At 43.9% G+C, this 72,089-nt stretch overlaps 3 protein-coding genes and 1 pseudogene across 4 annotated transcripts in view; 2 read left to right on the forward strand and 2 right to left on the reverse strand.

Moving 5' to 3' along the window:
* Positions 1–23: 23 nt before the first annotated feature.
* Positions 24–35,972, forward strand: LOC130090938 (inactive phospholipase D5-like). The gene is made up of 10 exons (XM_056258580.1): positions 24–434; positions 13,583–13,719; positions 22,270–22,447; positions 22,638–22,746; positions 25,138–25,265; positions 28,038–28,235; positions 29,377–29,513; positions 33,146–33,314; positions 34,239–34,329; positions 35,581–35,972. The coding sequence occupies exons 1-10, from the start codon at positions 429–431 to the stop codon at positions 35,784–35,786; spliced, it is 1,359 nt and encodes a 452-aa protein (XP_056114555.1). The 5' UTR covers positions 24–428; the 3' UTR covers positions 35,787–35,972.
* On the reverse strand, positions 23,783–23,899 carry LOC130090953 (5S ribosomal RNA; annotated as a pseudogene).
* A 1,141-nt stretch (positions 35,973–37,113) lies between the features above and the next one.
* Positions 37,114–50,651, forward strand: cfap36 (cilia and flagella associated protein 36). 2 transcript variants are annotated; one of them, XM_056258581.1, is made up of 10 exons: positions 37,114–37,371; positions 38,110–38,174; positions 38,248–38,346; positions 40,027–40,141; positions 41,335–41,422; positions 46,716–46,872; positions 47,940–48,024; positions 48,107–48,225; positions 48,785–48,922; positions 50,237–50,651. In XM_056258581.1, exons 1-10 carry the CDS (start codon positions 37,269–37,271, stop codon positions 50,318–50,320), a joined length of 1,053 nt encoding a protein of 350 aa, XP_056114556.1. In that variant the 5' UTR covers positions 37,114–37,268; the 3' UTR covers positions 50,321–50,651. The 2 variants fall into 2 exon arrangements, with proteins under 2 accessions (XP_056114556.1, XP_056114557.1); XM_056258582.1 differs by having other exon boundaries at positions 47,940–48,018.
* A 10,192-nt stretch (positions 50,652–60,843) lies between these two features.
* Positions 60,844–72,089, reverse strand: part of LOC130090927 (uncharacterized) — a 13,405-nt gene continuing 2,159 nt past the window's right edge. Inside the window, exons 2-4 of the mRNA XM_056258574.1 lie at positions 67,629–67,802; positions 66,366–67,099; positions 60,844–61,144 (exon numbers count right to left, since the gene is read on the reverse strand). Coding sequence (XP_056114549.1) covers positions 60,844–61,144; positions 66,366–67,099; positions 67,629–67,802 — 1,209 coding nt within the window. The remainder of the gene's footprint in view (positions 61,145–66,365; positions 67,100–67,628; positions 67,803–72,089) is intronic.

The raw sequence follows: 72,089 nt of genomic DNA on the forward strand, positions 1-72,089 counted from the left end.
ACCATTATTTTAAGTGCTGTATCTTAAGGGCAATTAGAGGAAGAATATTTTGCTTATAATGTAATAGTTGGTGTTTATGTAGTAAACCCTCAAGTATTTCCCTCAAATGCTCAGATTTTAGCATTTGTTTAGTCAGCTCTTATCTGCGCGTGTGTGAGTGTGTGTGTGTGAGAGTGATCCTGTGATGTGAATGAGTGTTGTTCAGGTCTCTGCCTGGGGGGGCGGGCCAGAGCGCAGCTGCTCTCTCATTGGCTGGGCTGGCTGAGAGGTTGTGTCTTGCACAGGAGGGATGGAGTGATCAGTTTTCAGTCTGAGGAGCAACACTGGAGCTGCTGGAAACTGTGCTTCAGCAGATCAATAAAGGTCTGCAGGCACTGATCTGCGTCAGAGACCTGAGTCCGCTTCTACGCTGATACACACACTCCATCATGAAGGTGAGTCTTCACACATTAGCAGGGGTGTGTATGGCATCTCTTCAGCATCACACAGGGCTGCGAACAACTGATGGAGATTTCATGTTGAAAGAATTGCTTTTACAAGATCTATGTTTAACTGAAGTTCATCTGTCAGCGTTACTCTCGGCACTTCAGCTCCTGTATCTCCGCTAGGGTTTGACTGATTGTGCATTATAGTGCGAGCGACGGACTGGTAGTGTGAGGCGATGTGTTCAGGCTCGGTGTGTGTGTAAGTTACTGTAGTTTCCTAAAGGTGCAGACTGAAGGATTTTACACAGACTGTGCCGATACACCAAAGCTGCTGGGAATACAGGAGAGCTTGTTGTTCACATGCAGAAGCGCTTACTGTAGTTGTGGGACACGGCATCCTCACGGCACTGATGTGTGTGTCACGTCTGATCCTCTCAGTGTGTTCTCACTCCATGTCAGTCTGTGTGAACAGGATAATTTAAAGTAACATAGAGATGTGTGTGTGTGTGTGTGTATCTTCTCTCTCTGGGCACAACATATGCTTGATTTACTGACTAGATAATAAATCAAGTTCCAACAAGAAATCTGAAAAACCTCCAAAACAAAAGCAGGCGATCCGTCAGATCCGTCAAATCCAGTTTGATAATCCATCCAGTCGTTATGCCGAACTCTTCAGAAGGTGCGGAGACGCGTCGCAGTGAATCCTGTTGTCAGGAGTTGCTCAAGCATGAAGTATGTCATAAATAAAGTAGGATATCTAATTAAACAAAATACAACAATACAATAAATCAAGGAAAGGCCCGAGTTTCAGAAGTGCACAGTGATTCGATGGCTCGTGGGTTTAGCGTGGGACGGACATGACTAAAGGCTGATTTACCAAAGTTTACCAGTGCTGAAGTGTATACTGTATATATTCACCATGCTTTAAAGATATATTGGGGCTGTTCCATGAAGACATTTAAAAACTAATAAGAGGATGAATTCAATCCTGAATGATATAGACGTAACAAATCCATGAACAAGTTTCTCAGTCAGAAATGGGAGAGAATATCACTAACTTTGCAGAATAGATGGAGACGAGAATCAAGATTTGGAGAAATAGACGTGCATCATTACCGATCAGAAGTCCCTCTTTCTTCAGATGCGGAGAGTCCTGAGACTCAATCACATGCTCTCTGTGCAGTCCAGTAGGGTGGAGACTGGAGAGTGGGCATCTGTGCAAGAGCATTAAGAAGAGGACATCTGCAAGAAAGTTAATACTGTACTGATTAATTACAGTAAAGGAAGCACGCATAAGTTAAATAATAAAGGGCCCAAACCTGAGCCTTGAGGAACACCACAGAAGGACAGAACTCCTGAGGCGTAGGTACCCAGTGTAACAGTATCCGTAGCTGCATCTGAGCCCGTGTCAGGCCGGACCTGATAGACGACACAGGCCTGAAGCTCAGAGCAAACGCACAACATGACGGCGGTGGCACGTCCAGCCGTTACAGAAGCATCTGATCTTAGGGATGTGGATACGTCTACACCGGCTCCGAGACTCGGACAAGGGAAGGCACGCGTGTTTATACTGTGATGTGCTTTATACAATACAGACTGCTTTGAAGCAGCTTCAGCAGGGTACAGCGGGCACACCTAAAGAAAACGGGCTTTTCACCACTCCCAGTGTATGGGTGCAGAAGAAATATAGAGAACATTTATGGAGCAACAGATTTTGTGTGAAATTAAATCATAAAAGTGTTTTTTTTTTGTTTAAAAAATCATAGGAAGGTGGCGAGGTGAGCCTTATACCCCACAAAACCAGCACAGTATTCATACAACACTTCAGCTAACATAATGTTTTTTAATAGTGTCTAAGTTTAATACTTGTTCAAAATAATCACTTTAGCAAAGTTTGCACTGTTTTATGTTTATTCTGATAAATAAAAGAATACATTTTTGTTCAATAAATATACTGTCATTAAAATATGTTAATATAAAAATATATTCTAAAAATACATACAAGTATTTTAAAAAGTAAAGATTGTGAAAGATAATAATAAATATAATAATTTAATTTGGATTTACAGTAGTAACATTAAATCATATTTTATTATGTGATATGATTAATATCATATGTATTTTTTAATATTCTGGTTTTATTATAAATATGGTGATAATCTCTAAGGTGGACAACCAAATGAATATAATATGTCCCATCTGAATCTACCCATGCCCTGTCCCGGCTCGACTGCTCCCCTGAGCACGGCTGTACTCATCAGACGCCGTACTCACAGTGTGTGTGTGTGTGTGTGTGTGAACTATAACCTCACACTCAATACCCAGAACACCACGGCTGACGGTGGACTACCGGCCGACTAAGAAAGGCCACACACACTCATATTTATATTGATGGGACTGAAGTGGAACGTGTGACTAGCTTCATATTCCTGGGTGTCCATTTCTCTGAGGATTTCCCTGGACCATCGACTCCGCCACTCTGACCAGCGCAACAGCATCTTTACTTCCTCGTGTCTCTGGCCATTTACATATTCCTCATTCTCAATAACACACTTTCTGTTATACTTTACATTTGAACCTTGTACTGCATTTTGTAATATATTGCATTTGGTATAGTTTTTTAGACACCTGCATTGAGCTGGTCTCTGAACATGTATCCTTTATTTTTGCTCTCCAATAATATGTTATTTTATATATATATATGTTTAGATTGATTCATTTATAGATATTTACTGTTTGCACTTCTGGTCAGATGCTAACTGTGTTTCATTGGCTCTGTACTTGTACTCTTCACAATGACAATAAAGTTGAATCTGAATCTGAATTATCTCTAAGGTGGACACCCAAATTAATATAATATTTCCCATCTGAGTCTACCTCACAACACTGCATAGTCTTCACTTTATAAATTAAATATAGATGAATCCTACTAAATCTACTGAAGAGCAGTGAGTGAGTTTCTCTTGAACACAGACGACGGCGGGTAAAATAGGCTGCTGTCACTTTAAGACCTAATGCACGGATCCGCTATACTGATACACATGCAACTTATTTCCCAACTGTTTATGTTCACTTAAAACAGAACTGACTGTGTTTCAGTGAATACTCAGCAAGCTGGCCTGTTTGACATGTTTCTGGAGAGGCAGGCCTGTTTGTGTTAATCTGTTTCCCAGCTGTTAAACAACAAACACAACAAAACACACAGTAACCAACAAAAACAGTTCAAATACTGGGCTAGAAAGACACATGTGAACATAATATAGCTATGAAAACTGATGATTGCTTGACAAGATTTCTGTGCAAAACAACAAATTAAAGAAGGACGCATGCGCTGCAACAGCCACAGATGTCAGTTCTGCCGGATTAGTTGAGGACGTGATGCCTTTGAATTTTTATTAATTTTAACGTAATATATTTGTTGATTTATTTCTTTATGATGGATTATTCATGTATTTGAAATTAACTCACTTTTTGTCATGTTTGTAGTAAAATAATCCCTGTGTCTGTAAATAGGCTAGCTGATCGTGTTTATGTTCTCCTCAACATAACTAAATCTTTGACGTGTATAATGAGATAATACCATTACCGGTACATCGCTGACCGCCCTTTCTTGACAGCCGGGACATTCGGCACATGTTCCACCGTGGGATTTTGTCATGTGTTCACCAGAGTTTGTGGCCTTTTAACAAAGTTCAACTGGATCCCATATCTGGCTAATGCAGGTTTAATTGACTTATTGATCATGAGCTTCCAGCCTACGATCAATAAGCTGCTCTGAGACAGACGTCTCCTTTCACCAGGCGTACAGTGCTCTGGTTGTGTTCGGTGAGAGGTCAGGGATTTTAAACAGGGAGTGTTAAACTGAGATTTCCTCTGGTAACCGCCTCAGCTCTGCAGTTCTCAGGAAAACCTGATATGGAGTTTGAGACTGGATTAATTCAATTCTTCTGATAGGACACTAGAGAACACGACCATAATGATGGAGCATTTCTTCTCAGGATTTGTGCTGGTTTATGTATGTTTGCAGCAGATATGTCCGAAATAAAAGTATTTACAATAAGGTCTCATTAGTTATAACATTAGAACTGCATTAACAAACAATGAGCAATATATTTAGAGCCAGATTTACTCACAGCTCGTTCCAGCACAAACCTTCTTTTGGCGTCAATAAACTACTGTCAGGATTTACTAAAGACACGCAGTGATAAATGAGGTGAGGACAGGGTTATTTCTGCAGCTGATGTTATTGTAGGAGTTTCCCTTTCAGATGCAACATTTATGGGAGGAGAGTATTTAGATGAACCACACAAGGTGATTTACTAAGGTTTGCGCTCGTCAATATACTGGTATTTGCACCATTATTTACCACCTAAAAAAGCATGTTTGAAACCAGACGGTAATTTGCTCTGCTCTTGGTTGATTGTGTTGGTCATTATGGAAATGATCCGGCTGCGTCTGTGTTCTTTAATTTGCTTAGCAAATTTCTAACTCAGAGTATTAGTAGAGTATTAGTAGACTGTTAGGTTTGGGTTAGGGTTTGGGTTAGTAGAATAAGTTGACATGTACTTATAAAGTTACTTATAGTCAGTAGAATGCCTAAAGGGAACCATCGAAATAAAGTCTAACCGAAACTGACATTCACTCCTCTAGACCCTATTCCTCCTTGATTTCTGAAAGACTTGATTGTCATTATAGGTCCTAATATGTCCAAACAGCTCTTTAATTAAACAAGCAGTGGTTCATCCTCAAAAAAAACAACAACAAAAAAGTTCTTGTCAGATATATTAGAGAATGATACCCTGGTCGAATTTCAGTCAGTATTTAGAGCCGGTCCCAGCACAGAGACCACTCTTTGAAAATTTGTAAATTATTTAGTAGCTGTTTGACTCTGGGCTGTCTGTAATTTTAATCATGCTAGATCTCAGCACTGCATTCTACACCGTTGATCAATTCCCTACACATTTCATTTATTTGTATAGCACTTATTGCTAACAATGTATTAATTTAAAGTAGAAACAATGAGCTCATTGAAGTAATGATTACCAGTTGTGAACATAAAGATTACAATATATGAAAATGTAGCATTGGCGCATGTTGATTAACAGTTAGCTTCATCTGAAGTCCTCGCAGGAGTTACGTAGCACTGTCTCTTCACAGGTGTTGAGGCATGTGAAGTCTTCGTAAGAGGCTGGATCCAAACTGGAGCTGACGTACATGGGCATCCCGAGATAAAACAGAAAAACAAATGGAAAATAATTAGCATTCATCACATAAAGCAAAGATAATCATGTGCATTTGATATTATATAAATGGAGTACTAGGTTATGAGAATCTCTCCAGATCCTCCATTCCCTCCGGACAGAATCTCTCCAGATCCTCCATTCCTCCGTACAGAATCTCTCCAGATCCTCCATTCCTCCTTACAGAATCTCTCCAGATCCTCCATTCCTCCATACAGAATCTCTCCAGATCCTTCAATCCTCCGAACCGAATCTCTCCAGATCCTCCATTCCTCCATACAGAATCTCTCCAGATCCTTCAATCCTCCGAACCGAATCTCTCCAGATCCTCCATTCTTCCGGACAGAACCTCTCCAGATCCTTCAATCCTCCGAACCGAATCTCTCCAGATCCTCCATTCCTCTGTACAGAATCTCTCCAGATCCTTCAATCCTCCGAACCGAATCTCTCCAGATCCTCCATTCTTTCGGACAGAACCTCTCCTGATCCTCCATTCCTCAGGACAGAACCTCTCCAGATCCTCCATTCCTCCATACAGAATCTCTCCAGATCCTTCAATCCTCCGAACCGAATCTCTCCAGATCCTCCATTCTTCCGGACAGAACCTGTCCAGATCCTTCAATCCTCCGAACCGAATCTCTCCAGATCCTCCATTCCTCCGGACAGAACCTCTCCAGATCCTCCATTCCTCAGGACAGAACCTCTCCAGATCCTTCAATCCTCCGTACAGAATCTCTCCAGATCCTTCAATCCTCCATACAGAATCTCCCCAGATCCTCCATTCCTCCATACAGAATCTCTCCAGATCCTCCATTCCTCCGTACAGAATCTCTCCAGATCCTCCATTCCTCCGTACAGAATCTCTCCGGATCCTCCATTCCTCCGTACAGAATCTCTCCAGATCCTTCAATCCTCCGTACAGAATCTCTCCAGATCCTCCATTCCTCCATATAGAATCTCTCCAGATCCTTCATTCCTCCGTACAGAATCTCTCCAGATCCTTCAATCCTCCGTACAGAATCTCTCCAGATCCTTCATTCCTCCGTACAGAATCTCTCCAGATCCTTCAATCCTCCGTACAGAATCTCTCCAGATCCTCCATTCCTCCGTACAGAATCTCTCCAGATCCTTCATTCCTCCGTACAGAATCTCTCCAGATCCTTCATTCCTCCATACAGAATCTCTCCAGATCCTCCATTCCTCCGTACAGAATCTCTGGATCCTCCATTCCTCCGTACAGAATCTCCGGATCCTCCATTCCTCCATAAAGAATCTCTCCGGATCCTCCATTCCTCCGTACAGAATCTCTGGATCCTCCATTCCTCCGTACAGAATATCTACGGATCCTCCATTCCTCCGTACAGAATCTCTGGATCCTCCATTCCTCCATACAGAATCTCCAGATCCTCCATTCCTCCGTACAGAATCTCTGGATCCTCCATTCCTCCGTACAGAATCTCCGGATCCTCCATTCCTCCATAAAGAATCTCTCCGGATCCTCCATTCCTCCGTACAGAATCTCTGGATCCTCCATTCCTCCGTACAGAATATCTACGGATCCTCCATTCCTCCGTACAGAATGTCTGGATCCTCCATTCTTCCGTACAGAATTTCTGGATCCTCCATTCCTCCGTACAGAATCTCTCCAGATCCTCCAGATCCTCCATTCCTCCGTACAGAATCTCCGGATCCTCCATTCCTCCATAAAGAATCTCTCCGGATCCTCCATTCCTCCGTACAGAATCTCTGGATCCTCCATTCCTCCGTACAGAATATCTACGGATCCTCCATTCCTCCGTACAGAATGTCTGGATCCTCCATTCTTCCGTACAGAATCTCTGGATCCTCCATTCCTCCGTACAGAATCTCTCCAGATCCTCCATTCCTCCGTACAGAATCTCTGGATCCTCCATTCCTCCGTACAGAATCTCTCCAGATCCTCCATTCCTCCGTACAGAATATCTCCAGATCCTTCATTCCTCCGTACAGAATCTCTCCAGATCCTCCATTCCTCCATATAGAATCTCTCCGGATCCTTCACAGAATCTCTCCGGATCCTTCATTCCTCCATACAGAATCTCTCCAGATCCCAGCTCCATTTTGGTGCTTCTCCTCTTCAGTTCACGCACTAATTTTCTATAGGTTTCAGGTCAGGAACTGGTCATGGCAGAAGCTTCATTTTGTGCTAAGTGACACATTTCCTTGTTGATTTTGATGTTTGTTTTGGGATCATTGTCGTGATGGAATATTCAACAATTATTGTATTATCCGACTTGTATTAAAGTCTGTAACTGACAGTGAAATTCTGAATGTCTTTTACACACTAACCCCAACCAGGGTTTCCGTTGTCCGGTAATTACCGGACATTGGCCGGGAAAAAAATGAAATGTCCGACAAAATTAAATCTCTCCGGTCAAATTGTCCGATTAAAATTGCGTAATAATCCCGCCCCCCTCACACAATATGAATTTGAGAATAAGCCTAAAATGTATAAAGCAAAAATACACCGACCTTTGGCTTATAAAGGAACAGGCTCTACCGTTCGTTTGAAAGTTATTAAACAACATCGCATGCTGCATTTCAAATAAAGCGCACGCCTAGAACGGCTGTAATATAGACCTAAACAACCAACGATTGAGTGAGACGTTTCAAATATGGCCAGGTCCATTGATATTATTGATAAAGTTGATAAAGTTGACGATGCAGACTCGCCATCTTCGCAGTAGTGAACGCGCCTATAGAGAGAAGTGTGCACGCGCCGACGCCTCCGTGTCCTGATTAGCCTATATTGTCCACTATATTTGCTTCTTATTTAATAATCCAGGCAAATTTGTTGATGAAACATTGATTAAAATTAATATACAATTTATACAAAACGAAATTTTCAAGCAAAAATAATATTCGAAGATCGCTGGGTTGATTATTATTTGAAAATCGCAGCCCTCCACCACATGCACACACACGCATTAGACTACACACCATGTGAGCAAAGCGGAGCGGTGTGACGCTTATAAGTTAAAAAACTTAAATATACGTTTCATTTTTATAAATAATATAATGTTATTATTTTTTTATTTCATCTGTTGATTAGGGTATATGAAAAGGGAACCGCATGAGATGAGTAAGATAGGATCATAAGATGACCAATAGGCCTATATCGGAAAACATTTGGAATTGGTCAGACATGATTTTGACCACTTATTTAGTTTTGTTTTGTAGAAAGCCTTTCTTTAAAGTTTATTTCGTTTTGTATAAATTGTATCTTCATTTTAATCAATGTTTCATCAACAAATTTGCCTGGATTAAAAAATAAGAATTTATTCATATGAAGTGTGCATTTCTGGCGCGTTCACTACTGCGAAGATGGCGAGCATGCATCGTCAACTTTATCAATTTATCAACAATTTAAATGTTTCATGCATAATCATTACTTTCGCCGGTTCTTTGTGGCAAGCTTTATTTCAGGTGTTGTGTGATATCTCTGCGCCCGAGTAGCAGTGCTTCGCCTGTGTAGAGTCTCCGCAACGGCGATAGATTGAAACGCGCGTCCGAGTGAAGATTGCGCAACTCGCGCAGCGCGTCGTCCATGACACTGATAGCAGCGGACACGAGCGCTCAGCTTGATTTAAAAAACAACTGATTTTAGCGCTAGATCTCTTATTTAATAGCAAACTAAATGAATGATCTGCTAGTTAAATGGAGATGTTAACTAGTTAGCTAGTTATTTATTTGTATTAGGTACATCCATGCCTCAATGTTTCAAAAAGTGAATCCTCAACTTGACTAATTAAGAGGCGATATTTGACCGGCATATCATCAAAATGTCCGTTAAACGAAAACTCTGCCGGTCACTTTGACCGGCACCATTTTTTTCTAGCGGAAACTCTGACCCCAACACGACTGATGCTGATAGAATGGTTAATACATCCTGATGTTAGTGGCATATGCATAGGTTAGTGGCACTATAGATCCAATCCAGGGATGGGCAACTTCGGTCCTGGAGGGCCACTGTCCTACAGAGTTTAGCTCCAACCCTGAAAAAATCACCTGCCTATAACTTTCTAGTAATCCTGAAGACCTTGATTAGCTTGTTCAGGTGTGTTTGATTAGGGTTGAAGCTAAACTCTGTAGGACAGTGGCCCTCCAGGACCGAAGTTGCCCATCCCTGATCCAATCTAATGGGGGAAGCATCACGCCAAGCTGGAGCAAGCAAGGACATATTGCAACAAGCAAGTTGATGTAGCCAATTTAACAGTGTATGGGATCTATTTGGGGAAGCTTACACCCCTAGCGGCAGCAAAATCTGATACAACAAGCATGTTGTATAAATCGCGGAACTATTGCTAAAACTAGTTTAGTTTGGCAGGGGAAGCATACACCCACACTGACTAGCAGCAACAAAACTGATACAACAAGCATGTTGTATAATCACAGAACTATTGCTAAAACTAGTGTAATTTGGCAGGGGAAGCATACACCCTACAGCAACAGCTCAGACTAGTGGCAACAAAATCTGATACAACAAGCATGTTATATAACCATGGGACTAGTATTAAAACTAGTGTTCCTTGTGAGAAACGAATTCCTCGCGCTAAATTCCCGATTGCACAATTCCTTGTGAGATGATGTGGTTTGCCAGCCGAATTTCGCCATTTAATTAGCTCCTGAGAAACACGATAAGCCTAGCAAGAGCATTTTAATGAAAACGACTAGATAAGCCTATGCAACATGGATAGCATTAGCAACAAGCATGCTGCCAATACCCTGATAGCTTTTAGCAATGAGCATTAAAAATTAACTTAGCTTTGTGAAGAATTTCAGAGATGAATGGAGAGTGCATCACATCGAGTCCTGTGTCAATAATCCAGCGAGCAGCAATGCAGACTGAGGTCACTTCCAAATCAGGCAGCTTATGATCAATGCGGCGAATCTCGGAATGTTCGCCAGTTCCCGCCTCCTTTCTATAACAACAAACTGTGTTACACCCTGTTTGCACTAAACCTGGTGTGTTGGCTGCCAAAAAGCTCTATTTTTAGTTTAATCTGACCACAGAATCTGGTCCCTTTTGAAGTTCCAGTTGTGTCTGACAACTGAATATGCTGGAGTTTGATTTTGGATGAGCGAGGAAGATTTTTTTTGCAACCCTCCCAAACAACATGTGGTGATGTAGGGGCTGTTTGATTTTTTTTTTTTGATGATACCCTGGTGTGCTAAAAAAACAAACATAAATAGGAATGGGAATATACTTTTACTATTTATTTCATAATGTGAGTATCCCCCCAGTTTCCATTGTTGTATTTCAATGAAAGATTAGCATTTTGTGAATTTGTTGAATGAAAGATCAAAAGGATAAACAATGCAGATTTATTTTCACAGTCTCCTTTGCTCATATTTACCAAGGGTGCCAATATTAGTGGAGGGCACTGTATGTGAATGCTTGGCTAAAGAGATGCGTCTTTAATCTACATTTAAACTGGGAGAGCGAGTCTGAGCCCCGCACATGATCAGAAAGGCTTTTCAGAGTATAGGAGCCAAAGTGAAAACGCTCTCCCTCCTTTAGTGGACTTAGATATCCTGTACTACCAGAAGCCCAGAGGTTTGAGATCATAAAGAGCGGGATGGATTGTAGGGCAATAGAGGATCAGTTAAATAAACTTTTTTTAGTTTATTTTCAGTGACTGTCACATAATTTTGGTGCCCAAACATGAACCATCCAAGTTCATTAACTTGCATTCTGGTATTTCAAAGTCACTTAATGGGTTCTATTGTAATGCCAACCTGTCTACTGCAACTGTCTGAAGCTCAAGATGGAACATGAGCAGCATATGTTCAGAGAGTAAGTTGCTATGGCTTCTTACTTACCCTGAATGTTACCTCCAGTTTTGGAACCGAAAGTTGAGGTCATCCGTTTACTTATCCGTCAATGTACCCGGGTATGTTGTATAATGTGACTAAAACGTCATTTTTTCCTTTCGTGATAAGTCATTCCAAAAATCAGGTTTACGTATATCGCAGCCACCGCACTAGCCATTATTTTTAATTGAAGGAGACATAGGCCAGTTTTCACACATTAATGTCAAGGACAGACCCTTATACTGGGAGCGGCACATATAAGGTGTTTCTGGGTGTTTCTCCCTCCCATTTCTGTGTTGTTTAGAATCCAGTATTCCTGTGATACTTTTGTCTTTTATGAGTTTAATGAAGAACAACTCCTCGTCTTCTGTTCAAACATACCGTGCTGCCTTAAAAGAATGATCAACTTTTACGTACGTCAGGTGACCTGTAAATGCGAAAAAACTTTACATTGCAGTTTTGTGAAATATTCTTTTTTCGAATTGCCTGAAAAACCACCTTTTGCGAGCGTAAAATCTTTTTTATTTTATTTCTGGGAGTTTTCGCGAAATTTACGTGTTTCCATTGGGTATAGTTTCAATTCGCAATTTGAAGGGTAATGGAAACGCGGCTACTTACAGACTGGGAAGAGAGGAACTGCAACAATGGAGAATATGAGGAAAATAATCAACATTCAAGCAGGAAAACCTGTTCTAGTAGAGCCCAAAAACAGCATCAAGAAAAAGGGCAGAATAGGTCTTCTTTAAAATGAATGTCTAAGACTTTTCACAGTATATGAGGTAGGCAATGACCAGTTAAAGGGTTAGTTCACCCAAAAATGAAATTTCTGTCATCAATTACTTAGCCTGTTGTTCCAAACCCGTAAGACCACCGTTCATCTTCGGAACACAAATTAAGATATTTTTTATTAAATCCGAGAGGTTTCTGACCCCACATAGGCAGCAACGTCATTTCAACTTTCAAGGTCCAGAAAGGTAGTAAAGACATCATTAAACAGTCCATGTGGCTGCAGTGGATCAACCTTAATGTTATGTAGCGATGAGAAAACTTTTTGTGCGCAAAAAAACTGAAATAAGGATTTCTTCTCTTCAATATTAGTCTCCTACACTGATCACAAAGTAAACACAGTGCAGCGCTTCTGGGTTCTATGTCATTATTGGCTCATTATTGGCCGACGCTGGTCACGTGAATACCACGACGCATGCGTGTGATGCTGACGCAGGAGCAGCCAATAATGAGCACTGTATTTACAACGTAAAGAGCATAGGAGACTGATGCAGACGAGAAGAAATTGTTGAATAAAGTCGTTATTTTTGTTGTTGTTTTTTGCGCACAAAAGGTATTCTCGTTACTCCATAACATTAATGTTGAACCACTGTAGTCTCATGGACTATTCTGACTTAGATTAGATTAGATTAGATTCGATTTCTTTATTGTCATTGTACTTACATACAATTACATTTTTAGTACTTTCCAACGTACACAGTGAAGAGTAGTTAAATTCATATTGCAAGTGCCACTTAGTGTTATTTCACTTAATTGTCTATCATGTCAAGAATGTCTTGTGGTAATAATTTAAGGATGTAGTTTCAGTTCATGGTTCATTATCCTGATGGCATTGGGATAAAAACTGTTCATGAGTCTGGTTGTGCGTGGAACAATGGCTTTACTTCCTTTCTGGAGCGTTACAATGACGTTGCTGCCTATGTGGGGTCAGAAACCTCTCGGATTTCATCAAAAATATCTTAATTTGTGATGAACAAACGTCTTACAGGTTTGGAATAACATGAGGGAGAGTAACTAATGACTGATATTCCATTTTTTAATGAAATTGTGAACTAACCTTTTAACTAATGATTCCCATCTCCACTATAACTACACGACAGCAGGTCGATTTTGGACACAAACCACTCTTTTACGCTTGTAGTACAGCATGGATAAACTGAATTGTTTCCTTCTGCACATGGCCAGGGTTTGATGTTTGTCTCTACAGCAAAGCAACTGCTCATGTCTAAACTCTACCTCTGAATGAGTGTCTTTGCTTCTTCCTCTTGTTTCTTGCAGTCTCAGCACAAATGCATTGTGATCTTTGCGCTGGTGTGCTGCTGTGCTCTCCTGATAGCATTAATATTCTCTGCTGTAGATGTGTGGGGCGATGACGAGGACGGCATCACTGTAGAAACCTGTAGCAGAACCTGCCGGTAAGTAAAACTCACCCCTCGGACATTGACTATATCCAATTTTGTTGACGACTAGCTTACAACTTCTTGTGACCCACACCTGATATCTGCATTTACACTATACACTTGGTGAAACAACCCCAGGTAGACGAACTGACCCGGAAAAGCTAAGGCCAAAAAAAAGTAAAACCGGCCTGCTTAATTTGTGCCGGAACAAGCAGGACCTAGATTCAGCACCTCTGAAATCTGATCCTGTACCTCCTTTGGGGGATCCCCCATCTCATACACCACTGAAAGATATTTGTTTTATGAACTGTGTACATATGTTCTTATGCATGCAAGTCGCTATGGATATTTTCATATTTGAGTCCTCTTTAAATCTTTGCATGCAGAGCCAGCTTTTTCATGTTTTAGCTCGTTAGCATGATTGTTAGGTATTACGCATTATATCTTGAGGATTATTTCTGGGTTTGGACATCGTTTTATTAAATGCTGTGAGGACTGCTGAGTAGAACTGATGATTTCCGGGGGGGTTAAATGGCCGCTATGCTCATCTGTAAACACCTGCAAGCTCCCGCGTGCAAAATGCATACCTGTCAAGTATCCCGTTTTGGCCGGGAAAGTCCCGTATTTAACCCTTCTTTCCCGCCGTCCTCCCGTATTAGGATTTTCCCGTAAATCTCCCGTATTTTTGCATTATTGAAAAATAATAATACCGCGGGCGGAGTAAAAAAAAAAAAAAAATCCAATCTGAGCTGTCACTAGCCTCGCGATAACTAACGTTCCAGGTACTGTAGGTGGCAGTTGTCGCGATGTTAGTTTGTGAGGTCAGATGATGAGTGACAACGCGGGGCAAACAAAAAACAAACAAAAACAGAGACGGATGATGGACGCCATGACAGAGCAAGGTACTCTTGCCAAAAAAACAAAACCCTCATGTACTAAATACCGCGATCGATCAATGGGATAGCGAATTTACTTTTCTGAAGAGGAGCAGGGTAGGGGACAGTCACGCGTTTTGTAAGTTTTGTAACTGCGACTTTAGTATCTCACACGGGGAAGGAATGATGTATGTCAACACGAGAAAGGGTGATTTAGCATGGTACGAAAGATTGTTACACAGAATAGGATGACGTTAGACAACAGAACTGTTTGCTCTACTCTCATGTAAAATTAACCACTCTGGCCCAGCCCACAAATACACTCCTTCCAAAACAGGTAATTACAAAGTCTGCAACAATTTTTTTTTCAATAACTCACTAAAAGAGTAAAGAAAAGTTATGTGAAATGAAAAGAAAAACTGCAAATGAAAAGAAAAACTGTAAAAGAAAAGCAATATGAAATGAAAATGTGTGGAATGAAAATAAAATGTAAATGTAAAGACAAGCAATGTTAAATGAACAGAAAATATGCAAATAATCCTTTAAATAAATGCTCTTAATACCCTATAACGTTACCATACATAGGCCTATTAAGACAGGTGTTATAGCCTAAATGAAAAAACACACACACACATATATATATGTGTGTGTGTGTGTGTTTTCATTTAGGCTATAACACCTGTCTTAAAATGTAAGGGATACTGGAGCTTGGTTGGGGTGGTGGGACTGCTCGCGGTGGGTGCCGGAAAATTTCCCTTATTTTCAAATCTAAAACTTGACAGGTATGGCAAAATGGCTGTGACTATAAACTTCCGACAGATCTTTTGTTTCACTTAATGCATAATGGCATGGTGTTTTACATGCACAACCGGTCAAAGCACGTCATCAGGATGTGAAAAACACGTATTTGAACTAATGGAAAACTCAAGATAATCAGCGTCTAGCGCATTCAATTTCTATGTTAATTCTGAGAGTATTTTCGCATGTCTGTTTCCATCCAGGATTTCGTATGCGCATTTTCAAAATATGCGCGTAAGTTCTGTTACCTTTCCTTGCCCCACTAAATTATGTTTTATTAACAAATTTCGGGAGGAACACGTTCAAATGATCTATCCAATCAGCACGAGAGAAGGCGTATATATATACTCACCTATGTTCCTTGACAGTTTTCAGCATTTGGTCCCGCCCAGCTGTCAGAATGTCAGAGATTCGAACTCTTCCCGTCTGATGATGAGTCCATTCTTTCCCAGGATCCTTCACTGCATTCCACTGATGCCAGGAGTCCTTGCGCTCCGCCGGACACTGCAACTGAGTCTCTGGCGCTACCGCATGGACGTCGGCCCATCCGTGCCGCTTCCCGAACTCCAAGACGCCGAGGCTTACCCTCGCCTCCACCAGCAAGACACCCACCAGCATGTCCAGCGTCCTCCTATGCCTGGGCCCATCCAACAATCCCTGCAATGGACAGTGCTGAGTTTAAGACAAGTACTAATCAACGCTGATGTCCATTTCTCTAGGAGAATTAATTAAGCTCCATTATATGACCTGTCTGTTTCCCTACAATCAGCTTTCCCTTCTCCAAAATCCACTCCACCCTTCAAGGTCGCTAACAAAGCGAACAAGAATCGTAGAGCCCTGACTTCCCGTTCACAAAGAACACCGTCTCCTTCCCTCGCAAGACCGAGCCTTCATTGAGCGTCAGGCCGCGGCAGTAGGCATTCATCAAGTCTGGGCTACCCCCCAGATTCCAGCACTTCCAGGACTCACTTTACTCTTCCCGCCACCCAGCTTCACAGACGCCTCGGCAAGCAGCCTCAGCCCCGGCCTTTCTTCCTCCTAACACTCTCCCCCAAGCTAGATCTCATTTCACTCTCTCCTCCGGAAAGCCAAAGCCATCCCACCAAAGGCTACTGCCTTGGAACCGCCAGCAACATCACAGCACAGATACTCACAGGTACGGATATTGATTTATCTTCCCTATTATTTTTACTCCCTTGTTCTGTTTCAGACTGTGTGTTCAGTCGTGACTTTTCAGTTACCTTAAAGAATTCAGCCAATAATCCATTATTTTAATATACTTAATTACTTTCTTTTTCCGAATTTTACATCGCCTTTAATTGCTATAGTGAAAACATCTACGCCGCATTTCCCCATAGGAGAGGAGAGCTGATTGATTATCTCGCAAAAATTGCAGAGCTTGCTTTATCTTACGGAGGAACTTATTTTCATACTTACAACAAGCTATTCTCAGCTAAATGTGCTGTCCACGTAACATTGGAGTGGCTACCAGACAATTTTCAGGTAAAAAACACTTAATAATCGATCTCTCAGCCCCGCACAATTACCCGTTCACAAGCAGAAACAGCCTTATCTCTCTCACCTAAGGGGGGTATTCCCCCCAATTTTCGAAAATGAAATTCAGGCCCTGAATGAATGTCTGTAAAAATCCTGATTGGAGCATCCCTATAAATTATTCTACATAATAAAAAGAAGGCTTCAGATAGATCGGTATCAGTGATCATATCGGCAGATACTGCTTCCTGTGATCGACAATTGGTGATCGGCTCCAAAAATCCGGATTGGAGCACCCTTAATAACTGCCAAACACGTTCCCAGGGCCAAAAATCAAATAGCTGACTCTCTCTCATTTTGCTTTTCAGAAATTCAGGCTGCTGGCACCAGAGTCAGACCCAACTCCAGTTCCTCATTATCCAGAGCTGATATTCCCCTAAACCACGCATTGAAATCCCTTCTTGACACCTCTCTCAACTACATTCTTCAAGCCGTCTCCCCTAGAACCTTACAAACTTACTTGACTGCTTAGAGATTTCCTTTCACTTCACATAAAGCCTGTTTTTCCCCAATTTTTCTCTTCTCATTATTACCTCATTTGTACTTATCAGCTAAATTCTTCAGCTCCAGCTTGTTGTCACACACTTAAACCTACAGGCTCACCATATCTGCCTCAATTAACACCATCAATCCACTAAAATATTGAAAATATTTCTACTTCACTGCCACAGCCTCTGCTCCCGCAGGAGCTCAGTTTCTCTGGTTCATTTTTTCTCCACTGCCGCAGCAGTGATTTCCCCGTTTGATGATTCGAGAGCGCTCCCGGTCCAGCTATTAACCCCCATTCTGCTAACGGCGCACTATCAGCCATGCGCTCTGGAATATTTTTGTGGGGGTTGTCAGTAACGTTCCTGGCTTCTGTCCCATTTTGGTTTTGCCATTTTTGGGGGGAACTCTATTGATTCGGGCCAAAATACTGAGATTAGAGCCCTCTCCTCGGACACCTAATGCGCATACTTCTTTAACTCTATCTGATTATGAGTGTGAACTCGTGATGTTTTATAAATAAATTTCGGGAGGAACACGTTCAAATGATCTATCCAATCAGTACAAGAAGAGGCCTATATACAGTTTTCAGCATTTCTCCGCCACCCCGACTCCTCACTTTTGGCTGGTTCCTATCCCAGCCAGGGATATGGAGGGAATTCTCTGAGTTCGGGCCAAAATACCGAGCTCGGAGCCCTCTCGGACAGCATGCCAAAATACACATTCTTCTTTTACTGATTATTTGTAAGTGTGAATTCGTGAACTTGCCAGTGTAGTCCCAAATTCCGGTATCCACTGAATTATGTGACCCTAGTATTCGCTGTAGTAACGGTAGAGTTAAGATTAGGATTGGAATTCGGATAAGCTCAATACAGCGCCTACTAGGGTCACAGAATTCGGCACAACACCGGATCCATCCCCCTATTTCCTGAAAATCTGTGATCTGAAATTATTAATTTGTTTTTTTCACTTTCACTTATCAAGTTTATCCAAAATGTCATTGAAGTCCAGCATTCTCTTTAAATCTGATTCTGTTGTCAACTTGCACAGGGAATATGCCTCTGTGTTGTTTTTGTTTAAAGTTTGCTTTTAATATGTCTCAGTTTAGAAAATGAATGTTTCCTCTTTCAATTTAGAAAGATGCACAGTTCAACATAAACATCAGGAAAGAGAGACTGAAGAACAACATCCAAGACTGTCAAGTCAAGACAGCTTTACTCAAGAAGTTGTGCTGTTGTCAGAAAATTCACATCATTCTTCTGAAATTTCAAATTGACTACAACTGGTAAAGAAAAAAAATCTTCTTAAAATAGTATAGTACTAATCTAATCCATACTTGAAACTTGGCATTGTGAACTGCAAATCACTGGTGTTCATCACTTGTAAATCACTTTTGACAAAGATGTCTGTTAAATGACTATATGTAAATGTATTGGTGTAAAATTCGCTTCCTGGGTTAGGCGCCAGCGCTCCTCCTCGCTGCCTCTCCTCAGGTACGTCGGTTGTCCCCTTAGCGCCGCTACCATGGAGCCTGGCTAGCACTTCCCAGCCCATCCCGCTGGCATTTGGTGACAATTAGACTCGGCTATGTGATTCAGTTCACCAGGCATCTTCCCAGGTTCAGCGGCGTCCTCTTTACCTCAGTCGCAGGCAAAGACACCCCTGTCCTGCATGCGGCAATTGCGGTCCTGCTTGCGAAGGATGCAATAGAGCCTGTCCCTCCAGCCAAAATGAAGACAGGGTTTTACAGCCCTTACTTTATTAAACCCTAGAAAGGCAGTGGATTACGGCCAATCTTGGATCTGCTAGTTTTAAACTGGTCCCTTCACATGCTCCCGTTCAAGATGCTTACGCAGAAACACATCTTTACGTGCATTCGTCCTCAAGGTTGGTTCGCAGTAATCGACCTGAAGGATGTGTACTTCCACATCTCAATTCTTCCTCAACACAGAGCATTTCATCGGTTTGTCTTTGATGGTCAGGCATACCAGTACAAGATCCTTCCCTTTGGGCTGTCCCTGTCTCCCTACTGCTTTACCAAAGACACAGAGGCTGCTCTTGCATTCGCATTATAAACTATCTCGACGACTGGCTCATTCTAGCTCAATCTCAAGATCTGTTGTGCGGACACAAGGACTTGGTGCTCATGAACCTCAGCCATCTGGGGCTTTGGGTCACCTGGGAAAAGATCAAGCTCTCCCCTGTGCAGAGCATCTCTTTTCTCGGTATGGAGTAGGACTCTGTCAACATGACGACTCTACTCATAAACAAGCACGCACAGTCAGTGCTAAACTGCCTAAATACGTTCAGGGGAAAACGGCATTTCCACTGAAGCAATTTCAGAGGCTCCCTGGTCACCCGGCTCGCACTGGCTACACGTTGTTGTTACAACAGATGCCTTCCGAATGGGTTGGGGCGCTGTATGCAAAGGGCACGCAGCCTCTGGCTCCTGGATGGGACCTCGACTGCTGTGGCACATCAACTGCCTTGAGTTGTTCACAGTGCTGCTCACCCTGTGCCGGTTTCGGCCGTTGCTTCAAGGCAAGCACGTGCTGGTCTGGACAGTTGCATGTGCTGGTCTGGACAGTCCCAACACTGCGACAGTTGCGTATATATCAACTGCCAAGGCAGTGTACACTCAAGGCGCATGTCAAAACTTGCCCGCCATCTCCTCCTCTGAAGTCACCATCGGCTAAGGTCGCTCCGCGCCATTTATATTCCGGATGATCTCAATCGTGCAGCTGATGTGCTCTCACAACAGCTCATGCTCCCGGGAAAATGGATACCATTGGATCTCAAAATGGATCGAGCTGATCTGGAGTCAATTCAGTGATGCATAGGTAGACCTCCCAGGAGTCCTTCCACTGTCAGGTCTTTTACTCCCTGACCGAGGCTCCCCTTGCCCACAGTTGGCACACAGACTCTGTGCAAGGTCAGGGAGGATGAGGAGCAGGTCTTAATGGTTGCCTACTGGTACCTGGTTCTCAGACCTGATGCTCCTGGCGACAGCCCCTCCCTGACAGATTCCCCTGAGAAAAGGACCTTGTTTCTCAGGGACGGGGCACCATATGGCACCTGCGTCCGGCTTCACTTTTCAGGACGTGTGCAGCACACTTGGTCTGAAGTCATAACTTTTGTAAATATTTTAACAAAAATTAATCAAAGCAGCCTAGTTCGCCTGTATTTGCTGTTAAAATTGCTGTGTCATTGATGCACCACTTGGGTTTAGAATTAGAACTAGAATTTTCATAGTTGATGTATTTCAAAAAATGCCTGAGACTGTTAGCCGTACTCATGGCACATAATCCTTCTTAAATTGTATGGTCTTAATTATAAGGGTTTGTAAAGATATGATTTAGAGAGAGTATTGATTTGCAGCTATTTAGTGTTGGACAGAGTGTGGGTCATGTGACCTTTTAAGATATTCTATTACACAGACACAATATACAGGCCCTGTAACAGGATAGGAATGTTGATCAAATCTACAGGGTTTGGCAGCAGAAAAGACATTAGCAGAGGCTTCTTCTCATCTGAGGACACTTTCAGTATAAGACAGAAGTTAAATCCCTCTGGAGCCACTAATGATGCTTTAAGTGTTGGAGTGATGTGGTAATGCACAACTGGGACCGCAGTAAATCTCATTTCCCGAAGTGAATCTGGGACCTTGAACAGCCAACATACTTAACCACTAGACTACCACAACTCTCTTGTGAATTCTGTTTATTCTGTTTGTACTAGCATCTATTCTCTGCAATTATTTTGCAGTTTGGAAAAATAAAGTGTAAAATTAAGGATGTGACAGCCATGATCATGAGTTTAATATAATTTTGTTTTCATTATGGAGGGTAGTCTGTACTTTTGATAAACAAATTCACACTGCACCACTTTATGATTATAACATGTTTCATGTAACCATTGTGTTTTACTCAAATCAGATTTTAATTTAGAGACAATAATACCAAGGCATTAGTGTCATTTAGGAGAACATGTTGACTTTACAGGGGCTCCACCTTTCCAAGGATCTCCCACCGGATTTTGCCAAATAGGGAATGATGCTACTGATTTCTTCACTTCTCAAGCCCACGTGACCAGGACACTTGCTTAAGGCAAGGCTGGCAAGCCACCATAATACATACAGTTATGTATGTATGAGTGTATTCATTATCAGTGTTCACTCTATTACTATATTATTGCATTTATTTCCATTAGTGTACAGTATATGCCGACCTCTGTTGTGTTTGTAGGCCTACTGTGTCTTGTCATCAAGGTATTTTGTTTCTCATTGATCTGTGTATTTCATGTCTTTGTGATCTGATTCTGTCTGTTGTAGCCAGATAAAGATTTAATGTGCTGAATCACTGTCAGGATGATAAATAAACATCTGACTTTGTAGTCAATCTAGCAGGTGTTTGAATGAAATTTTGTACACATAGTGGCAGTCATTTATCCACACCTGGTTCTTAAGTCTGATGTCACATCACCGTTTCCGGGTTCAAACACCCCTTCAGATCCCAAAAGCAAATAAGCATATACACCTATATTGTTACCGAAAAAAACATGTTCCTATTAAGTTGGCCACACATTGATTCATATGGCTGTTGAAATAGTATTCTTGAAAAAAAGTGGAGGCTTAGACCCGGAACAGTATTATCACAATTTAACAAGCTGATATTATAGCTCACACCCACATAAACCTGTGCAAAATAAAATAACAAAAGCATCTGACAAATATTAGCATTTATTGTTGCAAATCTCCACACCTGGGTAAATGGTTACATCTCATAATTAGAGGGAAAATTATGCAGTACTGAAATATGCCTTCAGTTGAATGTAGATTATCTTGTGTTCACAGTGTTGTGCTTGTGGAGAACATTCCAGAAGATCTGTCCATCCCATATAAGGACACAGTTTCCCTGACCGCTGGTCTTCATGAGCTGCTGGATAAAGCGCGTCGATCTGTTGAGATTGTGTCACCATGGTGGTCACTGAACTCAACTAAGTCTGGATCAAATCTTCCTCAGGCCAAACAGGTAACAATCAATATACTGCAGTTTCAACACATTTACTGATTACGTCTAGGAACTTTCTTGGTTATGCAGATAATTGTTCAATGACTGAATGTAGAACGTTGAGTGTATTCAAGAGAGTTTCTCCTAAAGAGAGTTGGATTAGTCCCATATGACCTGATTTAAATGTAGCTGTATCTTCTGTCATCCTCAGGGCCAGATCTTACTCCATCAGTTGAAGAGTTTGCGGTCTCGGTCAGTCAGTTTGAGGGTGGCCAGTGGACTAACTAATTCCTCAGAGCTCAATGAGCTCACTCGGAGTGGTAAGTATATGATGTTATTTGACATCCACTGTCTAGCAAAACCATCTTTTAAGACTCTCTGTGTCTGGACCCAAGTGTAAAGAAGCAAAGGCGCAGGAATTCTTTAATAACTCTACATGAATAGGAAACACTCTATAATCAGTAAACCTGCAATCAAGTCCGAAGCACATAAAACACTGCAATGAAACCTAGAGAAATATAATAGAGCAACAAAAGTTAGAACCTATGTTTTTAAGAGCACTCCCGGTGTTTCCACATCTCACAGTTCCCAGTGGACCTTCCTTGAGCTTTGTCCTACTGCCCAGATTCTCCCTGGCCCTCATCTACTTAAGATAGACAAGTGCAACAACAGGCTTTGAAACCCTTGGAAGGACCACTGGATACTCTGGGAACTGGGACTACTGGAGGCGTGGGAGAAGTACTGGACTTGTTAAAGATAACTAGGGCTCAGAGGAGACAGATGGTATAAGAGGGAACACCGGAGGTATTGGGAGAAATACTGAGGGCTCTGGAGACTTCATAGAAAACCTGAGACAAATAAAAAACTTCAGAACTGGAATCTTTGGAATAAATAATAATAATAATAATTCATTACATTTATATAGCGCTTTTCTTGGCACTCAAAGCGCTTTACATAGAAGGGGGAATCTCCTCAACCACCACCAATGTGCAGCATCCACCTGGATGATGCGACGGCAGCCATATTGCGCCAGAACGCCCACCACACACCAGCTTACTGGTGGAGAGGAGACATAGTGATGAAGCCAATTGGTATATGCATATATGGGGATGGTTAGGAGGCCATGATGGACAGAGGCCACTGGGCAAATTTGGCCAGGATGCTGGGGTTACACCCCTACTCTTTCGAAAGACATCCTGGGATTTTTTGTGACCACAGAGAGTCAGGGCCTCAGTTTAACGTCTCATCCGAAGGACGGTGCTCTTTGACAGTATAGTGTCCCCATTACTATACTGGGGCATTAGGACCCACACAGACCACAGGGTGAGCGCCCCCTGCTGGCCTTACTAACACCTCTTCCAGCAGCAACCTGGTTTTCTCAGGAGGTCTCCCATCCAGGTACTAACCAGGCTCAGCCCTGCTTAGCTTCAGTGGGCAACCAGTCTTGGGCTACAGGGTGATATGGCTGCTGGTCTCTTAAACCCCAGGGACTTGACTTGAGGATGAGGGCATGGGGAGTCTGGAGGAGCAGGAGAGTCAGGAAGACCAGTCTCGGCAGCTCTCAAGAAAACAAAGAGGACTCATGGCATCAAGTTCTCTTTAGGGCTTTGTATTCTCATCAGCTGGTGAAACAGGCTCAGGCAGATATGGAAGCTTCTCAGTGGAACTGCATGATGGGTCAGATCAACTGCACAGAAACACTCCACTGAAAGCTTGCAGACCTGCTGGATGTCTATCACATGCATATGATTGGTCAGTAATACTTGTGCAGTTAGCCAGGTTCAATATAACTATGTGATCAGGGTTTGAAATTAACACCTGCCAACCCACCAAATGCAGGTAAAGATCAGCTGTGGCAGGTAACGCTGTCAAGTCACGAGCCAATTTGGTGGGTTACTTATAATGTTTACGTGTAGCCAAATCTGTGTAGATTTAACGCAAATACTCAACTCGTGAGTCATCATGATATATTAAATACAGCGTACTGCACAAAATCTGCGCATATCTGGCTTACTTGAACACACACAACTACGCAACAAATAACCGCACTCTTGTTCATTTGCATTGAAGCAATAGCGAAGATTAAAAAGCATTTGGTTAACAGAAAAGACATTTTTATTTTCCAACATCCTACTTTATGATCTTTGTACTGTATTGATCTGTCCATCTAAAACATATTTTTGTTGAAAAGGATGAGGATCCTTTAAGGATAAGGATGAGAAAAAGGAAGGGAGGAGATGCTGGATGACAGGATTTTGTTTGAATAAGTACCAGTTAATCTGGTTTATTTCCTCTTCTTTTTTTGGCCAGTAGAAACTCTGAATTGCTGGTAACTTAAAAATTTAGTAGCCAAATTAGCCAGAGAGTGAAAAAGTTAATTTCAAACCCTGTATGTGATTATTGGGTCTATTGGGCTTATCCAATAATAAATTAAAAACACTATAAACGTATTTCATATAAGTCAGTTTTGGGTATAGAATGGGGAAAAAAGTGAAAATCATAAAAGTATAACTGCGTCTTGTCATGAAATAGTCTGTATTTTGTGTCATGTAAGTAATTTGCTCAGGCTGTGAAATTAGGCAGGTCACACTTGGCGCCCCATACTTTTATCACTTGAGCACATGCACTTGATGGCACCTTGTGTGAAAAATATTGAGAACGATTGGCATTGGTTATTCAACAGAGTGACTGTTTGTTCATTGGCCAATCAGGTGCAGACGTGCATTACGTGAACATGACAGCCCTCAGTAGAGGTCAGCTGAACTCCTCCTTCTGGCTGGTGGACCGGAAGCACATGTACATCGGAAGTGCCGGCATGGACTGGAGATCCCTATCCACGGTAAAGACACCTCTATACTCAAGTGCAAAGCTTTAAATGTCCCTGTGTTTACCTGGATGGCAATAGTCTGGATATTAAAACAATATAAACTTAAATAACCTTAACCTGAATAAGGCTTTTGTTTCAATGTTGAATATGGTTGAAAATGGCATTATGCTGTAACTGGAACATAACCCTGTTTTGAAGTTTTGTGGCATTATGCACCAGTTGAACCAGTTTCCAGCTCTGGAGCTAGACTGTCACGCTGTGTCCCTCTGGGGGTGCTCTCTCAGGAAGTCCCTCTGGGGGTGCTCCCTCAGGAAGTCCCTCTGGGGGTGCTCCCTCAGGAAGTCCCTCTGGGGGTGCTCCCTCAGGAAGTCCCTCTGGGGGTGATCTCTCAGGAAGTCCCTCTGGGGGTGATCTCTCAGGAAGTCCCTCTGGGGGTGCTCCCTCAGGAAGTCCCTCTGGGGGTGCTCTCTCAGGAAGTCCCTCTGGGGGTGCTCCCTCAGGAAGTCCCTCTGGGGGTGCTCTCTCAGGAAGTCCCTCTGGGGGTGCTCTCTCAGGAAGTCCCTCGGGGGGTGCTCTCTCAGGAAGTCCCTCAGGGGGTGATCTCTCAGGAAGTCCCTCTGGGGGTGCTCTCTCAGGAAATCCCTCTGGGGGTGCTCTCTCAGGAAGTCCCTCTGGGGGTGCTCTCTCACGAAGTCCCTCTGGGGGTGCTCCCTCAGGAAGTCCCTCTGGGGGTGATCTCTCATGAAGTCCCTCTGGGGGTGATCTCTCAGGAAGTCCCTCTGGGGGTGCTCTCTCAGGAAGTCCCTCTGGGGGTGCTCTCTCACAAAGTCCCTCTGGGGGTGCTCTCTCAGGAAGTCCCTCTGGGGGTGCTCTCTCAGGAAGTCCCTCTGGGGGTGCTCTCTCAGGAAGTCCCTCTGGGGGTGATCTCTCAGGAAGTCCCTCTGGGGGTGATCTCTCAGGAAGTCCCTCTGGGGGTGCTCTCTCAGGAAGTCCCTCTGGGGGTGATCTCTCAGGAAGTCCCTCTGGGGGTGATCTCTCAGGAAGTCCCTCTGGGGGTGCTCTCGCAGGAAGTCCCTCTGGGGGTGCTCTCTCAGGAAGTCCCTCTGGGGGTGATCTCTCCGGAAGTCCCTCTGGGGGTGATCTCTCAGGAAGTCCCTCTGGGGGTGCTCTCTCACAAAGTCCCTCTGGGGGTGCTCTCTCAGGAAGTCCCTCTGGGGGTGCTCTCTCAGGAAGTCCCTCTGGGGGTGCTCTCTCAGGAAGTCCCTCTGGGGGTGATCTCTCAGGAAGTCCCTCTGGGGGTGATCTCTCAGGAAGTCCCTCTGGGGGTGCTCTCTCAGGAAGTCCCTCTGGGGGTGATCTCTCAGGAAGTCCCTCTGGGGGTGATCTCTCAGGAAGTCCCTCTGGGGGTGCTCTCTCAGGAAGTCCCTCTGGGGGTGCTCTCTCAGGAAGTCCCTCTGGGGGTGATCTCTCAGGAAGTCCCTCTGGGGGTGATCTCTCAGGAAGTCCCTCTGGGGGTGATCTCTCAGGAAGTCCCTCTGGGGGTGCTCTCTCACAAAGTCCCTCTGGGGGTGCTCTCTCACAAAGTCCCTCTGGGGGTGCTCTCTCAGGAAGTCCCTCTGGGGGTGATCTCTCAGGAAGTCCCTCTGGGGGTGCTCTCTCAGGAAGTCCCTCTGGGGGTGCTCTCTCAGGAAGTCCCTCTTGGGGTGCTCTCTCACAAAGGCGCCAAGGTGATCTGGGCGCCAAGGTGATCTCTCAGGAAGTCCCTCTGGGGGTGATCTCTCAGGAAGTCCCTCTGGGGGTGCTCTCTCACGAAGTGCCTCTGGGGGTGCTCTCTCACGAAGTCCCTCTGGGGGTGCTCTCTCACGAAGTCCCTCTGGGGGTGCTCTCTCACGAAGGCGCCAAGGTGATCTGGGCGCCAAGGTGATCTCTCAGGAAGTCCCTCTGGGGGTGATCTCTCAGGAAGTCCCTCTGGGGGTGCTCTCTCACGAAGTCCCTCTGGGGGTGCTCTCTCACGAAGTCCCTCTGGGGGTGCTCTCTCAGGAAGTCCCTCTGGGGGTGATCTCTCAGGAAGTCCCTCTGGGGGTGCTCTCTCAGGAAGTCTCAGGATGTCCCTCTGGGGGTGATCTCTCAGGAAGTCCCTCTGGGGGTGCTCCCTCAGGAAGTCCCTCTGGGGGTGCTCTCTCAGGAAGAAAGGGCAGTTCCCTGAGGTACAGAAGCGGAAAAACCTTCTTTTATTTGAAGTTGATTTCTGGCGGTGTGGCTTTAAGTCAGTTTTAGTTGTTGTGTTTCATTTTCTAAGAGTGCAAGCATGATGTTGAACCTACATCACATTGTAACATTGATTCAATGATGAAATTAAAATATATATATATTTAAACAATTGCGGGTGCAAAAGTGATGTTGATTCAATGCGGTTAACATTGACACATTAACTTTGGTTTAACATTGTCTCGATGATTACTTGCTATCTAAGGCACAAAGATGTACTTCTTCGCTTTTGTACCTTAGGGTTCTGCCCACCTTTTCTCCTGAAAGTGTGTATGAATAACAAATTGCATTTCTGTTACAATAAACATTTCAAGTATTGCAAAGTTTTTTTTATAGTTACTAGTAAGTTTTAAGTAGCCTTAAAAACTAGTACTGTACGTTTTTTAAATTCACTCCAATACTACATGTTGCTTTACTAAGTTTAGTTAGTCCATTTGGTAATTAATGTGTAGTGTGTTATGGCATGTTCTTCCTCGTGTTTGTTCTGGAGAGTGAGGTGACGTGTTATTTCTACAGATGAAGGAGTTTGGCATCATCATTCACAACTGCAGCTGTCTAGTGTTGGACCTGCACCGGATATTCAGCCTTTACTGGCAACTGCAGTATAAAGACTTTCTGCCGTCGATATGGTCAAAGAGACTGACCGCACTGTATAACAAAGACAAGCTCCTGCAACTGAGTCTGAACGGCACTGAAGCAGAGGCATACATTTCTGTAAGTCGAGTGAGAGGGGTTTTTCATTTCTAGTGCAAGCCAGAAAATCCTGGTACACGGAAATTATCCTTCATTTGATTTGCTCCGCGGTAATGATGCTTTATTTGTTTGTTAGTACAGGCGCACTACAGTATACATAGAGTGGGTTAGATATGCAAGATTAATGATGTTTTGTTTTCTGCGCCGTTTACAGAAGAGAGATTTGCTATTATAGATTTACAGATAAAGGTCTCCATTGCCTAATATCCTGTTCAATCAATGAAGTCCTCACAGAAAATGAACAAGAAGCGTGTATTTCATCAACATGATGGCCACAGTCAGTCAGGCTTCCAGCTTCACTCTTGATCAAATATCTTCCTGTGACGTGTGATATATTTCAGAGGAGAGAATGATCAATCATTGCCTCTCTCGAGGTCATGCACTGAACCCACTGTGAATAAAAGCGCCACATGAGAGTTAAAGTCCTCCTATGGTGTAAACCCAGCTTTTAATGTTGTTTATGTGTCTATGTGGTGTTTTCAATACGCTTTAAGACAAACCATGTGTCGTTCATAAGTCGACAGCATTGCTGAGTATTTCCTCCTTAAAACTGCAGTGAACCAAAGACAGTCTCAAAAACACGGTTTGAAATCGCTGGTGTTTCTGACGTCACAAACGACCTTGTAACCAATCAGATCAACGTGTGATCGTCAACCAGTGGATCTCTGAGCTGAGTGAGTGAGTGGAGGCGGGGCTCATTTGCATATTCATAGAACCACACATACTAAATGAGGCAAGGGTGTCGAGTTACATTCAAGATATTTTAAGGCATGAAGACATTTGTAGGAAAAAAACATTTAAATATGTAATTTTGGTGATCACAGATGAGTTTTAAGGGATAAACTGATTGACTACAGGGGGACTTTAAGGTCTCGTGTAATGCGTGTTTGGTGGCGATTCTCCCTTGAGCTTTAGCCCAGTGTTGGTCATAGTTTTCCTGTGCAGTTTAGAGATTTTTCTAACCTCACTGTATGTAAATAAACTGCAAATATTAGGACTGAATAAAGTTGACTACACTGGGTTACACCCCTGAAAGTGAGAGAGGAGAAGCTGCAAAACATGTTTCCATTTATGGATTTTTCCCCACCGTTTGTTGTGCTAGAGTTCTCCAGATGTTTTCTGCCCAAAAGACCGGATGAAAGATATCGAGGCCATTAAAAGGGTCATTCAGGAGGCCAAGACATTTATCTACATCTCCATACCCGACTATTTACCAATGCTCAACCGCACCAAACCCAAGTGAGTCCTGTTAAACAATGGCTGACCAATAATATCTGCTATAATATACAGTCAAACTAAATATTATTCAGACACCAGATATAATTGTTGATATTGTTTCACTAGTGTGTGCAGGACACTATAGTTCATTTATGTAAGTGAGGAGAGCAGAATAAAGTAAACTGACATATTATACACAAATATTCTTCATACAGTGACTACCAGTAACATTTATAAGAATTTGGGACCAAATATTATTCAGACACTTTGAGCTGATCATGTTTTGCTGAAGTGTGTTTTCTGTAACTGCTAATGCTCTTTTTACACACAGACTGAACAACATGAAGCATTGCTTGGTCACTGGTTGAGCTAAACTGGTATTATCTAATTGTGTAGTTAAATTTAACAGCTGACAGATATTCAACATAATTCATGTGTGAGAGTCTAACAGAAGGACGGACAAAACCAGTCAAATATCCACTGATCTGAGAACTCTGAGTTCTGCTCATATTTATAATGTGAGATAATGTGAGAAATGTTGAAGGTGTTTGAATAAATGTAGGTTTGACTGTATTTCAGTGATTTATTAACCTGACTTCGTCATACTCATATTCTAGAAAGAATGTGAGTCTGAAACTGATCCATTGGGCTGTGATTATGGGGCGTGTTTCAACCGGTTTCAACCGAACCAGAAAAGAAAATGCCTCTGCATTCAATTGGATAGACCTACAACCAATCAGAGCAACGGATTAAATGACGCATGTTCTTCATTCATCTTTCCGACCGACAAATGCCTTGATCGCGGTTCTCTGTTCCTCTTTTAAAAGCAATGCGCGGTCGATATCTTCTATAACAGACGCGATGGCGGAATATACACAGGATTATTGTTATTTCATAAACAAAGTTCGGGAGGAGCACGTTCAAATAATCAATCCAATCAACTTGTCATCAAACAATAACATGTCTAACGTTACCCTATCAGCATGAGAGGAAGCATATTCACTCCAACTCACCTAACACTCCTCGACAGTTTTTCAGCATCCCTCCACCCCCCCGAATCCTCACTCTTGGCTTGTTCTTTCACAGCCAGGAATACGGGGAGTACTCTGGGTTCGGGCCGAATACTTATCACGGAGCCCTCTCCTCGGACAGCACGTCATATACGCATTTATTCTATCTGACTTATTTGTAAGTGTGAACTCGTGAAATCTCAATTCTCCAGCGGCAGAACTTTGTTGTAAACGAATTCAACCCAAGCGCTCTTTGGTGACGTGAGGATTACGTAACTGCACCTCATCTGTCAATCATCGTATAAAGCCCGCCCTGGCAATTTGATTGGTCCGAACATTTTTTGACTGATCATAATTACTCCTCAATGGATCAAGTCCAGACCGAACTTCCCGACCAAAAATTGTTGTGGGCGGGGTTCGGGCTGGCAGCCAGGCTAGTGATTTATATGACGCTTGCAAAGAAATGGATTCTGTCAGAATACATGACTAGAACATTTCCACCAGACAGGCTTTTACAGCACAACCAACCCGTTCTGTAAAGGTTGTGAACAAACGTTCTTCCAAACATTCATTCAAAGTTATCTGGTCTTTAATAATTTTCTCAAAACATTAGCAGAAAAACATTATTTATATTTGGATGTACATTTAATGGTTTTTAAATGTTTGCTTGACATCAAAGACGGATATGTTCATTACACACATTGATTGTGAGATTGTGACGCTGGCAGAAGACATGTTCCTGGATCAACATATTTTATTGATCCTGGAACAACATTCCTGTCTGAAAATGTAGTCCTAACCTTATCCACTATCCCTATCCCTATCCCTAAGCCTAACCGTAACTTATCCCTATCCCTATCCCTAACCCTAATCTTATCCCTATCCCTAAGCCTAAACGTAACTTATCCCTATCCCTAACCCTAATCTTATCCCTATCCCTAACCCTAACCATAACTTATCCCCAAAATCAGAGGGAACTGATGGTGAATCACACTGATGTAGAAGCCCCTAACCCTGGTTTTAAGCCTAAACTTGACATAAACTGTAAACTTGCCTCTTAAATCTGATTGGTCGATTGGAATGTTGTTCCAAGATCATGTTGTACTCAGTGAATCACGTTCACCTGCAATATAATAAGTGATGGCATCTACCATGCAGCAGTTCTAATGGGATCGTCAGTGGCGGATTTAGCAAATTGGGGGCCCAAGGCGAAGGTAGTATGGGGCCCCCCATCCGATCTTTAAAAGAGAACGAAAAAAGTAAAAAAAAAAAATTGAAAAATAAACCATTAAATGGCACTTTCTGGAGAGTTTCGTGCAAAGAAATATAGAAAAAAGGTCGTCTAGCAAGTCTTATATTTCTGTAATTCACACAGATCAAACACAAATATGCTGACTGAATAGATTGCTAGTTGAGAAACACTGCTTTAATTAATGTTTTAATGATGAATTTGTGAAAGGTTAACTAAACAGCATGAGCTGTCTTCCTGCTAGCCAGTGAGTTATTTGGCAAATTTCATTCATTCAGATCTGTATTATGCTATAGTTTTTGATAGTGTTATACATTTCTTACAGATAATCACGATGATCATTGCGTTTGTCTTACCGAATGTGGTAGCTTTATGCAATTACAGTTTGTCTATAAGCTTTTTTTGTATTAATGCCGAGAGTAAAATGTTGCCAGATTGCTACGAAAAACAAGAAAAACAAAACAGAATAATAATCCGAAATAAGTTCAAAGCTTGTGTTTTGGAAATAAGATTAATATATCACTAACCCTAACATGCAACTTTCCACTTTAATAACTTCCTAAAGTGTCACATTAAATCAGAAAAACAGGTCCAGGAGACTACTGCCACCTTTCCATTAGTGGATCTGGCAACACGGCGGCTGCACCCGCGCCCTCACTCACAGCGCGCTCTCAAGCCCCGTTCACTGGGCTAGCTTCTCGCAGCAACATGAATTGCAAACACTCATATGAGGTGGTTTAAACGGCTAATTAATCATTCAGAGAGCTTGACATTTTATTTTTGAATGTAAAAAAACGACAGAGGTCCGGACCTCGGTGACCTCATAGCTGGCTACGGCCATGGACTTGTAACATATCGTTAGCATTGTTGTCATTGTCAGCGGGCATCACAAAAAAGTTTGTTACCTTCTGCAATTTTGCTAAAAACGTTTTGCTTTCCTCCCGCTTCCTGCTTTTTCGGCACCGCTTGGGTAGCTTCGCTTCATTTTTACTCTGTCTACTACTCTGTACACTCTGTCTGTCACTCTGTACACTGTCTGTCAATCACTTCTTTTTCTACGTCAGTTCTTTTGGCGCATTACAGCCTTGTCACTTTCGCACGCAGAAAGTGAGATAATGGAATAGTCCAATGTAGTGAGGTGGGGGCCCCCTCCTGTCTGCGACACTAATGATTTGATGCCTTTTTTCGCAAATGTTTTTTAGAAATATATAATTTACAAAAAAAAAATACAAAAAAAAAAACTTAAGCATAATTTAATGGGGCATTTTGGGGGCCCCTAGGTAGCTCGGGGCCCAAGGCAATTGCCGACCTTTTGCCTAATGGTTAAGTCCGCCCCTGGGGATCGGGCCTCATTTACACCTGTTCTGTTCACGCTTACGCTGTGTTCCTCACAGGTACTGGTCGCTGATTGATAACATGCTCCGAGAAGCCCTGGTCCTGAAGGCAAGGCTCGAGGTGCGAGTGTTGATCAGCTGCGGGGACGAGACCGAGCCGCTGACGCGTAACTTTCTGTGGTCGCTGAAAGCGCTGTGTGTAGAGTCGCTCAGATGCTCACTGGAGGCGGTCAGTGTGTGTGTTCACCACAGATTAACACACTCACATGGCAAAGGCTATTATTGTAGTTTATTATGAAAGAAGAAGCGAGACTCATTCTGCAGGTTATCATCATCATGCCAGTAGGTGGCGACAGGTGGCTGGCATTAAATCAAACAATTCATTCAAATTGCTGATTCATTCATGAACCAAAGAAGTTGGTTCTTCTGAGTACACACTAAACTGAAAACACACTTAAAAAGATTACGGTGAAAAATATGGCAGAAAGAAATTTACCGTAAAAAAAATGGTTGCAACATTTTAGATTTTAAATTAAGTTAAGACTTAACTTAAATTTACTGTAAAAAAAAACACATTTCATTATCTGAAATAATGTTAATTTACCAACCTACTTTGAAATACTAATATCTGTTTTGTACCATTGTAATACACTGTCAACCACCAATCACAGCGGTGATGAGAGTCACATGATCAACCAAAGCTCATCACAAGCAGCTTTTCCACAAGAAAGATAATATTGATATATAGAAGCTGCACAGTGTCATACATACACACACTGAACACCATCATGGTAACACACATGACATTTTTTAAAAATGCAATAAACATTAATTTAACAACATTAATGTAACATAAACCCTTATGTACATAACTGATTAGAAAAAACTATTAAGAAACATCAAATGTGAAGTGTCACGCAGGGAATTGTGGGAATGTCAATTTACGTTTTTTCAATGTAAATTATACAATGACTTGTTCTTTTTCACGTCCAAAAACAGTCAATTTAACAGTATTGTACCGGTTAAATTTACTGTTAGATCTATCACAGTTGTTTACCGTATATAACTTTCTGTTAACCAATTAACAGTTTTTCACCTTAGCATTTTTACAGTCTTTCATTTTCTACAGAGTACTGTACTGTTGTTCTTGTAGAAGTTCTTCATTCCTCGTGAGCAGAGCGATGGACGTCTCTCCAGGATCAACCGCAGCAGATTCATGGTGACAGACAGCTCTGTGTATCTCGGTGAGAACACCCGCTGATGTAATCGTGTAACTTAGAACATGCAGGACTTTTACCCTTGTGATACAGAAATCTTATAAAAGTACAGAAATTATTTAAATAACAGTAAAAACTATACGCAGTAGTATGCATGACCAAGAAGGCGACAACACACAATAAATGTAGCTTACATGGCTAGGTGGAACGTAACAATCTGGCGCCCCCTGGCTGGCCAGCAAATAAACAGTGAGAGGCTATAACACGAATTATCCTAATGAAGTCATATCTAACACAGCTCACAATCACACGTGAGATTTACACAGCAAGGGCAAATAGCAGGTATAACAACATACAGGTGTAAGCTCTCCAAAATAAACCCCACACATCAAGAGATATAAATCTGCAACTACATTAGTTCAATTAATAGTAGCCTTCGAACTATTTTACTCCATTGTGGAAGATGACATGAACAGTTGACAAATAAAACATAGGCAAGCAGCCACAATAACTATGCCATTAAGCCAAGGAAAATGCAAACAAGCAAAATATAACAGTTATATGCATTTAGCAGAGTTTCATGAAACACAGTCAACCATCCTTCACTCACGACCCCGCCCACTCGGCGCTCATAGTGCACACGGAAGACGCTAACGGCGAGAAAGCGGTAATCTGCAGTTGCACACACAATTCACGGCTTTGGACAATTTCCAGTACACTCCAAGTGGCCAGCGGGGAAACCGTAACCATCCGAGCTGCAAAACAGGGGAAGGGAAATCAGTTCTAAACAGATACACGTCAGTGCACACTCATTCGTAAGTGATAAGAATTCCCACTTTCCTCAAACAGGACGAATAGAGCGCGTTGGTTGATATCGTAGACCTTTAGCTGCCAGGAGTCAATCGAGATGGTTGTTACTGCGTGGAGTCATACATCCAAAGATTCATAAGCACGGAGACAGTCAGGCTTTTCGCGTTTCGGCGTCTGTCGCGGTGAAGAAGCACACTGGGGGAGGACTGCCTGCTGGCTTTTATTCAGTGGATCTGCCAATCGTGTTGTACTGCTGGTTCATCAGTACTATTAGACGCACCTGTGAACAGAGACTTGCAGATACACATGCACACCTGATAGACATTAACCCAGCCTCACAGGTTGTCAAACAGTCAGTGTTGCCCTCCCGTTACACTGATAATGCCATATTCGTTGCGATTTGAATTGAGAAAGGGTGCAAAAGGTGTTTAAGGCTTCTTCTCCTAAACCCTGTCTCTGTGTCCTCAGGGAATCTGGACTGGGTGGGGAAGGAGATGGCCTTCAGCGCTGGCGTCGGGGTGGTGATCCGGCAGCGGCTCAGCGAGAACAACACCGTGGTGGAGCGGATGAAAGCTGTGTTTGAGCGAGACTGGCATTCCCACTACACTAAAACTCTGGATCCAAACAAGATCCCAGTATGCAGCACACACACAGTCAAGGACACCAGCATCTGAAAACACACGCACAACATTAACTTTCCAACGCAGATCGGCTGTTTCTTTTGCACTTTGAGTTCAAACAGCGTTCAACAAAGCAAGGCATCTCATGCTATCTGATCATGTTTTGTATGCTAATATGTATTTTGCTATTCCGTTTGCCCATTTTTTCCACCTGTATGAAGATCTTCATGATTTTCTCCACCTGTATGAAGATCTTCATGTCAGCGATGCGCTCAGACTCGCCGCTGCATCAGTGCTGCATCCCTCGACTGGGTCTGGCGTGTTCTCCCGAGAGAGGGATGTATGAGGAAATGAAAGGAAAACCCCATTATAAGCGGCAGACGCTCGCGAGTCGGCTGGCCACACACACACTAATGATCTTAATGCCACGTGGAAACCTTTGCTTTGAGATGTTTGTCTCTGCGTAAGTGTTGCACTGAGACTTGTGCAATGTTTTATCAATCTGACTCACTTTGTAGCATACAGAATCTCCTATGCATTATCAAGCACTGTATTTGACATGATTACATTTTTAAATGCAGGTTTACAAGATCTTTCTACAGATTTTCATATCTCATCTTGTTTTTTTTAGCTGATTCAGAGTACTGTGTAAGATACATTTAAAGTCAAATATTATCAGAGTTTTATTCTAATTTTCACATGCATGTTGATTTAATGCATGTTGAAATATATGCTGGTAAATTAGCAGTTGATTTATTTGTACTTTGTATTTTTTTAAAATCATGACTGTCCTTCAGTGAACATGTATTTTCTTTATATTTTGTGTTAGAAATAATAAAAGGAAATATTATTTGAATTATTAAAAATGCATTTTTAATTTATAAGTTATATAAATAAATATATTCAAGTTACAAATGTGTTATGATATTTACAGCAATGTCTGATGCACATTAGATGCTTCACAGCCACAACTGTTTTAAAGCGGTCATGAATTGAAAAAAAAATGTCCTTGATCTTTAGATAATAATACTATAAGAATAAATTGATTGATTGTGTCTGTGGGGAACTGATTGGATGGTTGTTTGCTATTGGCTGATCTCATGTGAGTGACAGGTTATAGCCCCACCCACATCATCAGAGAAGAGATGCTGTAAGAGGAAGATATTCTGATTCAAGATTATTAAAACAATAATGATGTGCACTAATCAATCATTTATAGTGAACACTGCAATATTCCATAAAAAACTAGAACTGTCCGTTTTGATGTCATGGTCCCTTTAAATGTCCACTCGAGGCTTCTTCATCCTCCGGCTCAGAGGCGGCAGTGCAGCTCTGTAATCTCCGAAGAAGAGAAGAAGCAGCAGAAGAAGAAGAAGCAGTGACGCCGCAGTGACGCCATCGGTTGCTATGGTCGCAGATTATGTTGCACATCACATCCGGGGTGCTCGCGTTTGAGTCTAACACGTCTTTAACACACTCCTGACAGGAGCGCAGTGGTGTGTGTCTGTCTGGTGTGTGTGTGGGGATGTGAGCGCGATGGCCGAGGACAGTGAGTGGGTGCCGGAGAGCGTCGCGGGGTTCCTGGGCAGCCCAGACTGGCTCATCCCGCTAGCGGACTTCATGGAGAACCACTGCTCAGGTGTGTGTGTGTGTGTGTGTGTGTGTGTGTGTGTGTGTGTGTGTGTGTGTGTGTGTGTGTTCGTTCATGGAGAACCACTGCTCAGGTGTGTGTGTGTGTGTGTGTGTTCGTTCATGGAGAACCACTGCTCAGGTGTGTGTGTGTGTGTGTTTTCATGGAGAACCACTGCTCCAGGTGTGTGCGTGTGTGTGTGTGTGTGTGTGTGTTTTCATGGAGAACCACTGCTCAGGTGTGTGTGTGTGTGTGTGTGTGTGTGGTGTGTGCGTGTGTGTGTGTGTGTGTGTGTGTGTGTGTGTGTGTGTGTGTGTGTGTGTGTGTGTGTTCGTTCATGGAGAACAACTGCTCGGGTATGAGGACACGTGTGTGTGTGTGTGTGTGTGTGTGTGTGTGTGTGTGTGTGTGTGTGTGTGTGTGTGTTTTCATGGAGAACCACTGCTCCAGGTGTGTGTGTGTGTGTGTGTGTGTGTGTGTGTTTTCATGGAGAACAACTGCTCCAGGTGTGTGTGTGTGTGTGTGTGTGTGTGTGTGTGTTTTCATGGAGAACCACTGCTCCAGGTGTGTGTGTGTGTGTGTGTGTGTGTGTGTTTTCATGGAGAACAACTGCTCCAGGTGTGTGTGTGTGTGTGTGTGTGTGTGTGTGTGTGTGTTTTCATGGAGAACAACTGTTAAGGTAAGAACACACTGTCACTGAGTCTCCTCTATAACACAGGTGTGTGTGTGTGTGTGTGTGTGTTTCAGTGTTCGACGATGAGGACGAGAATAAGCTGAGCTACACAGAGGTCCATCAGCAGTACAAGCATCTGGTGAGCGCGAGCATCACGAACATCATATACGCTGGTCAGAGCTGTGATTGACAGCTGCTGCTGTGATTGACAGGTGGAGCGGCTGCTGGAGAACTACATGCAGGAGGTGGGCATCAGTGAGCAGCAGTTCCTGTGCGCGTGCTCGTCCTTCACCGGCTCGAAAGATCTACAGGTGAGCGACGACACGAGTCACATCACATCATCATCATCACATCATCATCATCATCATCATCATCATCACATCATCATCATCACATCATCATCACATCAGTCGTGGGCGGGATCTATGCAAATACAGCAGAGTCTGTCAGCAGTCGTGGGCGGGGTCTATGCTAATACAGCAGAGTCCGTCAGCAGTTGTGGGCGGGGCTATGCTAATACAGCAGAGTCTGTCAGCAGTTGTGGGCGGGGCCTATGCTAATTCAGCAGAGTCCGTCAGCAGGTGTGGGCGGGGCCTATGTGATGTCACACTGCTAGATTCTGCAAACGGCTTGTTCTGAGACACTGCTTATGATTTATGGGTATTTAAAAGGAGTGGGTGGATTTTTATGATTATAGGGTGCTTGTGTTCATACACTGCCAACACACATGTATGTTCAAACACTATGTAATAGGGAAATTTGCATAATAGGTCCACTTTAATGATTAACAGTTAATGATGTATATCTGTTTTTGGAGGTAAAAAGAACAAACCATCTAATGATTTACAGTGAAACACTGAACTGACAATCTTCTATATATCAGTGTTGATCTCAGCTGGTGGAGAAGTTGGTTCATCCTGTGGCTTTTCTCTTTTCCGTCAGTGCTATTATGGACGTCAGTAAATGTTCACCGGCTGCTGGGTTTACTGGTTAACATCTTGACATCTTTCTCTCTTCTGAACACCATAATCAATCACTCAATATTGTTTTTCCTCTTTTGTAAAGTCATAGCATGAGCAAATCGAGTTTGTTGTAGTTTCCGTTCAGCACTCTCGTGTCGTCCCCGAGGCCTGTACTCGTGGACACTGGTGAAGGATGCGTTCATAACGCTTGTGTTGTGTAGCACGAAACATCCCTCCAGCAGAGCTCGAGTGTGGAGACACGCAGGAGATTAGTTAACTGGGTTAGTGAGACTGACCTGAACTAGATCACAGACCTGGAATCAGCTGACCGGCTGAAGTCAGTCCTGCCGCAGCATTAATGCAAACACACCCGTCCCGAGTCCCGACCGACTCAAAGCCGCCGCAAATGAAGAGGACGACATAGTGATGGGTTTGCAGAAATATACATTTATTAACATAAATAGGAAAATATATTAAACAAGTAAACATGGTCATCTGTAATGTCTGTCAGGTGCATGGATGTGAGTGTATCAACCACAGAAAACAAAATACTAAAGCAAATTTACCCTAAGAACAAACCAGACCCAACTCAAAATCAAAGTAACCCTGAGAAAGACCTCTAGCCTAAACATTTATAGAGGGATGAAGAGGTGGACATCGTTCGCTGGATGAGTCTCCTAGCCACACACACTAGCCGGCCGTAGCAGGAAGAGTAGAGAGACTCGTCACACCGTAAAGAAGATCCTGAGTGGGTTCACAGCGGACGTTCACACAGACCCAATCAGATTTGAGCTTGGTGGGTCACATGTCCAGAGTATTATTCAGCAATCATCCACAGTTTTTCTCAGTCGGCCCTCTTCTGTAGTTCTTTCTCTTCTGCTCATATTCATATTCAGGAATATTGTTGATCTGGCACTATCAGGTGAGAGCTGAACTTGAACTGAATTGATCTGAATAATGACTATTGTTTTTAATTGGTGCCTCTATAAGTCAGTGTCATGATGGCACTGCGTTCTCCTCTTTAAACAGGCAGTCTTCCAGCCAGTTCTTGCTACAGATGATTTCCAGATGTTTCGCTCTCTGATGGTCCAGAAGAACATGGAGCTTCAGCTGCAGGCTCTGCATGTCATCAAAGAGAGAAACGGTATTCAGATAAGCGTGTTTATAATGTATGTTCACATGAGAGTGTGTTTGTCTTTAGGGCTGTCAAAGCATGAACACGTGTGACATTTATTACATTTTACATGCTGACTGATTCATTCACGGCTGGTTTTCGGTCTCCCATATGGAAGCTTGTTTCCACCATGAAAAAAATAATAATAATAATCGCGTCTTATCTTGCAATTCTCATTTTTGCGAGATTTGCGAGATATAAACGTAATTGCAAGAAAAAAGTCAGAATTGTGACATATAATATCGTTATTGCAAGAAAAAAGTCAGAATTACGAGATATAATCTCGTAATTAGGAGAAAAAAAGTCAGAATTGAGAGATATCAACTTGTAATTGCAAGAAAAAAGTCTGAATTGCAAGAAATAAATTGCAAAATATAAACTCAGAATTGCGAGAAAAAAGTCATAATTGTGAGAGAAACTTGCAATTGAGAAAAATGTCAGAATTACGAGATATAAACTCCTAATTGCTAGAAAAAAAGTCAGAGTTGCGAGAAACAAGTCAATTGTGAGATATAAATTCGAAGGATATAAATTCAAGGAAGGCAGAATGTTTCTTCCAAACTCACATCAGTTCCTTTAACTGAATGTTATCGGCAGAAGTCCTGTCACAAATTACAAATAATCACGATAAATCATCATATTAGAGTGATTTCTGAAGGATCATGTGACACTGAAGACTGGAGTAATGATGCTGAAAATTCAGCGTTCATCTGGAATAAATTACACTTTACTAGAAAACAGCTGATTTACACTGGAGTAATATTTCATGGTTTTTACTGTATTTTTGATGAAATAAATGCTATGGAAGCTTGTTTCTGCCACAGAATGAAAAATAGAAAAGGCAATTGCAACTTTTTATCTCACAATTCTGACTTTTTCTCTCACAATTGTGAGTTTACATTTACATCATGCATGATATAGAGTAGCAATTGTGTGTTATAAAGTCAGAATTATGAGATATAAAGTCGCAATTGCGAGAAATAAACTTGAAATTCTGACTTTCTAACACGCAATTGTGAGATGAAAAAGTCGCAATTATCTTTTAAAATGTTTTATTCTGTGGCGGAAACAAGCTTCCATAAATTGCAGCCTTGGTGAGCAGAAGAGAAACATTAATAAATCTATTGCAACAGTTTGAGCGGCGGTGTGTGTGTGTGTTTCAGGCGGGCTGCCCGAGTGTCTGACCGACGGCGTGGACGTCATGAGTGAACTGGAGCAGCAGGAGATGAAGATTCTTCAGGAGGTTCTCCAGTAAGTTCACCTCATTACCTGCATCACACCGGCTGCTTATATAATGACACGCATGAATGAGAGCGGATATTACATGCACTCGCTCATTAACTTTGATCAAACACGTTCCAGGACTGCAGTGTTGAGAATCTCTACAGTGGCCCGTTTTAGAAATCATTTATCACAGTGCAGAGTTGAGGCATGATTTACAGCACACATGTCCCAGATACTGTCCTCGCTGCGAGGTTATACTTCACCCTGTAAAGGGATTGATGGCGTTGTCAGTAAGCCAAGTATATAAAGCCACTGAGACCACTAACCTAAACCGGCTTAGCGTTTCACTAATAGAGTCCCACTGAAAAAGAAGGGCTGGATATTCTTATCCTGCAGCGTTTCTCCAAACGCCCAGAGATTCTGCTTCTAATAATTAAGATGCTGACCTTAATGAATGCCATTAAGAGATCAGGGTTAGCTCACAGATCACATAAACCTGGATCTGGAATCTCACGTGACCTGGATTCATCTTCTGCAACTGAGGCTGTCTGCAGAAATGGATTCACAAGATCTGAGAGATTATAAAAGTAAAGTGAAAACATTTGTGTGATTAAAAATCAAAAGAGACTTCAAAATGAACATTCAGACGTTTGACTGTTCTGGTCGCTGAAAAAACTATTCGAACGGGACATAAAATGACCAGAAATGTGCTGAAGGTAGAGTAAAACTGAATTAAAATAATTACTATTAAAATGATTAAAGAAATTAGATTAAAATGCATAAATGACTAAAATGTTACTGAAATGATGCATGATTTGTTATTTTTGGAGCTTGACAGCTTCATTCACTTTTGAATGTCCGAGATGATGACCACTCACTCTATTATATGAAAAACAGTGTCTGGGATGATCATCTTTTGTTTTGTACAGAAGAAAGTCATACTGTGATATTCTTCCCTTTGGTTAGCTTTCCTACCAGGGCAAACATGGAGGCACAACGGAGCGATTATTTAATCCTCTAGTCCTGATCACACACGTATCCCTGTACCTTTGCGAAGTATTGTTCCCGCAGGAGGTCGAAGCAGGAGTATGATCTGGAGATGATGGTCTCAGTGTCAGTGTTGAGTGTTCTTGTTCCCTCAGGAGGTCGAAGGAGGAGTATGATCTGGAGATGATGGCCTCAGTCTCAGTGTTGAGTGTTCTTGTTCCCTCAGGAAGTCGAAGCAGGAGTATGATCTGGAGATGATGGCCTCAGTCTCAGTGTTGAGTGTTCTTGTTCCCTCAGGAAGTCGAAGCAGGAGTATGATCTGGAGATGATGGCCTCAGTCTAAGTGTTGAGTGTTCTTGTTCCCTCAGGAAGTCGAAGCAGGAGTATGATCTGGAGATGATGGCCTCAGTCTCAGTGTTGAGTGTTCTTGTTCCCGCAGGAGGTCGAAGCAGGAGTATGATCTGGAGATGATGGCCTCAGTCTCAGTGTTGAGTGTTCTTGTTCCCGCAGGAGGTCGAAGCAGGAGTATGATCTGGAGATGATGGCCTCAGTCTCAGTGTTGAGTGTTCTTGTTCCCGCAGGAGGTCGAAGCAGGAGTATGATCTGGAGATGATGGGCTCAGTCTCAGTGTTGAGTGTTCTTGTTCCCGCAGGAGGTCGAAGCAGGAGTATGATCTGGAGATGATGGCCTCACTCTCAGTGTTGAGTGTTCTTGTTCCCGCAGGAGGTCGAAGCAGGAGTATGATCTGGAGATGATGGCCTCAGTCTCAGTGTTGAGTGTTCTTGTTCCCTCAGGAGGTCGAAGGAGGAGTATGGTCTGGAGATGATGGCCTCAGTCTCAGTGTTGAGTGTTCTTGTTCCCGCAGGAGGTCGAAGCAGGAGTATGATCTGGAGATGATGGCCTCAGTGCCAGTGTTAAGTGTTCTTGTTCCCGCAGGAGGTCGAAGCAGGAGTATGATCTGGAGATGATGGCCTCAGTCTCAGTGTTGAGTGTTCTTGTTCCCGCAGGAGGTCGAAGCAGGAGTATGATCTGGAGATGATGGCCTCAGTCTCAGTGTTGAGTGTTCTTGTTCCCTCAGGAGGTCGAAGGAGGAGTATGATCTGGAGATGATGGCCTCAGTCTCAGTGTCGAGTGTTCTTGTTCCCTCAGGAGGTCGAAGCAGAAGTATGATCTAGAGATAATGGCCTCAGTCTCAGTGTTGAGTGTTCTTGTTCCCTCAGGAGATCGAAGGAGGAGTATGATCTGGATTTGATGGCCTCAGTCTCAGTGTTGAGTGTTCTTGTTCAGGAGGTCGAAGCAGGAGTATGATCTGGAGATAATGGTCTCAGTGTCAGTGTTGAGTGTTCTTGTTCCCGCAGGAGGTCGAAACAGGAGTATGATCTGGAGATGATGGCCTCAGTCTCAGTGTTGAGTGTTCTTGTTCCCGCAGGAGGTCGAAGCAGGAGTATGATCTGGAGATAATGGTCTCAGTGTCAGTGTTGAGTGTTCTTGTTCCCTCAGGAGGTCGAAGGAGGAGTATGATCAGGAGATGATGGCCTCAGTTTCAGTGTTGAGTGTTCTTGTTCCCTCAGGAAGTCGAAGCAGGAGTATGATCTGGAGATGATGGCCTCAGTGTCAGTGTTGAGTGTTCTTGTTCCCGCAGGAGGTCGAAGCAGGAGTATGATCTGGAGATGATGGCCTCAGTCTCAGTGTTGAGTGTTCTTGTTCCCGCAGGAGGTCGAAGCAGGAGTATGATCTGGAGATGATGGCCTCAGTGCCAGTGTTAAGTGTTCTTGTTCCCGCAGGAGGTCGAAGCAGGAGTATGATCTGGAGATGATGGCCTCAGTCTCAGTGTTGAGTGTTCTTGTTCCCGCAGGAGGTCGAAGCAGGAGTATGATCTGGAGATGATGGCCTCAGTCTCAGTGTTGAGTGTTCTTGTTCCCTCTGGAGGTCGAAGCAGGAGTATGATCTGGAGATGATGGCCTCAGTCTCAGTGTTGAGTGTTCTTGTTCACTCAGGAGGTCGAAGGAGGAGTATGATCTGGATTTGATGGCCTCAGTCTCAGTGTTGAGTGTTCTTGTTCCCTCAGGAGATCGAAGGAGGAGTATGATCTGGATTTGATGGCCTCAGTCTCAGTGTTGAGTGTTCTTGTTCCCGCAGGAGGTCGAAGCAGGAGTATGATCTGGAGATGATGGCCTCAGTCTCAGAGTCGAGTGTTCTTGTTCCCTCAGGAGGTCGAAGCAGGAGTATGATCTGGAGATAATGGTCTCAGTGTCAGTGTTGAGTGTTCTTGTTCACGCAGGAGGTCGAAGCAGGAGTATGATCTAGAGATAATGGCCTCAGTCTCAGTGTTGAGTTGTCTTGTTCCCTCAGGAGATCGAAGGAGGAGTATGATCTGGATTTGATGGCCTCAGTCTCAGTGTTGAGTGTTCTTGTTCAGGAGGTCGAAGCAGGAGTATGATCTGGAGATAATGGTCTCAGTGTCAGTGTTGAGTGTTCTTGTTCCCGCAGGAGGTCGAAGCAGGAGTATGATCTAGAGATAATGGCCTCAGTCTCAGTGTTGAGTGTTCTTGTTCCCTCAGGAGATCGAAGCAGGAGTATGATCTAGAGATAATGGCCTCAGTCTCAGTGTTGAGTGTTCTTGTTCCCTCAGGAGATCGAAGGAGGAGTATGATCTGGATTTGATGGCCTCAGTCTCAGTGTTGAGTGTTCTTGTTCAGGAGGTCGAAGCAGGAGTATGATCTGGAGATAATGGTCTCAGTGTCAGTGTTGAGTGTTCTTGTTCCCGCAGGAGGTCGAAGCAGGAGTATGATCTAGAGATAATGGCCTCAGTCTCAGTGTTGAGTGTTCTTGTTCCCTCAGGAGATCGAAGGAGGAGTATGATCTGGAGATGATGGCCTCAGTCTCAGTGTTGAGTGTTCTTGTTCCCTCTGGAGGTCGAAGGAGGAGTATGATCTGGAGATGATGGCCTCAGTCTCAGTGTCGAGTGTTCTTGTTCCCTCAGGAGGTCGAAGCAGGAGTATGATCTGGAGATAATGGTCTCAGTGTCAGTGTTGAGTGTTCTTGTTCCCGCAGGAAGTCGAAGCAGGAGTATGATCTGGAGATAATGGCCTCAGTGTCAGTGTTGAGTGTTCTTGTTCCCGCAGGAGGTCGAAGCAGGAGTATGATCTGGAGATAATGGCCTCAGTGTCAGTGTTGAGTGTTCTTGTTCCCCTCAGGAGGTCGAAGCAGGAGTATGATCTGGAGATAATGGCCTCAGTCTCAGTGTTGAGTGTTCTTGTTCCCTCAGGAGATCGAAGGAGGAGTATGATCTGGATTTGATGGCCTCAGTCTCAGTGTTGAGTGTTCTTGTTCCCTCAGGAGGTTGAAGCAGGAGTATGATCTGGAGATGATGGCCTCAGTCTCAGTGTTGAGTGTTCTTGTTCCAGCAGGAGGTCGAAGCAGGAGTATGATCTGGAGATGATGGCCTCAGTCTCAGTGTTGAGTGTTCTTGTTCCCGCAGGAGGTCGAAGCAGGAGTATGATCTGGAGATGATGGCCTCAGTCTCAGTGTTGAGTGTTCTTGTTCCCTCAGGAGGTCGAAGCAGGAGTATGATCTGGAGATAATGGCCTCAGTCTCAGTGTTGAGTGTTTTTGTTCCCGCAGGAGGTTGAAGGAGGTGTATGATCTGGAGATAATGGCCTCAGTCTCAGTGTTGAGTGTTCTTGTTCCCACAGGAGATCGAAGCAGGAGTATGATCTGGAGATGATGGCCTCAGTGCCAGTGTTGAGTGTTCTTGTTCCCTCTGGAGGTCGAAGGAGGAGTATGATCTGGAGATGATGGCCTCAGTCTCAGTGTTGAGTGTTCTTGTTCACTCAGGAGGTCGAAGGAAGAGTATGATCTGGAGATAATGGCCTCAGTCTCAGTGTTGAGTGTTCTTGTTCCCTCAGGAGGTCGAAGCAGGAGTATGATCTGGAGATGATGGCCTCAGTCTCAGTGTTGAGTGTTCTTGTCCCCTCAGGAGGTCGAAGCAGGAGTATGATCTGGAGATAATGGCCTCAGTCTCAGTGTTGAGTGTTCTTGTTCCCTCAGGAGATCGAAGGAGGAGTATGATCTGGATTTGATGGCCTCAGTCTCAGTGTTGAGTGTTCTTGTTCCCTCAGGAGGTTGAAGCAGGAGTATGATCTGGAGATGATGGCCTCAGTCTCAGTGTTGAGTGTTCTTGTTCCAGCAGGAGGTCGAAGCAGGAGTATGATCTGGAGATGATGGCCTCAGTCTCAGTGTTGAGTGTTCTTGTTCCCTCAGGAGGTCGAAGCAGGAGTATGATCTGGAGATGATGGCCTCAGTCTCAGTGTTGAGTGTTCTTGTCCCCTCAGGAGGTCGAAGCAGGAGTATGATCTGGAGATGATGGCTCTCGGGAGGCAGGAGAGAGAGGATCAGGCCTCCACATCCAGCAGTCTATCAGACGCTCCTCTGGGAAACTCCTGTGAGACTCACACCGCCGGGGATTCTGGGATACGGCAGACCAACACAGTACGTGCCGATCACTGTCACTCTGACGTCATTCATGTCATGCGTTTCACCATAACCGTATGTATTACCATATAGATCATTTTGCTGGAAAAATGTAGTGAGTAAACTGAAGGACTCTGACAGAATATATGATCTGAATAAATGAATCATGTTACAGGGCTTATGAGTGAACGGAGTGAGTGCAGTTTTGATGATCATGCGTGTTTCGGACGTTTGAATGTCTTGTTGTAGTGCACTTCCACTGCGGTCACACACACCTGTGTCTTTGACTTCCGCTGTGTGTGGTTTTACACTAGAGGACGATCACAAACACTTTAGACCCTGTTATACACAATATACACTAATGCCAAGGTCTCTGGAAAGAGGTTTGGTAAAGCGAGTCCGAGCGCCATGTCTTCCTCTTGCTGAGCTGTGGACGTGTTACAGTGGGAAGAAAAGAGTTGAATCTTGCAGAACTTCTTTGTTTCTCTCTTTAGAGCTTCAGAGTCTTGAGAGAGCAACTTTACAACTCCATAGAGTTGCATATCTTGGAACTGGAACCCAAAACCAGAACCAGAACAACTCTTTGTCTCAGAGAGAACCTTTTTAAACTCCTGAGAAGGAGGGATTTGTAAATTGGCGGATTCCAGATCCAGCGTTTGATTGGCTGATGCTGTCAGAGGTGTCCACTGCATGGTTCATTTGCATAGCTTAAAGTTCATGTTTAGAAGTCTTTAAGGTTTTTCCTATGCATATTTTACTTTCCAAACCAGTTCCAGATTAACCTAGACATTGTGCTGAAAACATAAAAGTTGATGATGAAAAGTTGAATTTATGACATTTGAAATAGACATACTAAGTCATAATTATGAGATGAACCGTTGAAATTGACATACGAAATCATAATTTCGACTTATCAAATTTTTTTTTATTGTGACTTAGTATCTCATAATTATGACTTTTTGTATGTTATAATTAAGATTTACCAAAGCATGTTTTTTTTGTGAGTGAATGATGCTGAGTTTACCCTTGAACAGCAGGTGAACAGACCTCAGACAGGGACTTACACTTGTTCTCACCTTCCCCAGACCAACGGCAGCGAGACTGAAGCTCCAGAGCTGAAGATAAAGCAGTCTGAGTCTGCAGCCGGCAAGGGTTCAGCGTCATGTGAGTGTGTGTTCCCATCCACACTCGCTCTCACAGCAGCCAATCACGTGGGTGTGTGAGAGGATTAGTGTTGTGTGTGTTTGCACAGGTAAAGGTGAAGCTCTTCCCGCTGTGAGGACACCAGTCAAGGGTTCAGCGTCTGCCAAACACACGAGTCCAGAGAGACTGAGAGACGACGACACACAGAGAGACTGCAGACCACTCGCGGTGAGACACACACACTTCACCGGCTCATTCACACTGTGTCCGACTCCTAACCAGACGTGTGTGATAAAAGACATCTTTTCATGTTAATCAGTTTATTTGTCCAAACCAGCCTTGACGTAATACGTGACGGTTCTGTTTGGCTGGAACAACAACACACAAAGTATGACAATGACATACTAAATCATAATTATGAGATAATCTCTCAAGTACTGTTTATGTGCTTTCTTTAATGTTAAAAGCAGCTAATGTGAGTTTGAATATCACCTCAGATCTTGAAAATAAACTAAACAAGAACTTTTAAAATGTACTATGACAATGCGCTTGCAGAGAGACTCACACACACTCTTCTGATTGGTAGGGATTTTTGATTGATTTTGCCACGTCTCATAGTCGTGTCGCGTCTGGTGTGTCTGAAACACTGCATGTTGCTGGAATCTTATGGGATCACGTCTAGTGTTAGTGTGTGTGTGTGTGTGTGTGTGTGTGTGTGTATAGGATGAGGAGGCGTTACAACAGCATTGATGTTAGGGTCTCTCTCTGTGTGTGTGTGTGTGTGTAGGATGAGGAGGCGTTACAGCAGCGCTCGGAGTATCTGAAGCAGCAGAGAGACAGACTCCAGGCCCGGAAGAGAGATCAGACCCTGAAGAGTCCCACTGACGCTCCTCCTGTGACCCCGGAGCCCAAAGCCTCCGCACAGGTGCTCATACACATACACACACACACGCACACACATTCACCTCCGTCACACTGCGCTCCTGTGCACTCAAGATAAACACACACCGGCAGAGTCATACCTTAAAGATGTTATCCTCATGCCACTCCCACTCTGACCACATAAGATTTGTAGCTACCTGACCGCATTGAAGCCAGCCTAATGGTGCGTTCACACCAGACGCGAATAGAGCGTCTGGCGCGAGTGATTTCAATGTTAAGTCAATGCAAAGACGTGTTACGCGCGTAAAAATTCCTGTGGCTCGAATCAGGCGTAGAGCGCGGCGCGGTAGACGCGTCAAGTTCGCCGCGAATTGACCGTCTGGCGCGTTACGCGCGAATGATTTTATTAAATGCTTAAAGATGTTATGAAGGTTTATGTCTGAAACCCTGAGATATTTCCTGTGCGCAGGATAGATGCTTATATGGAAGTATGCATCCCTGAGATCGACCACAGCGAACCAATCGCCCGGAGGATTGAACGAGGAGAGCCCGACAGTGGGCATCTAGAATTTGTACTGAAGTGCTTGTTTAGAGCACGTAGGTCCATTATCTGGCGCAAACACCCATCTTTCTCTGGAATTAGAAAATAATGGGAGTAATAGCCCTTCTGAGTTCCCCCCACTGGCTCTGTCTTATAGCCCTTTTCTATAAGAGGGAGGATATTCTTGCGTCCAACACCCGAGCTGAATCCCCATTTGCTACAGCTGCTATGACCCTGTTGAATGGAGGGGGTTTTACAGCGAACTGAAGCATGTAACCCTTAGTTACAGTTGCTAGGACCCAAGGATGTGCAGAACTCTCTCTCCAGGCCTCCTGATGAAGAGCCAGAGGGTTCTGTTGAGCCGATTCCATAGATGGAGTGCTGTGCCATCTAGTGGACGGAGAGAAAAACGGCCAGGATCTCTTAGTTCATTGTTATTATATTGTTTTTGTCACCCTGCGCCCTAGGCTTTGAGCCTGGATGCGACGGAGAAGTTTTTATTTGTTTTGAACCCAGGGGCTGAAGGGCTTTGTGACTATACACTCGAGAACTTGTGCTTGTACCCATCAGACCACATTCTTTTGCTGGCTGAGATTTCTGCACTCAAACTTGTGATATTGCTGTCAGCAATCCACGGACTCTGTGATGTGGACATCATGACACAATTCCTTAATAATTTCAGATTTCATTATTTATGATTTACATTTTAAGACATTAAAATGAATGACAGATGTCTGGGTGTAATTTCACTGCTGGTTGTAGATTATCTGCCCTCAAACTATCGTTTCTTCTTCCCTCTTCTTTTCCATATTCCAGGAAATCTCTGTTGAGGAGAAGAAGAGATTGCAGAAGAGAAAACACCTGGCAGAGAAACTCAAAGAGGAAGTCATCAAGAAATAAAGCTCTAAACGCGGATCACTTTTGTATATGCTTTCATTTATATTTTTGTATGTACCTGTATCACGTTAGATGTGATCTCACATTACTTCACATGAACCTGTGGATGGTCATTCAGACGCGTGACGTCTCGCTGTTTGCTCGAATCTCCTGGCATGATCAGCTTAGTAATGTCTGTTTCTGCAACATGTTTAAATCTTTACTTACTAAAATATTGTTATGCATTATGGGAATACTCACTATTACGCATATGCTCATATTTCATTGTTATTTCGCAATCTGTGGACAGATGATTTATGAAATGACCCAATAAAGTATCATTTTTAGAAAGAAACTAGAGGTTCTTTTTATTTATTTATTTTTCCCAATGAAGTACATATTCTGCTATTGGAGTTTGTTTCGAACACAAAACCGACAAGCATTATATATAGTAATGCAATCCAGATACTGAAACACGTTCACGTCAAGCCAAAATATCTTATATACTTTATTTATTTATTTATTTTATTTTATTTTTTTGCATTTACAAATTTCAATACAGAAGTTACCACTCTCAGGCCGTCACTCACTAATGATTCATATTCACAGCCGTCAGGTTTAGTTTAACTTGGTGGAGATTTTCAGGCTTCTGTCATTTTATTTTTGTGTGTTTAGCAGAAAAGCTCTGGATACTAAAGCATCAGATTTGCTCAGTCAACTTCTCTTTCAGATGAAAGTCTTGCAGGACTTCTGTCAGTGTGAATATCATCAGATCTGTCGTGGTTTAGTGATCACAGGCCACCAACCATCAGGATATATTGCAGAAGAGCAGTGCTTAAATCACTGACGGAAAAATGTTCCTTTATGTGCAGCTCAAATGTTCTGTTCTTGCACACATCTGATCTGGGGTCAGGCGAAGCGTCACAGAACAGATCCTCTTCTGCGATTCACTCGATCTTCTTCTGCTGGTCAGACACTGTCCTGGCCTGGACGCTCCTCACCGCCTGTTATAACAGAGATCTATGTATTGGTTATACTAAATCACTAAATAAATGGGCTTTTTCTTTAACAAGACCACAAAATGATTAAGTTTCATCAATATTAAGATATTTACAGATAGATAAATTAAACCTGTTGCTCATATCTTTTAAGTTGTTGCGGTTGTGATAACGCCGTAGGTCACATGATAACGTCACCATGGCAGATGTCCGGTTCACATTCATATCGGGATCAGGCTATAGTACCCACTCCTCTAGAGATAAAGCGTTGTTGAAAATCCGGTTCGCGTACCCCGAGGTGATAAAATAAAACTAAATTTTTTATCAAATGTATAGGCAAGACAAGTAGTTTGTTTAGGCATGGTTTTGTAGGGAAATTACAAACCTGCACACATATATTCAAACGAATATAACTATAAAATCAATTTTTAATGCCCATGTGAACGCCATCAGGTCACAGGTTCGCGTTTAAAGTCTGTTTAGAGAGAACGCCGTCGTCTTAGTGGCCCCTAATGTAATAACAAATGATAATTTTGCTGGAGGTGAATCAATCAAAACTAACTTTAGCTGGAAATAACATTATTCAAAAATCGCTATAAAGCCAAAACAATCTCTGTTACCATAAATTGTATGTTTATCTCTGTAAAGCTGCTTTGAAACAATCTCCATTGTTAAAAGCGCTATATAAATGAAGATGACTTGACTTGACTTAAGCGCCATTTAATTACCACTTACTTATTGAAATTATCTTTACGTGTTGATCTACACACGTGATCTACACATATCCACAGAAGTCTGGGTATAAAATGGGTATATATTTGTGCTCAGTTTATGTAAAATAAACTATTATATATGTGAACTGTATGTGTTTGTATTATAAACTTATTTAAACAGTGCTAATACATAATTATTTGTATAAAGCATTATATGGCTTTATCTGTTTGTAAAAAGAACACTTTGTTGTGTGCAGTTTCCTTCTGTCTGTCTGCTGGCTTTAAACACTCTTACACTTCATGTTATTGATTTCACTATTGATCTTCAGTGGACTTGCCTTATTCATTTTCACTGGATTGTGTTTTCTAGCAAAATCTGCAGTGTAAAACGAAACACAACCCTGCATTCATAAATTATGGATGTAGAAGATGTTTTTTTGGATCTTGAAGAGGTTTAACTGCTTACACTTTACAAAAAAGTTATTTTAACCACTCACATCAAGGAAAGCTATCTTCAGCACTCAGGCTATAACTCCTAAAGGCTCCTAAACTCCAGAATAGCCGTCCTGATAATGTTCGGGGCTCAGACTCGCTCTCCCAGTTTAAATCTAGATTAAAGACGCATCTCTTTAGCCAAGCATTCATATAATGCATCTCTTAACCTTAAACAGTTATATTAGATCAAATGCACATGATTATTCTTGCTTAATGTTATGAACAGCAGCTACGCTAATATTTTTTCATTTTCTTTTCTGTTTTATCTTGGGATGCCCATCCTGAGGTAACTAGAGAGTATGTCAGCTCCAGTCTGTATCCAGCCTATTATGAAGACTTCAGATGATCATATCCTCTGTGAAGAGACGACCCAACACCTGTGAAGAGACGACCCAACACCTGTGAAGAGACGACCCAACACCTGTGAAGAGACGACCCAACATCTGTGAAGAGATGACCCGACATCTGTGAAGAGACGACCCAACACCTGTGAAGAGACGACCCAACACCTGTGAAGAGACGACCCAACACCTGTGAAGAGATGACCCAACATCTGTGAAGAGACGACCCAACACCTGTGAAGAGACGACCCAACATCTGTGAAGAGACGACCCAACATCTGTGAAGAGACGGACCCAACACCTGTGAAGAGATGACCCAACGCCTGTGAAGAGACGGACCCAACACCTGTGAAGAGACGACCCAACACCTGTGAAGAAATGACCCAACTCCTGTGAAGAGATGACCCAACATCTGTTAAGAGACGACCCAACACCTGTGAAGAGACGACCCAACATCTGTGAAGAGACGACCCAACATCTGTGAAGAGACGGACCCAACAGCTGTGAAGAGACGGACCCAACACCTGTGAAGAGACGACCCAACACCTGTGAAGAGACGACCCAACACCTGTGAAGAGACGACCCAACACCTGTGAAGAGATGACCCAACATCTGTGAAGAGACGACCCAACACCTGTGAAGAGATGACCCAACATCTGTGAAGAGACGACGCAACACCTGTGAAGAGACGACCCAACACCTGTGAAGAGACGACCCAACACCTGTGAAGAGATGACCCAACATCTGTGAAGAGACGACCCAACACCTGTGAAGAGACGACCCAACACCTGTGAAGAGATGACCCAACATCTGTTAAGAGACGACCCAACACCTGTGAAGAGACGACCCAACATCTGTGAAGAGACGACCCAACATCTGTGAAGAGACGGACCCAACACCTGTGAAGAGACGACCCAACACCTGTGAAGAGACGACCCAACACCTGTGAAGAGATGACCCAACATCTGTGAAGAGACGACCCAACACCTGTGAAGAGACGACCCAACACCTGTGAAGAGATGACCCAACATCTGTGAAGAGACGACGCAACACCTGTGAAGAGACGACCCAACATCTGTGAAGAGACGACCCAACACCTGTGAAGAGATGACCCAACATCTGTGAAGAGACGACGCAACATCTGTGAAGAGACGACGCAACACCTGTGAAGAGACGACCCAACATCTGTGAAGAGACGACCCAACACCTGTGAAGAGACGACCCAACACCTGTGAAGAGACGACCCAACACCTGTGAAGAGACGACCCAACACCTGTGAAGAGACGACCCAACATCTGTGAAGAGACGACCCAACACCTGTGAAGAGATGACCCAACACCTGTGAAGAGATGACCCAACTCCTGTGAAGAGATGACCCAACATCTGCGAAGAGACGACCCAACACCTGTGAAGAGACGACCCAACATCTGTGAAGAGACGACCCAACATCTGTAAAGAGATGACCCAACATCTGTGAAGAGACGACCCAACATCTGTGAAGAGATGACCCAACATCTGTGAAGAGATGACCCAACATCTGTGAAGAGACGACCCAACACCTGTGAAGAGATGACCCAACATCTGTGAAGAGACGACCCAACACCTGTGAAGAGATGACCCAACATCTGTGAAGAGATGACCCAACATCTGTGAAGAGACGACCCAACACCTGTGAAGAGACGACCCAACACCTGTGAAGAGATGACCCAACATCTGTGAAGAGACGACGCAACACCTGTGAAGAGACGACCCAACATCTGTGAAGAGACGACCCAACACCTGTGAAGAGACGACCCAACACCTGTGAAGAGACGACCCAACATCTGTGAAGAGATGACCCAACATCTGTGAAGAGACGACCCAACACCTGTGAAGAGACGACCCAACACCTGTGAAGAGATGACCCAACATCTGTGAAGAGACGACCCAACACCTGTGAAGAGACGACCCAACATCTGTGAAGAGACGGACCCAACACCTGTGAAGAGACTACACAACACCTGTGAAGAGACGACCCAACACCTGTGAAGAGACGACCCAACACCTGTGAAGAGATGACCCAACGCCTGTGAAGAGACGGACCCAACACCTGTGAAGAGACGACCCAACACCTGTGAAGAGATGACCCAACTCCTGTGAAGAGATGACCCAACATCTGTGAAGAGACGACCCAACACCTGTGAAGAGACGACCCAACATCTGTGAAGAGACGATCCAACATCTGTGAAGAGACGGACCCAACACCTGTGAAGAGACGACCCAACACCTGTGAAGAGATGACCCAACATCTGTGAAGAGACGACCCAACACCTGTGAAGAGACGACCCAACACCTGTGAAGAGATGACCCAACATCTGTGAAGAGACGACCCAACACCTGTGAAGAGACGACCCAACATCTGTGAAGAGACGACCCAACATCTGTGAAGAGACGGACCCAACACCTGTGAAGAGACGACCCAACGCCTGTGAAGAGACGGACCCAACACCTGTGAAGAGACCTAATGAGAAGATTAGAAGACCTAATGTCCAGTTTTTAAATGTTTAAAAAAATAAAAATGGTTATGTGAACGTTAGGGGAAAATTCCATTGTATCATTCTTAAAAAATTATGGGAATGTTACTTTTAAATGTTCTCTGAACATTCCGAAACAAGTAGTAACATTTTAAACGTTAGACAAACATCCAACTAAAACATTAGTTTAAAATGCTCCATGAACAATGTATAAATAAGGTTTTTGTGCTAATATTTTGAGAACAATATTAAAGACCAGATAACATTGAGCAAACATTCTATTAAAGTTACTGGAAGACGGTTTGTTCATGACTTTGAGAGACCCTTGCCAGACAGTTCCCCTTCAGCTGATGTCTGCATGCATATTCCTGCAGGAATTATTAATGCAAGTCGAGTGTTTAACTCACTGAAGCTGTTTTCTGTTGGCCGCAGTGATTCAGACCTTGGAGATCATATTCGGACGGATGAGCACAAGAGGCGGGAAGTAGCTTCAGTTCTGCTGTTCCAGCGAAAACAGTGTAAACAAATGTTGCTTGCTCGCGCACTGACAGCGTGCACCTGAGGGGTCCTAAAAAAAATAGAATAAACTACGTAGTTGAAAAAACAATATATGGTACCTCTTATGGTTCTACATAGCAGCACCATTTGACCATTTGACAAAGCTGTATAGCACTTAGTGGTTCCCCTATTATAACAAGTCTGAACCACTTTTAGTGCTATATTAATTCAGGTATTAGTACATGTACCCTTATTGTAAAGTATTACTGAAAATATATTGATGGGACTAATAGAAAGGTCAGACCATGAACATATGGACGTAAAGACTCAAACAAGCAGGAAAAACTCATAGGCTATTTCTGGTGGGAGAAACTGCCGCTAGGAAAACCACCATCATCACCTTCTTACTGGGAGTGAAGTTAATACAAATACACAGGTGTGATGGATGGACAGAGGAAGGTCAGTCATGAAGTCAATACCAAGGTGAGACCAGGGGCATCTGGGTATCGGCAGAGGTACCAACTTTCCCTCGGGTAGCTTCCTCATCGTGTTGGTGATGGCACAGACTGACCAACCCTTGACGTATCGGGAGATATCCTGGGCCATGTTGGGCCACCAGTAGCGATCTTGTAGGAGCCAGAGGGTTCGCTGGCTGCCTGGGTGTCCAGAGAGAGGTGTGTGCTGAGTCCATGAGGGACAGACGGCAGGCTTATATGTACATATAACCTTCCCTCAGGACCTCCCAGCGGAGCAGGTGGCTTGGAGGATTTGGTCGTCGAGGGATCATTGGATCGGGCTGACCACCAAGGCTAGTTCTGGAGGACTGGATTCAGGTTCAGGATGATACAGACAGGACAAGGCATTCGCCCTGCAATTCTTGGTACCGGGTCGGTAGGTTACGGTGAAATCGAACCGTGTGAAGAATAGCGCCCAGCGGGCTAGTCGTGGGTTGAGTTGCTTGGCTTCTCGGAGATACTCCAGGTTCCAGGGATCATGATGACCTCGGAACGGTGGTGAGCTCCCTCCAGCCAGTGTCTCCATTCCTTCAAGGAAAGCTTGATTGCGAACAGCTCACAATTTCCGATGTTGTAGTTCTGATCTGCCGGAGCCAGCTTCTTGGAGTAGAAGGCACATGGATGGAGTCGAGGAGGCTCACCCTGCCGCTGGGATAATACTGCTCCAACCCCGGTGGTAGACGCATCGACTTCGACCACGAATGGGAGTTCTGGATTGGGGTGCACCAGGATTGGAGCGGTCGTGAAGGTATCCTTCAGGCGTTGGAAGGCTTCTGTGGCCAAAGGGTTCCAGGGCAGAGACTTGGGCCGGTTTCTGAGGAGTGGGGTGAGAGGTGAGCTAAGAAAACTGTAATTCCGGATGAACCTACGATAGAAGTTGGCAAAGCGCTGGAGTTTCTTGACGGTGACAGGTTGGGGCCAGTTGTGAATGGTGTCCACCTTCCTCTGGTCCATTTGGATACCTCGTTGGTCGATGATGTAGTACCCGAAGAACTGGACACACGGTGTGAGGAACTCGCACTTCTCCAACTTGAGATAGAGGTGGTGTTCTCTCAGCTTCTTGAGGACCTGCGTCACGTGATGGCGATGTTCGGCCAGGTTCCGGAGTAGGTCAGAATCTCGTCGATGTAGGTGATGACGAAGCGTTGGAGGTACTCCTGGAACACCTCATTCATGTACCCCTGGAATACGGAGGGTAAGTTGGACAGGCCATACGGCATCACCTGGTACCCGTAGTGGCCTGTCGGAGTGATGAACGCCGTCTTCCATTCGTCACCCTTGCGTATCCGAATGAGGTTATATGCGCTCCGCAGGTCCAGCTTGGAGAAGATGCGAGCCCCATGGAGCTGTTCCAATGCGGCAGGGACCAGAGGAAGAGGATAGCTGTACTTAACAGTCTGTGAATTCAGGGCCCGGTAGTCGATACACGGCCGCAACCCTCCGTCCTTCTTGGCCACGAAGAAGAAGCTGGAAGTGGCAGGGGACGTTGACGGTCGAGTGGCCCCAGGCAGCAGGTCGATGGCGCAGTCCCATGGCCGATGAGGTGGTAGACGGGTCGCCAACCGCTTGCTGAACATCCTGGATCGCCGGTGCTCTGGAGGGATTTCAGTTTTAGCTTTTCAGCACAAGGATCACTGAAGCGATGACATAGCAGAAATATAGCAGCAGTTTTGTGACAGCATAGAACTTTTCTCCTGCTGCTGCTTCTTCTTTTTGTTGTTGCTATTGTTTAAGGTTTTAAATTAATCAATAAAATATACTGAATAAATGTATAGGCTACTGAATCAACTTTATAGGCCTATAACAACAACAATACTTCTACTACTACTACTACTAATAATAATAATAATAATAGAAACCTGCCCCTCTGTATTATTTATTTGTGTGTGAAATCTGAGTACAAAGGTTTTCACAAACAAAATATGATTTATCAATAACATTTGTACTAAATATATTTTGTTTTGTTTTCAAAAATTCACAAAAATGAAGCCATGTGTATGTGTTAAAAACATTGAGATCTTAGAGAGCATTATATGTTTGTGATGCAGGGAAGGAGATCCAGTCAGATGATTCAGTTACATTTTATTTCTTAACAGCATACAATCAAATAATACATGAAGAGTAAAATTAATTCATCCATAATCAGGATTAAAAGTTTAATAAAGAAACATAAAATGAACAAGTAAAATCACTTCTAATATTTCTAAGTAAAATATAATTAACACACTCTGAGTATAATATTCTTAGCCTAAAGAAAATTAAAGTCGTTTAAGAGATCTCTCTTTGAAAGTTGTTCATCGTAATCCAATACACGAACTACTGTACAACATGTCTCTTCTGCAAGATGTTCAGCTAAGATAACTGTAACGGTCACCAGCTGGAGGGCCCTTGTGAGCCACCAGAGGGCACTCCACACCAGACTTTCACTCCCTCTCAGACTTCATTTCCCATCACGCACTGCCCGGACTCATTATCACCTGTTTCTCATCACCCTGTTAGTCACCCCTGTCTATTTATTCCATGTTCATTCACTCACTCAAAAACTTGCGAAGTTTTGTTTGTGTCCCACTGCATCTCTGAGCGTTTACCTGGTTTCTGTATTTTGTCTTGTTCCCTGCCTTGTATGTTTTGTTTGTTTGGACTGCCTACCGGGACTTTGACCTATTGCTTATCTGTTCGACCACGATTCTGGATTACCCCTTTATATTATAATAAAAGCTGCGTTTGGATCTTAACTTGCCTGACTCAGAGCAGTTTCATGACAATAACATTCGTTTAACACTTTATTCTAAGACATTAGAGCATTTGTGGTCTTTCTATCAGAAACTTATAGACTTTTGTCCTCATCTAAACAGCAAGTACAAAAGTTCACCCTAAGTCAATCCGCTACATTTGAGGCATAAGATTGATAAAAGAAAAGCATTAAACATACATTTAATATGATAATAATGGTAAACAAATCAAAATGATAATAATGAGGAACACATCAACCTGATAATTATGTTTCTTCAAATATGATTGATTACATTTGGTTATATGATATTTAAGATCTAAATGATTAAATGATAAAACATAAGCAAATGATAAAACATAAATAAATGATAAAACATAAGACAGACAGATATTTTTTCTTTTCCTGCTTCCTCAGTTTGCTGAGAGTGATGAAAGGCTGTTATGGAAAGCTTTTATATGGAGGTTGTTTGGGTGTGTTTTATTTAAATTAATAACCTCAGAAATGTCATTCAGAAATACTAAATTACTATTGTAAATTAGTTGCCTTTTTTTGTGAGCATTTCTTTCATATTTTCTTATGTCTAATTATTCTGATGCTCAAATAGTGTTACTGCACATGTACAGTCCTAAGGCCTGGACGCAGTGATGGGAAGTTCGGATCATTTTACGGAATCGGATCTTTGAATCATTAAAATGAACAAATCTTTTTCCAAGTCATTTTGTTCATTTCAGCAGAATATAATTAAAATGCTACATGTTAATTGCAAAATTCCTCAACACATCTACTTATGCAACCTTGATCACATTTCAAAAAAAAAAAAAAAAAGATGTTTTATTAACAAAGTTCGGGAGGAGCACGTTCAGATAATTAACACGGGTGGAGAGCACTCAGCAATCATGATTAAAACGTGTATATATAGACTCATAGCTGTCTCACCTCATTTCTCTGACAGTTTAGCAGCGTCCCTCCACCACCCCTTCTCCACTCTTCTAGTCCTAAACCACTTTACATACAGGGGGGAGTACTCTGGGTTCGGGCCGAATTCCGAGCTCGGAGCCCTCCCCCGGACAGCACGCCAAATACGCATTATACTTTATTCCCTTTAATTGTATGTAAGTGTGAACTCGTGAACTATAATTCAACCAAATTATGAGAAACAGAAAACGGTTGATTTATTGCTTAGGCCTGGGACACACTGGACGATTTTCAAATCTTAACCGATATTAAAACTGTTGGAGACCACAGACACCGAAAGAGTAGCCTTGCTGATGATGTTCGGGGCTCAGACTGACTCAGTTTAAATCTAGATTAAAGACACATCTCTTTAGCCAAGCACTCATGTAATGCATCTCTGAATCAACATTCACCAATGCTACAGTTTTCTATATATCCTAATCATTTGTTAACATTTATTCATTGCCTCAATAAGCTCATTGTTTCTGCCTTAATAAATTGTTTAAATTAATATACATTGTTTGCTAACTTTGTGATTTATATATGTAAATTTCTGAAATACATACAAGGTAACTGATATTTACAATATAGAATTATTGCAAAAGTCTTACCTCATATATCACACCTCTTCTATTGTTAGACTTATATCATTTTCTCCAAAACCACCATTATAGACAAATCAGCAGGATGTTGCATGAGTCTCTAACTTGTATCATATTTACATGTTTAAACTCTCCAAATCTCTGTCTAAATCTCAGTCTGAATTGCTGTCAGCCCTGGCCACTTCTATATATACTTTTCTAGTTCGTTTCTTGTTTCTTTAATTTCCCGTAAGACAATGACAAGATCTCTATGTGTTTTCCTCATCTGAGCAATGGACTTGAGTAAACTTGATTTGACCTTTTCTGGATAATTTACTCTTCCCTGATTCATCTGGTGAATGTCAGCAGAATCCACCACGATGAAGGCGACGTCAAGGATGACTAAGAGTCCGCTCAACACACCTGTGACTGCAGCCACCGCTTCTGCTGCGGCTCGTCCTACTCTGGCAGTCTGAGCTGCAATTCTGCCAACATTTGCCAGCAGACTGTGAGGAAATAACAGGAGGATGCAATTGCAAGTAAAACTCAGTTTAATGGATATAGTCAGAAGTAACAATGATGAAGGCACAGATCGGGGACAAACACTCAGATGGTCAGTGAAGCAGGGACGAGATGGCGATCCGGTGGTAGAACAGGTGACAGCGTGCTCGAGTGAAACCCAGGGACTGTGAAACATCCAGATGACACGAAGAAATCCAGACGACACGAGGAACTGACGAACTCCAGACGAGGAACAGAACAGACGAGGCACGAGCACAGGAAACCCACCGGGGGAACAACCACAACGATCTGACAACAAGAGAGAGAATTTGCTGGGTATATAAAGGGAACTGGAATGACTGACAGCTGGTGACACTAATCAACACAACGAGTAACCACACCCACTCAATTACACTCACGCAAACACTTCAGCATGAGACAGCCGATTCATAAACCGTGACAGTACCCCTCCTCCTAAGAACGCCTCCTGGCGTTCTCAGACTCCCTTACCTGTCGATTGTAATCATCGATAAGGGAGTGATCCAGGATGTCTCTAGCAGGTACCCAACTTCTCTCCTCCGGACCGTAACCCTCCCAGTCCACCAGGTACTGAAATCCGCGTCCCCTCCGTCTCGAGTCCAGAATGCGGTTTACCGAATATGTGGGTTCCCCATCTACGAGTCGCGGCGGGGGGGGGAAACGGGGCAGGCGGATTAATGTGAGAACGAAACACGGGCTTAATCTTAGACACATGGAAGGCGGGGTGAATTCTCCTGTACGCAGGAGGGAGTTTGAGTCGGACTGTCACCGGACTAATAATCTTGGTGACAGGAAATGGGCCAATAAATTTGGGAGCTAACTTGTTAGACACGGAGCGGAGAGGAATATTCTTGGTAGAAAGCCACACTTTTTGACGCACGACGTAAACGGGAGGCTTTGACCGGTGGCGATCGGCCTTGGCCTTCATGCGCCTCCCTGCTTGGAGTAGAGTCTCAAGGGCTCTAGTCCAAGTACGGTGGCACCTCTGGACGAATGCGTGAGCGGAGGGGACCGCGACCTCGGATTCCAGACTCGGAAAAATTGGTGGCTGGTAACCTAAACTACACTTAAATGGCGAGAGGCCCGTGGATGACACTGGTAATGAATTGTGGGCGTACTCCACCATAGAAAGCTGTTGGCTCCAGGACGACGGATTCTTGGCAACCAAACATCGCAACATTCTTTCGAGGTCCTGATTGGCTCGCTCAGACTGGCCATTACTCTGGGGATGATAGCCCGAAGACAGACTGACCGTGGCCCCCAGCAATCTACAAAACTCTTGCCAAAATCTGGATACGAATTGGGAACCCCTGTCAGAGACCACGTCCATCGGGAGGCCATGTAACCGAAAAACGTGATCTATGACAGTGACCGCTGTCTCCTTGGCTGAAGGTAATTTGGGCAAGGGAATGAAATGTGCCACCTTCGAGAACCGGTCCACTACGGTTAAAACAACCGTCATGCCCTTGGAGGGCGGGAGGGCGGTGACAAAATCTAGAGCGATGTGGGACCAGGGTCTCGAAGGGACAGACAGCGGTCGAAGTAACCCGTCTGGGGGTTGGTTAGATGTCTTACTAGTGGCACAGACTGAGCAAGCCAAAACAAAATCATGAATGTCGCGAGCCATCAATGGCCACCAAAATCGTTGTTTAACTAGAAAACTGGTGCGAGTCACTCCTGGATGACAAGCCACGTTGGAGCAATGACCCCATCGAATAACGTCGGACCGTAACCCCTCCGGAACAAACAAACGACTCGGTGGGCAACCAGGCGGAGGTGTTACCCCTTCTAAGGGTGTCTTGACCTTCGATTCGACCTCCCATACCAGAGTGGAGATGACAACTTTCTCAGGTAAAATACACTCGGGAGTCACCGGGCGTTCGGATGGATCAAAAATACGAGATAAAGAGTCGGGTTTGATGTTCTTGGACCCGGGGCGGTACGAGAGAACAAAATCAAAACGTCCGAAAAAAAGAGCCCACCGAGCCTGCCTGGAGTTGAGTCTTTTAGCAGATCTGATGTATTCAAGATTCTTATGGTCGGTCCAAACGATAAAGGGTACCCCCGAACCCTCTAACCAATGACGCCACTCCTCCAACGCTAACTTAACTGCCAACAACTCTCTATTACCAATGTCATAATTACGTTCGGCAGACGATAGTCGATGAGAAAAAAACGCGCAGGGATGCATCTTGTCGTCTGAGGAAGCGCGTTGTGAAAGCACTGCTCCTACTCCCACCTCTGATGCGTCGACCTCCACCACGAACTGACGTGTGGGATCAAGGGTGACAAGAATGGGAGCCGAAACGAAGCGACTCTTGAGGTTGGTGAACACTGCCTCGGTAGTGTTCGACCACCTGAACGTCGTTCGGGGGGAGGTCAAGGCAGTCAGAGGTGCGACTAGTTGGCTGAAATTACGAATGAAACGCCGGTAAAAATTGGCGAACCCCAGAAACCGCTGTAGGGCCTTACGGGAATCTGGACTTGGCCAATCTACCACAGCCTTAACCTTATCAGGATCCATGCGCACTCCCTCAGAGGAGATGATGTACCCTAGGAAGGGAACAGACTGTGCATGAAACGCGCATTTCTCCGCCTTGACAAAAAGCCCATTCTCTAACAGTCTCTGGAGCACTCGTCTGACGTGTTGAACGTGTTCCTGGAGAGACGAAGAAAAAATCAATATGTCATCCAGGTAAACATATATGAACTGATCTACCATGTCTCTCAACACATCATTAACGAGTGCTTGGAAAACCGCTGGGGAGTTGGAAAGCCCGAAAGGCATAACCAAATATTCAAAGTGCCCCCTAGGGGTATTAAAAGCGGTTTTCCATTCATCCCCCTTCCTGATGCGAACCAAATGATATGCATTACGTAAGTCCAGTTTCGTGAAAATGGATGCTCCCTGCAACCTCTCGAAAGCTGAAGACATCAATGGCAAAGGGTAAGAATTCTTTACCGTGATGTTGTTCAGCTCTCGGTAATCAATGCAAGGTCGCAGAGAACCATCCTTCTTCCCAACGAAAAAGAACCCCGCCCCCGCAGGAGAAGAGGAAGGCTGGATGAACCCAGAGACCAGAGAATCAGAAATATATTTCTCCATGGCCTCCCTCTCGGGAACAGAAAGAGAGTAAAGTTTGCCCTTAGGCGGAGATTTACCTGGCAGTAGATCTATCGCACAGTCATAGGAACGATGCGGAGGAAGAGAAGCAGCGCGAGACTTACTGAACACCTCCTTCAGGTCGTGGTACTCCGCGGGCACGTTAGACAAATCCGCTGCCTCACTCTGAAACACAGAACCAGACACAGAAGGACATGCAGACACTAAACAGGACTCATGACAGTGGTTACTCCATGTGGAAACAGTGTTAGTGCACCAGTCGACACGGGGGTTGTGTCTGGAAAGCCACGGGTGTCCCAAAACCACTGGTGCAAGTGGTGAGTCCATGAGAAAAAATGAGATGAGTTCTGTGTGATTTCCAGAAGTGATGAGGGTAATGTCTTCAGTAGCATGTGTAATCCGGGGAAGTTCTTGACCATTGAGTGCGTTGACAGTAATCTGGTGCGAGAGAGGAGTGACGGGAATCTGAAGCTTAAGTGCAAGTTTGAAGTCCATGAAATTACCCTCCGCTCCCGAATCCAGTAGTGCGTTGGTGCAGTGCGTCGACTGTCGCCATCTCAGTCTTACCGGGAGGAGGGTTGATGATGGTGATGAGGTCTTCTCGACGGAGATCCCACCCGATAGTAGCCTCATACATACTACCGGGCTTGCTCTTTTACCGGGCAGGAGTGGATGAAGTGACCCGCCCGGCCACAGTAGAGACAGAGTCCCTGGGATCTCCGCCTCTCCCTCTCCTCCAGGGAAAGCCGAGCTCTCCCCACCTGCATGGGTTCGTGGTGGAATGCGGGGCTGACCGCGCTCGCGCCACCGGGCTGGTGGTCTTCTGGGCTGGACTGGGGACGGCTGGGGCGCGTCAGTCTGGTCACACGATTCAGTCGAGCGTCCACTCTCAGCGCAAGTTCCACCAGTCCGTTCAGCGTCTCCGGTAAGTCCATCGCATATATCTCCCCTTGAACGCGGTCAGCCAACCCATGCAGGAACATATCCCACTGCGCCTCCTCGTTCCAACGGCACTCTGCGGCCAGGGTGCGGAACCTAATGGAGAAGTCCGCCACCGAGCCTTCTCCCTGTCGCAGTTCGGCGAGTAATCTGGCCGCCTCCTTACCCGCCACTGCACGGTCGAAAACCCTCTTCATCTCTTCGAAGAGTGCCTGGAACGAGGTGCAGCAGTCGTCTCCGTTCTCCCACACCGCCGTCCCCCAAAGTGCTGCTCTCCCTGACAGCAGGGTTAACACAAAGGCTACTTTAGCCTGTTCGCTCTGGAAAGTGCGTGGCTGTAAGGCAAAATGCATAGAACATCTTGTGAGGAATGCTCTGCAATACTCTGGTTCACCGGAGTATCCCTCTGGTGTGGGTAGGCGTGGCTCTGGCCTCTCTACTGCTGCAGGCGCCGGTGGTAAGGGGACGGGCGGTGTGGGGGGCGCAGTGGGAGTCTGTAAAAGTTGTACCTGTTGGGTGAGCTCGGACACCTGCTTCACGAGTGCTTGCACCGCACGACCTGTGCCCGAGATGTTCTCTGCTTGTTGGTCCATACGTGAGATACTGTGAGCGATGAAATCGTTGAGCTGTGATGAACTTGCTGCATCCATAGTGGGTCAGATCGTTCTGTGAGGAAATAACAGGAGGATGCAATTGCAAGTAAAACTCAGTTTAATGGATATAGTCAGAAGTAACAATGATGAAGGCACAGATCGGGGACAAACACTCAGATGGTCAGTGAAGCAGGGACGAGATGGCGATCCGGTGGTAGAACAGGTGACAGCGTGCTCGAGTGAAACCCAGGGACTGTGAAACATCCAGATGACACGAAGAAATCCAGACGACACGAGGAACTGACGAACTCCAGACGAGGAACAGAACAGACGAGGCACGAGCACAGGAAACACACCGGGGGAACAACCACAACGATCTGACAACAAGAGAGAGAATTTGCTGGGTATATAAAGGGAACTGGAATGACTGACAGCTGGTGACACTAATCAACACAACGAGTAACCACACCCACTCAATTACACTCACGCAGACACTTCAGCATGAGACAGCCGATTCATAAACCGTGACACAGACCCAGATTCATGAGTTCTTTCCCACACACTACTCTTCTTTTGTCTACACTGCATAACATTTTTACAGTGTCAGAAGAGTCACTGACAAAATCCCTGAACTTTTGGATTACTCTCAGTGCCCTTCTCAGTGCATTCAGCGAATCGAGAATTGGTGTGCTCACATTTGTAAATTCCCGCTGAATGTTTTCAAGATTCTGACGGAGTGGTCTTTGTTTTACTGTATTGGTTATGCTGGATGCGGCACCTGTTACACTACCTGCAACTCCCACACCAACACCCACAGCTGTAACAATCAGAGATGCTCCAAATGTGAATGGTGCCAATATTGCACCAACCTCTGCAGTGATTCCACCAGCAGTCCCAATCACTGCACCAGACAGACTGCCTATAGTGCATTTACGGTGTATCTCCTCTAGTGAAGTTGTTGTTTCCCCCCACTCTTTAACTAAGGTCTCAAAGTTTCCATAGCCCTTATTGCAGGCCTCCTCAAAGGTATTGATGGAGTTGATGAACCTTCGTTCAAGTGCTTCTAGAAATCTCTTATTTCTCTTTACTGCATCTGTCAGGAAGGGTTTTGCTAGAATCTCGTCAGCTGAAGGTCTGTCTTCAGGGTCAGAGCTGAGCATTTCTTTGATCAATTCCCGTAGTTCCTGTGAATACCTCTCTGAGATGTGAAGGGGGTTTCCTACAGCGAGGGAGGCTTGTTGAAAGAGTCGATTTCTGATATGTGACTGTACAGGAAAATAAAGGGAAAAAGAGGAACATTATGTTAAACTCTAGATCCTAGTTCGAGAATCACTTTAAAGGTGCTATATACACATTTTCCATTGCTTTAACAACTCATACAAACTAATTTTTACAACAAATTTGCTATGTGTAATGACATCCTTAGCAGAGGGCCAAAAGGTTTTCAACAGGCTGGCTGGCCGGGGCGTCGCCTGAGTCGGGGCAGAAAAGCTGCACTTGAACACGCCGAGAGAACTACAGCTTACTGTCAACTAGCATGCATGTTCTGCACCTGCGTGTGAATGAGACAACTGTCCATTTCTGCAGATATATTCGTCTATATTTGTCATTCAAAACTGGAAACCGACGCTGCAGATACACAAACCATAAACAAAGCAGCGGGTTCTTATCGTTTTGAATATCAATCCGGCTAAACACTTTCTTTATTCCACTCCGCTCATGTTAATATTGAAATATTCGCCAAAGAACCATCAGGTAAAATGAAGTAACATTAGAACAGTCTTCTATCTGTACCATCTTCACTTCTTTGCTTGCTGTTTTGCTACTGTTCTCGGGCACTGACTTGTCCACTAAGCTGAACCGCCAATCAGAGTTCTCATAGACGAGTAGAGTAGATGTTTTTTGAGGCCAGTGTTTCAGCAGTCTAGCTCTGAGGAGGTAGATGTGCTGAGCATCGATGCGGGTCTCCTGTGTATGAAGAGCACGGTCAGCTCTATATTAAACATAAGGGTGTGGGCTGTGTTCATTCATAAAATTTCCCGAAGTGTACATGGATGCACTATCAGGTGTTTTACCCCTGCTGTTGTATACTTTTTCTCGCGGCAAGAAAAGACTATCCCATAAGAATCGAGTAGCTCGGATCTCGCGTTTGCTAAGGCAATGCATAGATTACGAGTCCATAAAATTTTGTGTATTGCAAGCTATTAATTTATTATTCTTTTATTGTATATTGAAACTATTCTAATGTAGTTCAGCCTTTCATCCAGACTGTGTTATATTGTCTGGTTGATCTTAAGCTGCATTTAATTTTGAGGAATTAAATGATAAATACTTATCTGACTGAGTAGTTAGATTCGTGTATTAGTTCAGCCTTTCATCCAGAACGTGTTATCTTGTCTGGTTGATCATTTGCTGCATTTCATTTTGAGGAATTTGCTCCGATGAAGTGGATGTGCTGAGCTCAAGTTGGGGGAAATTGAAGATTCGCTATCTCAATCCCCTGTGTTTAAGGAGTTCCCTGCCAGTTGACTTCAGGGTACCAAGCTGACTACTCAAAGAACACCAGAGGTCAGTCATGAGAGGCTGGTTCCCTTAGTAGACCTTCTGACAGCGTGAGACTTCTGCCAAATGTGTTACAATGGGTCCGGCAGACTGTAGAAAAAGGCTACAAAAGTCCAATTTGGTTGTCATCCACCTTATTTCAATGGGGTTTTACCAATGCAGTGGACCCCGAGCAGGCTATGGTAATGGAACAGGAAGTGAAAACTCTCTTGGGCTATGAGGTCGTATAATGTGTGTCTTCACCCGAGGAGGAGTCAGGTTTCTAACAGCTGGTACTTCATAGTTTCTAAAGAAGGACGGGGTCCACTGCGACTCCGTAGTATCCACGTGTTAAACTATGTCGACGATTGGCTAATCTTGGCACAATCGGGACATATGGTGGTTCGGCATCGATATTTCGTCCTCGCCAATATGAAAGAGTTGGGGTTCAGGCTGAATGCCAAGAAGAGTGTGCTTTCTCCAGCAAAGAGAACCACTTTTCTAGACATGGTGGGGGACTCAACAACAATGCAGGCACGTTTGTCTCCTGCTCGTATCGATTTGATTCTCACAGCCGTAAACAAGATAATGCTAGGCCAGTCACTCACTGTCAAACAGTTTCTGAGACTGTTGGGTCTGATGGCAGTTGCGTCCAACATGATACATTTTGCCCTGCTGTACATGAGACCCTTGCAATGGTGGCTCAGGACCAAAGGGGGAACCCACTTAGTATGATTGTGAGAAAGTGAACCTCACTTGTCACTGTTACGCACTCCCGCATTGACTGTGAATGGCGTTACAAGCGAGAGCGGGAGAGACTCTGGACATTTGCATACGCATTTGCACACACATACACTCCCACGCTCCTTTATAAAAATGATGCCTTGCTTAGGCTAATTGTGTTATTTTGTGAAGGTGTATGGATGGCTAATGAACACAAGGGGGGTTGTGTTTAAAGAGAAGGCTGGCGCGAGGCTAGGCGCCATTAACTCATTCGCGTTGATTTGTTTGTAGCGCGGTTAGTCCGCGATTTCATTCACAACACTCAAAACTAATTTGTCACTGCTTATAACTTCCTACTTTACCACCTCCATGACATGTAGTGCGGTACCCACTAGTTCATGTCCCATTTACTCCCTGTTTCTGGCTAAAATCCTAGTGAATTCATACATATTACGACTCACGCATTTCCTGCATCCCGGTCCGGTTCGACTGCTCCTATGCGGACGCACGCGCCGCTGTAGGGGCAGTATTTATCCTTGTCATAGGGCAGAGGATGCAGAGCATTGTTCACAGGGGTGTTTGTTTGTAATAATGTTTTGTATGTATATAAGTGGTGTGAATAGGTGGTGTAAATGTTGTATAAAATGATAGTGATATGATGATACTATTTTATTTTCATGTAATGTTTATTTTCTACTTAGCTTATAGCTTATTTATGGCCTTAGGCTAAAGGTAATACCCTGATTGTTGGTATGGTCCAATTGGCCCTGAATGGGCCAATTTGGCTTAATGCTTTGGCCTATTTAAGAGGGCCTCATTCTGCATTAGGGAGGGTGAGAGTGAGTACTAGCTTGCTGTGAGGCTATGTACAAAGTGTTTGCTGTACTATTGTTGAAAGCCAGAAGCATTGGGCTATTTTGATTTATTTTTGATTATTTAGTTTTCTTGATTTCTGAGTTAAAATATAAATAAACTTTATTCTATTTTTGGAACAAATTGAGCTCTGGTAACTGTCTTTTCCACCTCCACCACCTAAAGCCAGTGAGCCTACACATCCCAATATTTGGGGTGCCGCTCGGTACCCAACAATGATCAAGATCACATGGTGGTGTCTCCATGCATAGGTTATAGGAGGAAGGCTTGGTTCTTGTCCCAAGGTCCCATGTTAGGAGCCCATTGTCATCACTTGATGCTCAGGACAGATGCTTCACTCACTGGCTGGGGAGCGTCAATGGAAGGCCGCTCAGCTCAGGGTCTGTGGAGGAGTCATCATCTCTTGTGGCACATAAATTGCCTGAAAATGATGGATTCTTCACAGCATTGAAGCATTTCCTCCCAGACCTGAGAGGCCATCATGTGCATGTTCACACAGACAACACATCAGTGATCTCTTATATAAAGCATCGGCGAGTCAGTGCCCATGCCCGCTATGCAAACTGGCACACCAGATCCTCCTGTGGTCCAAAGGAAAACAGCTCATCCTTAGAGCAGTATACATTCCAGGTTACCAAAACTTATGAGCAGACATCCTATCGAGGCAGGGGCTGAGGCCCGGGGAATGGAAACTTCACCCTGAGGTGGTGAAGCGCATATGGGAGGTTTCAGGATACGAAGAACTGTCCACTTTGGTTCTCCCTCACACACCCAGCTGGATGTTGTGGTAGATAAGATAAGATAAAGATAAAATATACTTTAATGTCCCCCAGAGGGGAAATTTGTCTTGGGCTACAATCACTGCGACACACACTTACAACAAACCACATAAAATATACACTAAGTATAGACAATACAAACATGAATTACACTGCACCGTGAGAACGGTGCCCAACACAATGGGAATAAAAAAGTGTACAAGCAGGTAACAGTAATTTGTTACTGTTTAGCATCTTAATGGCAGCTGGCATGAATGAGTTTTTATACCTCTTTAACCTGCATTTCGGCATTCTAAATCGTTTACCTGAGGGTAACAACTCTAGTTCCTTATTGAGAATGTGGGTTGGGTCATCCAGAATCTTATGTGCCTCCCTGAGCACAGATTTTTCGTACAATGACTGTAGGTAGCACTGTTCTTGGTAACCTACAATTCTCAAAGCTGTACTGATCAGGCGCCCCAACTTGGATTTAAACTGAACTGAAAGATTACCATACCAGGTCTGCATGCTATAACGTATCACACTCTCTAAAATCATTTTTAAAAACAGAAACAGGAGTTTGCTATTGACACCATACAATCTTAGCCTTCCTAAAAAGTACATCCTTTGTTGCAACCTGGTGCAAAGATTTTCAACATGAATGTACCAGGTTGTTACATGTGTGTCTTGAGTTTCCCCCCGTCACTGTGTATTTGGTTTGGTCCTGTGTCTCAGTTTTCCCGCTCCTCGTTAGTTCTCAGTTCCTTCACCTGTGTCTAGTTGATTTGCCCCAGCTGTGTCTTGTTCCCCTATCTGTTCTCTGTGTATGTAAACCCTGTGTTCTCTTCACTCCTTGTCGGTTCTCGTTTGTATTTGGTGTGGTAATGTTTCCTGGATTCCTGTTTTAAGTTATATCTAGTAAAGATTATTGAATTTGATCTGCTGACTGCTGCCTCTCCTTCAACCTGCACCACACCCGTAACAGAAGAACCGACCCTAACATCGATGGATGCAGCAGTCCAAATCCTTCTCCTGTACCAGGAGGATCAGTCCCTCGAGGCCCACACACAGAGGTATTTGGACTTGGTACCTCTAGTTCATTATGATGACACCAGCCTCTGTGTGTTCTTCCGGGCAGGCCTAAACGCTGAGACCAAAGCATGCCTGGCCGGAGATGGGCCTCGAGGGAACTTCGCGGCTTACATAGAGTGGGTGCTGGTGGCCTGTGGATCGCCGCTCACAGTGGGCCCCACCCAGCCAGAGACCGTCCAGCCAGAGACCGTCCGTCCAGAGACCGTCCAGCCAGAGCCCGTCGCCTGCCCGCCACAGCCAGAGCCCGTCGCCTGCCCGCCAGAGCCAG

Source organism: Rhinichthys klamathensis, unplaced genomic scaffold (genome assembly GCF_029890125.1).
Source record: "Rhinichthys klamathensis goyatoka isolate OS25496 unplaced genomic scaffold, OSU_Roscu_1.1 h1tg000155l_1, whole genome shotgun sequence".
Classification (NCBI taxonomy): Eukaryota; Metazoa; Chordata; class Actinopteri; order Cypriniformes; family Leuciscidae; genus Rhinichthys; species Rhinichthys klamathensis.

Excerpts from the sequence above, each read along its gene's own strand:
- cfap36 (XM_056258581.1), top strand. The coding sequence starts at position 37,269 with ATGGCCGAGGACAGTGAGTGGGTGCCGGAGAGCGTCGCGGGGTTCCTG. Across the intron at positions 37,372-38,109 it reads CATGGAGAACCACTGCTCAG|TGTTCGACGATGAGGACGAG; the intron begins GTGTGTGTGTGT and ends TGTGTGTTTCAG. Across the intron at positions 41,423-46,715 it reads ATTCTTCAGGAGGTTCTCCA|GAGGTCGAAGCAGGAGTATG; the intron begins GTAAGTTCACCT and ends TTGTCCCCTCAG.
- LOC130090938 (XM_056258580.1), top strand. Across the intron at positions 25,266-28,037 it reads ACTGGAGATCCCTATCCACG|ATGAAGGAGTTTGGCATCAT; the intron begins GTAAAGACACCT and ends TTATTTCTACAG. Across the intron at positions 29,514-33,145 it reads CTCAACCGCACCAAACCCAA|GTACTGGTCGCTGATTGATA; the intron begins GTGAGTCCTGTT and ends TGTTCCTCACAG.